This window comes from Gossypium hirsutum, chromosome A05 (genome assembly GCF_007990345.1).
Source record: "Gossypium hirsutum isolate 1008001.06 chromosome A05, Gossypium_hirsutum_v2.1, whole genome shotgun sequence".
Classification (NCBI taxonomy): Eukaryota; Viridiplantae; Streptophyta; class Magnoliopsida; order Malvales; family Malvaceae; genus Gossypium; species Gossypium hirsutum.
The window spans coordinates 28,898,848-28,959,795 of record NC_053428.1 but is presented as its reverse complement, the minus strand read 5'-3'; the positions used below and the strand labels follow the sequence as shown (position 1 = coordinate 28,959,795).

The following is a 60,948-nucleotide window of genomic DNA, read 5'->3' as shown; positions in this document are numbered from 1 at the left end:
AAACTTTCTTTCTTCTCTTCTCTTCTAACGTGAAATGCATGGAAAGATTATGGATGATGTATGTGTGTGTGTTTTTTTTCCACACACATATATATACTAAATAAAATAATAAAATAATTATAAATATCTTATTAAAATATTAATAAAATAATATTTATCTAATTAATTAATTTAAAATATCAACATAATCATTACATTCTAGAATTCTCTCTCTTACTAATTGTCCATTTAGCCCTTCATAATATTTTAAAATTCCATCATTGAGTCATCACTTAATTTGAGAAAATTACGATTTAGTCTCTCATAATTCTTCACCTATTTGATTTGGTCCTAATTCATCCATTTTCCTTAGTTTCTAGATTATTTCACCCCTAAAATATTTACACTATTGGTCCTTTAACTTTTTCATATTTATACTTTAACCCTTCAAATTTTGAGTATTTACTATTGGATAACAAAACTTTTCTCACTTTTACAATTTAGTCATTTCTTGAATTAATAATGTAATATATCATAATGTACTTCCCAGTGTTGACATAATAAAATTTCCCTTTTTGTCACTTTATTTCCTTACTTAACTATATCAAGGATAATATATTACTTTCTTACTGTAGTAATTTTCGGGGTATTATATAATTACTTTTAACTTATAGCCTGCTACTTTTACATTTTACGTGATTTAGTCCTTTTATCAAATTGAGCTATTAAACGATAAAATTAGCTTACGAAGTTTTCACACATATATATTCACATGCTATAAACACCAAAAATAATATTAAAATAATTTTACAACCTCGAATATATGGTTTCAAAACCACTGTTCTGATTTAGCTAAAACCGAGTTGTTACATTACCAATCCCGTTTATTAAATTTAAGCATACAATAACATGTTTTCCATCCATTTGGCAAAATTGCCTAAACACATGTATCCAATCAAACATGTTAGTCACAAAGTTTACATATACATCAAGTAAGAATAGATGAGCTCATCATGCAATACTCTTTCAAGGTATTATTTTTTCATCTCATAATTCTCATACCATGTCAAGAGTTTTATGTCCGTTGAATCATTGAAATTCTGATGGATGCTCAAGAAGTACAATCGAGGTGTATGGTTCCATAATCCATCAATTCTTATTCAAGGGTACCCATTAGGGTACTTAACTAAGGAACACACTCTCGAGCCACATACCGTATAACAGGATTACTGGTTTAGGCTAAATCCTTTATATAACGTATGCTCAAAAGAGCTCAATTAGGATTACCAGTCCAGGCTAAACCCTAATCATAACGTATGCTTGAGAGGTACTATATCAGAATTACCCGTCCGGGCTAAATCCTTTCTATAACAAGGTCAATAGGATTAATCGTCCGAGCTAAATCCTGTCCGTAACAAATGCAGGACCTTATTCGTTTCGAGAAAGCGTATACATTCATCGGAATTCAATATTCAATAAGAGCTTAACCCTTTTTCACCATATTAATCATGTATTAAATTTCTCATTATAGCATTCAAGTAATGTACATCAATATAAGTCACATTCCATACAACACAACATTCAATTAAACATATTTACATGCCCAATTAAGTTACTGAACTTACCTTGACAATTGTTCGTGTAAGTAATCTACTAATCCGAAATATTTTCTTTTCCTCGATCTAACCTCAAATTTGTGTTGTCCGGATCTATATAAATAGTTTTAATCATCAATTTCACATATTTCATATTTATTTGGACTCAATTTACATCCTAGGCAAAATTACCATTTTGCCCCTAACTTTTCCATAAATTCCAATTTCGTCCCTAGGCTCGAAAAATGAAACTTGTGCAATTTACTCCCTATTCCAAGCCTAACCAAAATCCCATTACAAAATTTATAGCACATGTATTCATAAAAATTTAGAATTTTTCTTCAACTTCACAAGTTTACATTTTAGTCCCTAACTCATGTTTTCATCAAAAATCACTTTGTAAAAGTTGTTTATCTATCAACAACCTTTCATTTTCTACCATAAATTTCTAATTTTCAGCTTATACACCCATGACCCATTTTCCATGTAACACCCCCTAACCCCAAACCGTCACCGAAATAAGGTTACGGAGCATTACCGGACCTATCGGACAATTTACATAAAATACCTATGTTCAAGCCATCTAAACACATTTAAATATGCTCAAAACTTGCTAAATTTAGACATTTTATATATTATCCAATACTCAATTCCAATCACTTATCATATATTATCAATATGATTCAAATTCATACTAAATTAGTCAAGTCCTATTATATACCATTACCAAGCTTAATTCTACTTATTTCATCAATACATTAACAATCCAAAACGACACATACATAAAACATCCTAGGTACATGCCATTGCCAACTATTAACACGCTTTACCTTATTGAATTCGGGATCGGCCTGGGATGCCGATTCAACGATTTAGCTTTAATTTAACCTGCGCATAGAAACATCCGTACGCTGAGTATGAACTCAGTGGTATTTCTATAATTCGTATAGTTAGTAAAATGAAAATATAACAAACACTTAAAAATCATATGTCATATACAATTGTATAATTATTCAATTCATAGATAAGCCATTTATAACTCATTTGATTTTTATCATCTATTAACCTAATTAGCTTTCGAAAATAAATTCACAATCATTTAAATAATAATATTTTCCATTCATATGTCTCATTTATACTTCTGTTCACTATTCAAAATCAGTAAATAATTTTCAGTATAGATCAATTTTTCAGTTTCATTCAGTAACATTCAATCATTCAATAACAATTAGTTGTTCAATAATATTCAGTCACTCTTTAATAGTCAGTTATTCATTAACTATAAATTATTCAGTAATAATCAATTATTCAGTAACAAATTTTTTACGCAGTAGCAATCAGTGATCCAATAACAGTCAGTTATTCAGTAGCAGTCCATTATTCAGTACCTTTATTTACCCCTATTAACATGACTGGGACTCAGACGGATACACGGATCTAACCCACACACCGGGATAGCATACAGTGTTTCATCGACCGGAGCCGGAATACACCGTAATGGTAACAGTAACAGTAATAGTAGCGGTACACAGAATACCTCATCGGAACAAATCTAGAACAGTAACAGTAAGGCGACACTTATAGTGTCTCATCGCACAAAGTCGGAATATTCCTGAACACTTCCAATCCTATGGCATGCCAACTATATCCGACTAAGCCCGATACTGTTAATAGGGTTTCTAATTCATTTTCCAGTTTCCAATCATTACACAGCTTAACAATCATATATATTCATAATTCGATATAATTCATTTCACTTTTTCAATAAGACGTATTCAATTTTCACAATAATCACATATATCCATATAAATTCAATAAATTTAACACATACCTAATCAATCCATTTCAATTATAAAACACAATATTTCTCACCTCAATTATTATCATAATATTCAATCAAAATTCAACAATTCATAAATAATTTCACTTTTCAATTCTAACCGATATCTAGTCTAATTTAAATATTCATCTCAAAGCACTTTCTATACATATTAAGTAATAAATTCAATAATTAAATATTAAGTTCGGATTATAAAAATACAAACCGTAATTTTCGGGCTAACCCTCGTCGACTTTGACTTTTTCCTTGCTTAGCCGAGATTTCCGATACAATGTTAGCTATGAAAATTAAAACAATTAAAAATTCATCAATATACAATTTCATTTTATTTATTCCAATTTCAACTCAATATTTACATAACTTCTAATTTAATCACAATTCAAACTAACTTGTTTTCTTAACAATTTATTCTCTATTTTTCACTCAAAACCAAATTTCAACTCTCTAATTTCTCCATAAATCCCTCATTTCGAATTTCTTTCAATTTAGCCCCTAAAGTATAAAGCTTATGAATTACCTTACAATTCAATCCTTATTTCACTTCTAACTTGAATTTCTATTAATTTAATCCCTAATTCATCATTTTATTCAACATGAACCATATTTAGAAATCTAATAGCTTTCAAAATATCAACTTAATTTCATCAAAACCTTATTCCAAAACTTCTAAAACATCAAAATTAAGTAAAAGGGCTAAATTGACTTACCTATTAAACTTCCACACCTTCAAGCCCAATTCCCCCTTTTTCTTTTCTTTCTCCTTTCTTTCTTTCCTTCCCCTGCTTTTCGTTTGCCTATTCTGTTTCTTTTCTTTTTCTTTTTCTTTCTTTATTTACTATATATATATATATATAATATAATATAATATAATAATAACAGTAAAATATCTATGTTAAAAATCTATTTAATAACAAATATTTATTTAACACTTGTATGTATATATATTATTACACTTATACTAAATCATTTTTATACACTTGTCTTTCTTTTATTTATTTTATTTATTTCATATAAAAATCTATTTACCTAAATAAAAAGCAATTAAATAAAATATTTTACAATTGGACAAATATATGTATTACACTTGTGTATTTTATTTACCATACATTTGTTTTTATTTAATTTATTTCATAATATAATATCAATTTAATAATAACAATAACATTAATATTTACTTAAATAATAAATAAATACATACATATATTACATTAATTTATTACATATATATATTTTTTTATCACACACTTGTCATAATTTAATTTATTTATCATATAAATATCTTATAATATAATTATAATAAATTAATTTAATATCATTTATTACTAATAAAAATATATATTTTATAATTAAAATCTAAGTAAAAATTTTTACTTTATATGCCGCCTCACTTATGCTAAATGACATAATTACCATTTTGGTCCTCTTTATTTTCTTTTAATCTATAATTAAACTTTCACACTTTATTCAATTTAATCTTTTTATCCAATTATCCTTAATTAAGCTAAAACTCTAATTAACCACTCAATTAACTTTTTAAATATTTTTGATAAATATTTACGGATCTGTTTTTCAGTAACGGAGACTCGAAAATACACTTTTCTGATAACCGTAAAATTTGGGTCATTACATTCCATACTTTGATAACTTTTTAAATTAATCCCCCAAATAGATAGTTTAAGCTATCCCAGTTTCAAAAATATTAAAATTACTAAAAATGGGATAAGGGAACTTACCCAATTAGGCCATGAAAGTTTCTTCTCTCTCTCCTAGGGTTTCCATGTATTTTAGGTTGAAGAAGATGAGAAAATAAGATGATATTTTCTTTTCATCTTTTAATTAATTACTTATTTTTTAAATTCCAATTTAGTCATTGCCCTTTTTCTAAATTTCTATGGATGAGTCACCAAAAATCTACATACTTTTCTTTAATGGTCTAATTCCATATAAGGACCTTTAATTTTGAATTCCATAGCTACTTAATCCTTATAGCTATTAGAATTCAACTTTATCATTTTATGTGATTTAATCCTTCTCGTAATTAAATACTTAATCGATAAAATTTTCGTATCAAAATTTTCACACGACATGTCTATCATAATACGGACCATCTAATAAAATAAAAATAAATTTTATTTTTGGGTTGGATTTGTGGTCCCCAAACCACTGTTCCGATTTCACTGGAAAATGGGCTGTTACAAGTCATATACCTAACATACTAGTTTTTAGCTCTATTTCCAACTAAACTTAGGTTTTTAATATATCAAAGTATACGAGTTATATACACATTATTAACTTACTCAAAATTGAGGTAAGTCACACCATGAACATCAATAGTGAATAAATCTATAAACGGATTTAGGATAAATTTAACTCGAATCTTTATCTATGCATTGTCGATCTTGTTTGATGTATTGTCAATCTAGACAATCACACCCATGTCTTTGTCTTTCTAGGAGTCATTCTCTTTGATATATAAGATTAGGTATCTCTCCAATTGGGCTTGATAGACAACATAATAATCCATCAAATAAATTTACTCAATTTTGATTCTTCAGACTATAACTATTTAGACCACCTACTAACATAAGTTGTCTTCTCCTATGAACTATTTAGACCTCCTACTAATATAAGTTGTCTTCTCCTATCATATTCGACCATATGGTGCAACTTAATATTAGTTAAACATTATTCAACCGGTGAGTCAATATTTACTTATACAATTTTTTTCACGCAAAAACCATTGAGGACAAGTATAACCAAGATAATAATTTAAACAATGAAATTTTATTAATCAATCTGTTAGAAAAGTTAAAAAGTATTAATGATGAAAGCAACCACATTAAGAGTACTAGATCCCAATATTCCAAGTCCAATGACAATGACAATGGTGGGAAAGTCTGAGAAGAACAATCCAGAAATGGCAATGGGAAGCCATCAATAGAGAAGTGGAAGTCCACCAAGTCATGGGAAAAGAAAAAAGAAATGGAGTTGATGAAGTGCTTCTTATGTGATGGTTTTGCACAAGATGCGAGATTGTCTAAAATGAGCCAAGTAGATCGCCATCAATAAGGAGGATGCGGAGCCAATGATGAAACTTTGAATCCTGGTTCTATGATACTCAATTATGCAAAGGCAATGAGGGGTTTAAAGTGGAAAAAGATGATGTTCATAATCAACATTGCAATCAAACGAAAGAGTACTCTAGTTGACAGAAGAGCATCTGACTTATTAATATTGAGAAGGCAATTAGTGAACTTAGTCTTAAAGTTAATAAGACAACTAGATTGATCAAAATTGTTAACTCTAAGAAGGTCCCAACTGTGGGTGTAGCACAAGGAGTTCATCCACAAATTAAAGATTGAAAGTGCAATGAAAAATGAGGCGATCAATTTGAATGATTATGATTTTGTACTTAGATTAAATTGGAAAGATAAAAGGAGAGAAAACGAACGTGATGCATGTTAGTTTAAAATTATGCGTTTTTCAAATGTTTTATATTCTTTCATTGTAGTTTTCAATTCTACCAAGTAATGGATGGAAAGAAAATTATTTTTTCTACCAAGTAAAGTCCTAGGTGTACTTAAACTTTCAACTTTACATTTTCAACAAAAAACTTATTTTATTTCTTACATAAACTTTTAATAAATATATATTTTTACATAAATTTTCTACTTATATCGTAAGTGGTTTATAACCTGGTATTAATAATTTAAATTTAAAATATCCATACATTAGTATTAGTGCATCTTATTTTTTTAGTATTCTTTATGTTTGTTTTACGATATATGTTCGAGGTTCATGATTGTCTCTTTTAACAATACTATCTCCCATGTTCGAATTTATATTCTCTCATTTGAAGTACAATGTATATTATCACTCCCCTCAATATTTGCAGGTTAATATTACAAGGTCAAATTACTCCAAATTATATATATTTTAAAGTAAAGTAGAATTAAATATAGTAATATATATTTTTTAAAAGATAATATTATTAAAAGTTATCTTAATATTATATATTTTGAAATTTAAAATAATATAATATAAATTAATATATTTTAATTATTAAATATAATAAATCCGTGTATCACTTAACAATAAAACTGATTATTAATAATTATATATATTATTAAATTATAATTTAATTTAAGTCAATTTGAATTAGAAATAATATTATGTAATTTATTAAACCGAACATGTAGCCGGAATGTCCCGAACATGTCTAAGGGTGTTTTTACTTTCCTTTAGCATCGTTTGGGTCTTAAAGCAGAGTGAGATTCCTTTTTTTTTTCTCTCCCTTTTAACAAATAGTTTTTCCAGCAAAGGAAAAGCGTATTCCTCGTGAACCAACGCACCCTCTTCACCGCTGTTTGTAAAATCGGAGATATGACGTCAGATGGGGCGACGTCGATGCGGGCGGCTCCAAGGAGGAAGCCGTCGTTGAAGGAGAGAGAGAATAACAGGAGGAGGGAGAGGAGGAGAAGAGCTATTGCTGCAAAGATATATACTGGGCTTAGAGCTCTAGGAAATTACAATCTACCCAAGCACTGTGATAACAATGAAGTTCTCAAAGCTCTTTGTGCCGAGGCTGGTTGGGTTGTTGAAGAAGATGGCACCACTTATCGAAAGGTATCTAATTTACCCTTTTCTTCCTCTTTTTTTTCACTTGTTACCTAATGCTAGATCTATTCAAATTTTGTTCTATTTTACTTGGATCAACAATCATTTTGTTTTTAGGCTGATTTTACTCTCTGGGTCTTTTTTTGATCTGTTCAATTTAAGTTTGATTTTGATTTTGGTTTTGTTTACTTGCTTGAAAGATTGGGTAAAAAATGAAAGTTATTGTTCTTGAACTAGCAGCTGTTAATTACACAATCATTCATTGATCTGTATTGGAATTGGAACTTCATTAAATTGCTGAAATGAAACATTGATGAATATTGAACAGTTTTCTTTGTTTACAAATTGCTGAAATGAAACGTTAAATATTGGGTAATAATTGGAAGTCATTGTTCTTGAACTAGCACCTGTTAATTAGACAATCATTCATTCATCTGTGTTGGAACTGGAACTTCATTAGATAGCTGAAATGAAACAGTGATGAATACTGAACAACTTTTCTTGATTATCTATCTGGTATTAATTGCCTTTTAATTGCATAAAAGCAAGTACTGTTGATAATTTTTGTTTTTTTAATTGCACTTGTTGTTTAGGGATGTAAGCCACCACGGGCTCCAACTGATATACTAGGCAGTTCAGCTAAAATTACCTCATTTTCATCCCAAAATCCAAGTCCATTGTCGTCTGCATTTCCAAGCCCGATTCCTTCCTGTCAAGTCAGTCCTTCCTCCTCTTCTTTCCCTAGTCCCACTAGGCTTGATGCTAGTAACCAGTCTAGTCTATTCCCGTTCCTTAGAAGCGCCATTCCTTCATCTCTGCCGCCTCTCAGAATCTCAAACAGTGCCCCAGTGACACCACCGCTTTCATCACCAACCTCAAGAAATCCTAAGCCAATTCCCAACTGGGAGGCCATTGCTAAAGAGTCAATGGCCTCTTTTAACTACCCATTGTATGCAGTCTCTGCCCCAGCTAGTCCCACTCACTGTCATTTTCATGCCCCGGCTGCTATACCTGAATGCGATGAGTCTGATGCATCAACAATCGAATCCTGTCAATGGATAAGCTTTCAAAAGTTTGCACCTTCTACTTCTCAAATGCCAACTTCTCCAACCTTTAATCTTGTGAAGCCCATTGCTCCACAAAGTTTGCCCAATGATTTGATCAAAGAGAAAGGGCATGGCTCGGACTTTCAGTTTGAGAGTGGACCGGTGAAGCCATGGGAAGGAGAGAGGATTCATGAAGTTAGATTGGATGATCTTGAGCTCACGCTTGGAAGTGGAAAGGCTCGGTGTTAGACCAAGTCTAACAGAGTACAAATTGAATGTCGGTGAAAATGTATGCTGAAACAGAAGAAAAGTAAGAGGAAAGCTGTTGTCCTTACAGGTTATCACAGTGAGATGTAGAAGAACATATTGCAGAATATCTTAAACCAAAGGTTGGAAGAGTTACATTTTCATCTGCAATTGTTTTTTTTCCCCAGTCAGTTGATTCTTTGATTCCCTGGTTGAATTGTTAGGGAAGTTGGGTTGTTTTTAGAATCAAAATCAATTCTTTGTAGATACTGTCGGCTATTTTGCTGGTTGACACAAATGTTTTTATTTTTCTTTTAGGCTTTTTATAGGCTTGGGAAAAAACCTCACAGAATGAAATTAATTTACTAGTTTCTATTGTTAAATGGATGTGTGATCTTTGTTTCTAAGCAAATGCTTTATATTCAGTTTCATGCACTTTAGGTATAAGCCGAATGAATGATTAATGAATTTACATGTAAGTCGGGATGAATGATTACATATAAAATGCACATGAAAGTGGGGTTAAAGCATTTATACGCATTATCAGAATCTGAATGTCGAAGAGTAATTTTGATATTATTTGATTTTCTTGTTCCCAAAAGACGACAAAAGAAAATAACACTAAAAAATCCACCACAAATGGTATATTGATATCGGCAATGGAGTCAGTTGAGTTAATATTTAAAGCATTCATGTTCACTAGAAATAAAATTATCTGAAATGTAATTAAATTACCTTTAGTCCACCTGCATGCATCCACCCTTGAAAAACAACATGACATGGCATCCACCCTCTTTCACCAAAATCTTTCTATTAAAACTAATAAAAACAAATCAGTGTAAATCCGTGGGTGGATCAGGTTTTGCTTTTCCTATCACCTCATGTACTCTCCACCTTAATTAATGGAATGAATCAAATAAAACGGTCAACGTCATAGCCTCATCGGCATTCCATCGAACGGCTGCCGGCTGCCGCATCCAAACACTTTGAATAAAAAATCCTACAACTGTTGTTCTTTTTCTCCACCAACTACAACATGGAGTCCGAACTCAGGGGCTTTAATACTAAACCATCTAAGACCCCACAACCCGACCCGACACACGACGATGCCTCCTCCAGAGACGACCGCCCACTACTCACATCCGTCTCCAACGTCCTCGAGCTCGAGAAGAAATGTGCTGCCTATGTTCGCAATGACGTGTACGGTGCCATGGGACGTGGGGAGCTCCCATTGATGGAGAAGCTGCAGCTTGGAATAGCATTCGTAACGCTCCTCCCTTTACGCATCATATTGGTGATGACTGTTTTGGTCGTGTATTACTTGATTTGTAGAATTTGTACGTTGTTCTCGGTCCCTAATCATGGGGAAGGGCAAGAGGATTATGCGCACTTGGGCGGGTGGAGACGAACCGTGATTCTCCCCTCCGGTCGGTTCCTGTCGAAGACGTTGCTTTTTCTTGTGGGATTTTATCGGATTAACGAAACTCATAATGGTTCAAAAAATTCCCAAGAGAACTCGAAGACTGCGGTATGCCCAAGTTGCCAACTTTTTCTTTTCTAACTTTACTCTTTCTGTATTGAGTGCATCTGCATTGTTCATGGTCCAATGTGGTACCTTTAGAGAGAACTTATGGAACTTCAATTATGCCACCTCCCAAACTTAAATGAACATTAACATAGAAAGGTAGTTGTTTGGTCGCCAGTTGTTTTCTTTTTTTCTGAAATTTCTGTTTTGGGGTGTTTAATTTCCCTACAGGGTACCCATCAATCCAATGAGCATTTACATAAGGAAGTTTACTTATTGAGCACTGATTGCATTGTTTCATGCTTCAATTTGGTAGCTCTAAAGAGAATCTATGGGACTTGAATTATGCAAATTCTCAAACTTTCATGGACACTAACACAAATAAAGTACTTGTTTGATCATTTTTTTTTTCCTGAAATTTATGTTTTTGGGTGTTTGATTTCTCTACAGGGAACCCTTCAACCCGATGAGCCAGAACAACGGCCTGGAGCAATTGTATCGAATCACATTTCATATCTGGATATTTTATATCACATGTCCTCTTCCTTTCCTAGCTTTGTTGCTAAGGTCTGTTATACTTAGCAACTCTTTTGGTTTTGATTGTGGTGTATAAACGAATTTTTTTCTGTTTAACTGACATGTTTCTGGTTTTTTGGTTTTGTCAATTGGAATCCTTGGGTGTGTTTTATTGCTGAAGAGGTCAGTGGCTAACATTCCTTTGGTTGGTCTCATCAGGTTAGTTTATTTTAACCTCCTAAACCTCTCCCATGGTTTGATGCAAATCCCTTTTCAATTTGGTTGTCATTATCGACTTTTTGTTTTATATCAAACTGATTAGTTGTTTTCCTTTTGCCTTTCAAGCTTGATATATATATAGTGAACCTTTGTACTCTGCTTCACATATTGTTGTCTAGTGTGACCCATTTACATCTGAATACATATCTTTACTTTCAAAAAGTTTGTTATGTGCATGCATATGCTTTGTTGGAAATATATTTATTTTGTTTTATATCATACCACGTGCATCTTATCTCTATTTTTTCATCTTGTATTCCTTGTATAAACAAAATGGGTGGCGTCGAAGTGATGAATCATATTTTGACTTGTTTGTTACAGCAAATGCCTTGGTTGTGTCTACGTTCAGCGGGAGTCAAAATCATCGGACTTTAAAGGTGTTTCAGGTAGAAAACTATGGATGTCAAACTTGTTCTTTAGCACTTAATATTGGTTTAAATTACAATGCATAACTGGTTACTTTTTTAGGTGTTGTGACTGATAGAGTTTGTAAAGCTCACCAGGATGAATATGCTCCAAAGATACTGCTTTTTCCAGGTTAATCATCTTTTTTGATCCACTATATGCATTTATCACATTATTTAGTTAATGTTGCATACCGTGCTCAAATACGTTATGGGTCTTATGCATCTCTGTAGCTGATATCCAAGAGTAGCCTAAGCTTCTGTATTTCTAATGCTTATGAATTCCCAACTAGTAACAGTTGTTTGCTTCATGTTCATCTCGATGACAGAGGGTACAACAACAAATGGGGATTACCTTATCTCTTTCAAGACTGGTGCCTTTTTGGCAAGAGCACCTGTGGTGCCTGTTATATTGAAGTACCCATACCAAAGATTTAGTTCAGCCTGGGAATCAGTAACAGGGGTGAATATTGCTTATGCAAATTCAAGATGCAATTGCAAATTTGATAATAAGTCTTATTTGTTCCCTAATTTTTGTAGCTGATATCGAAGTTACTCTGATATTCAAATGATAGTTTGAAGTTTCTTAGATTTGATAAAAATTACAGCAAGCAAAATACACACACGTGCATACATATATATATTTGTTTTATTGGAGAAGTTTAGCCAAGAAATGCTAGAGCAAAGACAATATGTACTTGATTAAATAAAAGAGAAAATAGAAAAATATTTTAATAAGTGTATCTGTTGTGTGTAATTTTTATGACAAGTGTAGTTGTTGTATGACATTTTCTCCTGCTGTTAATGTTCTCTATTGTTTTTCATAGGTGCGTCATGTGGTTTTTCTTCTGTGTCAATTTGTTAATCACGTGGAGGTCACATGGTTACCTGTCTACTACCCCTCGCAACTAGAGAAGGATGATCCAAAACTATATGCTAATAACGTCCGAAGATTAATGGCCAGTGAGGTACTAATATACGATCAAATTGTCTTCTCAAAAGATACAAAATGTGGTCATGTTGTTTGTAGGAACCTCTTAGATACCTGCTATAGTAAAAGCTAAGCTAGGGCCTTCCAAAAAATCTCTCTTAACAGTTAGCAGATACGAATTCTGAAGCACTAGCCTGAGGCACCATACGAATTTTCTTGTGCCAAGTAGTCGCTGATATGCATAAGAAAAACCGTCTAGTCTTATTGTATTACTTGATTGTCATTGATGTTAAAAATGAGTTTTTACTTTCTGTTTGATTTTTTTGCCGGCAGGGTAATTTGATACTATCGGATATTGGACTGGCTGAGAAGCGAATATATCTTGCTACACTCAATGGTAATAATAGCATGCCTAGTGTTTTGCGTCAGAAAGATGATTGATAATTTCTTGGCCTTGCTTCGAAATGATATGTCTCATCTGAGTTTCTTAGTTTGCGCCGGTATTTTCATGAATGCAGAGACAAATCAAAGGGATGGTTTCACTTTCCTCATTTAACCCAAAATGACGCCATTTGCAGTTATTTTGTAAAACTTATTTATTCCTTGAAATTACTGCCAGTAGATTCAGATTTAAATGTGCTTATGCAATTGCTTTAGTCAAAGATCAGATTATCTGCATAAAGCGACTCGAGGGCGTTTTTGTCTTAAGATACACATTAACAACAAGTTTATTTTTTGCCCTTAAAAACCTCTACGTATATACTAACTATGCATTTTTAATCTAAAGTGTCTCTTTCGTGTTCCCTGCAGGTTTGTTTTGCAAAAGCTAATATGGATTCTTCATATGTATACCGATTGCATGATTCATTATTTTTGGCAAAAAAATTAAAATTATACAAAGGATCTTAAAGCAGCACAAGATATTTGTTTTCTTCGTTTGAAAATGTTTTTGCATGGAGCTGAGCTCACATGTTCTTAAAGCAGGCTTTTGGTGTCCATTCATTTACAGTCTCTAGAGATCCAGAAAGTTAATTGTGTTCAGTGCAGGGCATAGTATTTTGCTATTTAAATGTCACTGTGCATGCATGGACTAATGCAAAAGGGGTTTTCTTCGGTTTGGGATGCTCGGCTGCTGCATTAATGCGAAGTGTTGAATCTCCAAGTTCGTCTAAAGTCTCGAACATGGATGAATGCGGTGAGTTTAAATCTCGGAATTCTTCAATGTCTTGAACATGGATACGAGTCTTTGGCCTGTAATTATGCATAGCAGGCCTTTGGTATTAGGAGATGTTAATGTTCCTTAGTTATCAACTGTGTTTAGTGGAGGGCATTGTATTTTGCTATCTGTTTGTTATTTACCTTTGAGGAGCCATGTTTTGTTAAGTGCATGGACAGGGCAGAGAGGTTCACTGCAGTTTTCGACTGCCGCATTCAAGGCCTGAGTTGAATCGAAGTCTCCAACATGGAGTCCAGTCTCTGGTGAAACACAGCAGACCTGTTCAGGCGAGCTTCTGTACAATTTGCGATAGATTTGGGTTGAGGTTTTTGTACATTGGATTTTCCATCATTGACATTGTACTGCACCTTTTCAATCTATAAGGATGGCCATATTAAACAATTCATTTATCAAAATTTTCTTTGTTGATTTCATCTTCCATCAGATTTCAACAAATGAAGACAATTACATTAAAGTAACGAATTGGATTGCTACATATACTAAAACAGGATGTTGTCTTAACTACAGGATGTTTTGCAATGAAGAATGCAGTTTTGATTAAAAAAAAATTAAAACAACATTTAATTTTTAAATTTAACAATTTTTTAAATTTAGTCTTTACACTTTTTTAGTTCACATTAGTTCCGGAATTTGATAATTTTTTTTTAATTTGATCTTTGAATTTGAATTTTGTTCAAAAGTGATGATGTGATATTTCGATAATGTGCATCATTATCACCTAAAAATTAAAAAGAATTATATAAAATCTAATAAATAACACTATCTCGGCGTTTCACTCCTTTCAAATTTTTTTCAAAATTAAATTTTTAGTTTTTTAGGAAAAAATCTGGGTTCTAGAATCGAGCTGCAAAATAAAAACTTGGGGGTTTCATCTTTATAGTTGAAAAACTCAATTTCCGGTAAAAATCTAATTTAAAAAAAAATAAAATTAATCTTTAAAAAGTAAATTAGTGACTAAAATGGAAATTGAGTGACTAAAATAAGTGACCAAAACAAAAACTTATTAAGTTAGGTGAGTAAAATGAAAATACTTGTTACCGACAATGCCCAATTCGTAAAATTTGTTTTTCGGTAAGAATGAAAATTTATGATAGTTGGGTGACCAACTGCGCAATTTATCAAAAAACCCTAGAAAAAGAAGAACGAGGAAATGAAAATGCAATTCCGTGGTGATGACGTGTCTGTTATTTATTGAGTCCCTATGCTAAACGCCAACAAAGAGTGCGCCGTCCCAAACTGGAACTCAGAATCAGAAAGCAATTTACTTTAGAAAAATAAAGGAAGCAGAGAGCAAAACGAAAATCACCATAAAGCAATAAACATTCGAGCTCGTTATATCCGAAAACAAAACGGAGGAGTAAACTTAGGGTTTAGGGTTTCGAAGATTTTGAAGCAGCGATCGGGAGCCAATGGAGAGTGCATTAGCAAACGCCTCGGCGATCGTAGACCAGAGGCAAAAAATCGAACAATACAAACACATTCTATCAACGGTTTTATCATCAAATGATATCCTTCAAGCCAAGAAATTTATCGACCATAGTAATTAAAATTCCCTACCTTGTGCATAATTCATGGGGTTTTTTTTAATAGTTTTACTTATTTTTATTGGTGATTAAATTTCTTTTAGTGTTATCGGATGATGTTCCATTGGTGGTATCAAGGCAGCTTTTACAAACGTTCACACAAGAATTGGGGAGATTGGAGGCAGAGTTACAAAAGGAAATTACTCATTACATCCTTGATCAGATTCAGCCTCGTGTAGTTTCATTCGAAGAACAGGTTCGTTTTGAATTTGATTGATAGCAGCTTATAGAAAGCTACAGGGAAAATTTGTACCGTTTGCAAGTTCCTTTGTACCTTTACATACCGCATTGCTAAAACTTTGCTCTGATGAAATAGTTGGGTTTAAAACTCTACTGAATTCCTTAATTATATTTCTTCCTTTACTATTTTAGTTAAATTTTGTTTGCAAAACATTACCTGTTTAAGGAATATGCATGGTTGTTTAAGGAAAGCTGTTTATTTTGTATGAGTTATGGATAGGTATTGATTATCCGAGAGAAACTTGCCGAGTTGTATGAGTCGGAGCAGCAGTGGTCAAAGGCAGCGCAGATGCTAAGTGGGATTGATTTAGACTCTGGAATGAGGTCTGAGAGTACAATTCTGTTTTCCGTTTCTGAAGATGGCTGCAGCGGGATATATTCTTTCTTTCAATTGACGGTAATTTTATGTTTGTGATATGGCTATCAGGATCATTGATGACACATTCAGATTGTCGAAATGTGTTCAAATTGCTCGTCTATATCTTGAGGTATTGATTACTATTATTTATCCATATTGCTTTTGTTGAATGCTAGCATGATTTAGGCAAGTTTGGTTGTGTTAGAATGTCATGGAGAAATGTGGTTACTTATTCTATCGCTGACATGTGAAATCAATTTCAAAATATAATTAAAATCATTGCTTGAATACTTTACAGGATGATGATGCTGTTAACGCAGAAGCTTTTATTAATAAAGCTTCATTTTTGGTTAGCAACAGTCAGCATGAAGTATTAATTTTACAGTACAAGGTATATGACATAGTTTTAGACCAATTATGTAATGTTAGAGCTGGAAGTCCAGTAATTTGTTAATTTACTTTTTTCGCACCCCCTCTTTTCAGGTCTGTTATGCTAGGATTTTGGATTTAAAGAGGAAGTTCTTGGAAGCAGCACTCCGATACTATGACATATCTCAAATTGAGAAGCGACAAATAGGAGATGAGTATGTAATTCGAAGTTAATTTTGTTCCTTTAAAAGATTTTCTTCTATATCCATTTAAGATCACTCACTATTGACATACACAAAAGCACCTTCACTTACAACCATTATGCTTTGCACCATGTAGAATTATCTATTTGCTTGTATCACATTTCCCCATTTCTGAATTTTTGGTTATGTTTGAGGATTTATGGTACAAATATTATCAATGTTCACCTCATGCAGAACAATTGATGAGGATGCACTGGAGCAAGCTCTATCTGCTGCTGTAACATGTACAATATTAGCTGCCGCAGGTCCTCAACGCTCTCGTGTTCTTGCCACCCTTTACAAGGTAAACACTTTCTCTTGATGTAATGTAATATGATAAGTTTGTTTGTAATTTGTTCTAATCATGTTAATGGTTTGGGACTTGTTTCAGGATGAACGGTGCTCCAAGCTGAAGATTTATCCGATATTACAAAAGGTTCTTTCTCTCTTTCTCATGATTCCAGGCACACTTCCTCACATGCATCTCCACATGCACTAGTCTTGTTGTCCGTTTCTATGACCTCAAAGTCCATTCTGATGGGGATTTATATGAAATTAACAGGTTTATTTGGAGAGAATATTAAGAAAACCTGAAATTGATGCATTTTCTGAAGAACTGAAACCACATCAGGTTATAAAAGTTTTCAACTGTCGTAAATGTTTGCATTTACAATAAAAGTAAATTTCTCCAAGATTAACCTTTTGTTTTCCAACAGAAAGCACTGCTTCCTGATAATTATACTGTGCTGGACCGTGCCATAATAGAGCATAATCTTCTGAGTGCTAGCAAACTGTACACAAATATACGGTTAGAAATGTAACACTAGATTTTCATCTTATCTTATTTTACTATTACATTTGAAAACTTTTTTAATGAAATTCTTGCTTTCTTTGTTATAGTTTTGATGAGTTGGGTACTTTGCTGGGCATTCCTCCTCATAAGGTGCGATTTACTCATGGCATCCTTTTTCTACATTCAAGCAACAATAACATACTATTGAAAAAAAAAAAAAGCAACCTTTAAAGCTACTTGTTTTTCTTGTTTTTTATTTTCTGGTCGTTTCTTTCTCCATGAACCTCAGAGATTGTGGTTAAGACGGGAAAATATTGGTTTCTATTTCTTTACAGGCTGAGAAGATAGCCTCAAGAATGATTTGTGAAGATAGAATGAGGGGATCAATCGACCAGGTTTCAATTTCTCAGCGCATGATTTTGTTTCATTCCTTCTTTAATGGAGTTCTCAGGAGCTATGTAAATAAAAAATAATCTTATGCATCAGGTGGAAGCTGTTATACATTTTGAAGATGACACTGAAGAACTCCAACAATGGGATCAACAGGTAGTTTATTCTTAATACAGACTTATTATTGGCCAATCAACACCCCCCCTTTCTTTGCAAGGTCTCGGTTTATCTTTGGCTTTATGTTTCTGCAGATAGTTGGTGTGTGTCAAGCTCTTAACGATATACTTGATAGCATGGCCAAGAAGGGCATGGAAGTTCCCATCTAATCCTGACCAGTCGATGCACTGTTCGAGAACAAAGAAACTTAGAAGAGAATTTGCCTTCAGCCATTTCGCCCAGATGCATAAAAGAACACTGTTCAACCATTCTTATATATTGCATATTTTAGTTCTCGAGATTTAGTTTTGTAACTGCAATATTGTCTATTAGGCAGGAAGATATGGGATTCTGGATCAAATTTAATATCCTGTAATTATTTCTTTTAATTTTTTCAGTTGTTTATTAGGAAAGGTGTTTCATTAATCAGTTATGATATGCCTAAATCAATCCGAGGTTTACCACAAATGTTTTTAATATCCTTAAAATTAGTTGCAGAAGACAGAACTCTTTCTTTGATTCGATGAAGATGAGGTTAGAATTGTTTAACTCATAAATCTTCGGATTATACAGTCGGATTCTCCCTAATCTTAGGATTTGATTCCAGAAAAAACAAAACATGGAACATTGGATACAAGGGCTCTTAATTTTTCTTTTTAAACAGCCTGAAGGTCCAGCAATGGCCACCTTTGTTTTCTGCTTTCATGAAGCATTGCAAAGCTCAAATTCTATGGCAACATCTTAAAGGGTTACTATATCAGAAGATACAAAAAATATGACATTTATGAACAATTTCTTTAAAAAAAAAACTCATGTCTAACATATTTTCGGACATGTCTGACTCTCCAAGTATATGGATAAAACAGAAAAAAATAAAAATTGAACATATCCATTCAGACTCTACATCCGACATTTACTCCTGTCTGTGAGTAAATAATTATATACGTCGAGTGTATTGTAAAGCTAAGTATTTAACAAGCTAGTTCTCTCTTGTCAGTTCTCAGCGTACCTTAAGCAACTAACTTGCTTCGCTTTGGACTTCAAGCTTCACTTTCACATGCCGAAACCAAATTGCTTCTATAACTAAAGAATCTTTCTGTGCATCTATCTCTCTAGTTTAAAGACCAGCTTATTCGATCTTTAAAGGGAAAACAATGTCTAACAAATACCGAGATCTTGCCAGGAGGGAGACCTGAAATTCATTATCGATAAACGACAGTACTACAAGTTTGGTACAGTGAACAGCACACAACAGATCATTCCCTGCGCAGGTAATCAGTCCATTGAGATGGTACTATCGGAGCGGCCTACAGTAAGCTGTTTCTCCAAATTTTATATGATTCTAAATGCAAATGGATAAAGATTACAACAAATCACATTTCCAATTCCCAAGTAGTCTCAGCAATAAATTTAGGGTCCCTAGATTCTTCAGCCAGGTTGACGGATGCTGACATCTGGAAAGAAAAGAAAATGATCATGGTTAGAAATTATCTCAGACAACCATTAAAAGTATTTCATCACAAGTTGTTAGAACTACGATGTTATCATTTCAACAAATTCATGGAAATCTTGGAAAAAATTGGACATACACAGGTCTGACAGTAAAATCCAAGTCCTAGTAATATAGCTTTACCCTTTTTCATCTTTATTGTTACATTACATGCAGTCAAATTTCATTTTGAAGTTGCCTCTCAAGCAAAGAAAGCAACCATGGTTGGAACCTCGTCTCTCATCACCACAAAGGATACTCTCATAGAACTCGAGAAAGGCTGGTCCACTCTACAATACATCCACTCCTTACAGTATACCACATTCGACCATCTACAATCCTCTTAGTCCGAGAAAACTAATTTGTTCAAGTGGTCAAGCATAGAGATGGTATCGCCATTTGTAGGCCTCCCAACAAACCACTAATGCAAATGCCTTAAAGAAATATGATATAACCCTTTTCTTAAACAAAAAAGAAATAATACGCAAATCCAAGAAAGACCTGAGCAAATGACATCAAGCAATTGAAACCTTGCTTTGCTTCAAGCTCTTGTCAACATTTTAAGCTTCCAGCAGTGAGTTGCAATGACCACATTCGACATCCTTGGGAACCACACCAGGCAGCCGTAGAAAAACAGGTTCTTGCAGAAAATGCCAACTTCTTAGGCTTCCATTTACTTGAGTTTTCGTTGTTGCACTCATCTTGAATCTTTGTTGCTCTGACTCGCCTTTTTTTCTTGAAGTACCCATGTCTTGACATATATCCGAACATGGATATGACATGAGCATACGATCCACTATAGACCCTCCAAAATAGACGGTGATCTTGGGAAAAAAATGAACATACTTATGTCTGGCACACAACTGAGTTCAAATATAATAGTCTTGAATGTCCATCCTCAAGTGACATGCTAGTTCTCTTCATCACCGCTCAATTCATTCCTAAAAATCTCTGTAGCTATATTGTAGTAAAACGGGAAAATGGAGTATATGACCAGTTATCCTAGGAAAACTTCATTTAGTTATGCCCTCTGAAACTATGATTTCGCAACCCAGTCAATCATTTTAGTATTTTTTTAAAATATAAATGGCAGATTTAAACACTGTATTAAGCAATGAAACACTCAAAAATTAAATTAAAACACGTCAAAGAAACAATGATCTAAGCTAGTTTTGGTTACCTTAAAAGTCCCATTAAACACATGATTTCTCAACCACTCCAAAGCCAAATTCTTGCTCCATGTATGATAAGTCGCCTTAAAAACATTATCGTATAATCTCCTCGAAATTGCGAAACCCCATACATTCTTCCCCAAATCATAGCAAGGCTCCAATGTCGTAACACCACCATGCAAGTAACTATACTTGAGCTTACAGTTCCTCGTACCAATCATGTAAGAAGCCGACACCTGGCTACCGGAATTGAACACCAGAGCCCCGTCGACCACCGTCCGTTTGTCCTCTCTCTTGCGACCGTAACTTAGCTTCAATGGATTCTTCGCAAACCTAAATGTGTTCATTAACTGAAACCCAAAATCCCACCGCAAAAAAGAATGCGAAAAGTTGAATAAATTAACCAAGTCCATGATTTATTGAAAAAGTATCTTTGAAGGAAAAATTCTTTTTCAATTTAAGCTTGCCTTTTGGGGGACGTAACGGTAGAAACCGGGTTTTTTAATGGCAAAAGTTAAACCGTTCAAGCTGGGACCGTTGACAATCCTGGCGTCAGTCATGGAGGCGCGTAGTTTGACATCGCCGGCGTTGACGGCTGCATAATCGGCGGCAGTGCTCTTGCAGTTTGCGTGTCTTCCTCTCAGAGACGCATTCATTTCTTCGGAAGATGCAAGGATCCGACAAAACAGGGAATGGTTGGCGGAAATGTCGAGATCTTTATTTATTTATTTTTACCGATAATTTTGCAACTTAACGGCCCCGGTCTTTCTTGGGCTTCCCGGTGGGCTTTACGATGATGATTGAATATTGGATCTTGATGGGTCAAAAGCCCGTTATGCAAACACTTTTTTCTTTAATTATCAGCCGGCTTATGTTTTATACAATTATTGCATTTGTATAATTTTTAATACTATAATTACATTAAAAATATGATATATTTTATGAGGGGAGTTCAATAATGGAAATGGAGCATATTTTATAGTTAATGGTTTATTTTATTGAAAAATATCCTTAATGAGGGATTAATTATAACTATTGACGATAGATACTTTGATCTCGACAAAAAAAAACTACTTTTTTATAAAAATGGTATACTTAAATAAATTTTGATACGGGTATATTAACATTAATCATTTTAATCTTTTTCCTTTTTAAATTCTTCTTGATTTTTATAATAGACTTGTTCATCATATATTAAATAGTTCATGATTCTATTAGTATACATTTAAGTTTAAGTTTATTTGTATTTTAAGCTAATTCGATGACTTGTTATTGTATTGAAGTTGATATAAATTAATAATAATTAAATTAGATTAATAAGTGGATGGGTGTAATGGTAAGATATATTTTATCTTTTATAAAAAATGTAAGTTTAAATATTAAAAATAATATTGTTGAGAGGAGTAGCCACAAACCCTAAACATGAATCGAGGTTTGTAAGTGAAAAAGAATTTGATGAAATAATCCCTAAAAATTTTAAAAGAAAAGCAAAGAAGAATGAAACAACATAACATATGTTATTCAATGCATGTTGCTTAGTTTCATATTATGAGCACAAAAAGTAGTTCTTCACTCCTCACCATCTTCAATTTAATTAATACTAAGCGAGCGAGCTAGGCTTATTTCTCACAGAACAATGCTTCCCAAATCTCAGTGAAAGCCTCCACTATGATTCCATGATATTCCTTCGAATTCAGTGAAAGAAAACGCTGCAAAAGCTGCTCCAGATCTTTCGCTTCAAACATCTGTTTCTCCATTATCATCTCCAGCATCGACCTCTTGAAGTCTTCATATGGATCTTCCGATTTCTTCACCACCACTACGCTCTCCGCCACCTTCTCTTCCGCCGTCCTCGGCGATTCTATTGAACCTCTCCATGGTGGATTTTTATTCTCTGTTGACAATCCTTTGTGTTTCTTTGACCTTAATCTCTTCATCTTCTTCATGTTCCTGATTTTGATTTCCATGGGAGAGTCTTCGTCATCAGCCATTGATTGATCCAACTCAAAAGATGAATCATCAGAGAAGCTTCTCGAATTTGAAATTAGGGTTTCAGTCTCCTCACCTAATTCGCTACTGAAACTGAAGCATCCACTGTCAGTTGACGAAACAGTCGCCATTTTCGCCTTCTTCTTTTCCTTCCTATTGGCCTTGTATTTCCCATTGCTCTTACCAGAAACCGACGCTTCATAAGTTCTCCATTGAAGCTTAGAATTATGAGCTTTGGCCATTACCTGCAATTGAGTTGACTCAAAGCTAACATCTGGAGTGGTTGAATATCGACTTCTGCATGATCTTGCTGCTCGGCACCCGCAGTCGACTGAAGCTACCTTGGGTGACAAATGGCGTTTGACGAAAGAGTAGTCCGGCGTCGACGGCGGCGGCGCAGGGAAGCTCAGGTCCGAATATCCAACGTCAGATGCTTTAGGATTCACCGTAGATAGGAACGAAACAGAAGTCTCCGGCAACTTGGAAGGTTTCTTTGACCGACAGAATTGAAAATATGGTATAATACAAGAAAATTTAAGCTTGAAACAACGTTTAGCCATTAGAAGTTTGCTTACAAAGTCGTCAAAATTTCAGGGTCGAAGAGGGTTATATAATCGAAGAAAGGGCCGGCTATAAATTATTAAACTGACCAAATCCAAGAGATGATTATCAAGTTTATGTAAATTTTATACACTCTGAAAGCTAAGAGGTAATATCAAGTTTATAGTTTATATACACTCTGAAAGCTACGTAAGATGCTTTAGTGAAAAGTTGTGTTCGAAAACGTCTTGAATATTAGGTGAGCTGTCAGTGTATGAAAATCATCTCACTTCCTAAAATTCTACCTTAAGCCGTATCCGACACATTAACAAATTATAATTATATCACACTAAAATTAAACAAATAAATAATTACTCCTACCACCTGCATCATATATACATTTTTATTCCACAACTGCAAGCAAAATAGTTAAGTTTATATTTGTTGTATTTACTTTTAATGGTAAGATCCGTCCCAACACCCAAACAACAAAGGTGGAGTTTTCTCAGGGTGATGAGTTATGGGAGGTGGACGCTTTAATTTCTAGATGCATGGCCTTATGACTGTTGAAAGAATTCAATGCGAGGCTACAATCAACATATAAAGAGCAGCAACATCTTTTTGGTGATCAAAGTTAGACTTGTTAACGTTAAAAAAAGAAAAAAGAAAAAAAGAGCTTATTATATAAAAAAAAAGCTTTTGATCCAATGTGGCACGAGACAAATATCGAAAAATTCAAGGAGCTTTTGGTGTGAATAAATTATAAGTTATGAGTTTAAGTGTAAATAGTAACAACACGTTTGGTTCGCTGTATTAGATTAGAGGCGTAATGGAATAGAGGTGTAATGGATTAGAGGTGTAATGGAATAGAGGTGTAATAGCAAATCAACTGTTTGGTTGAATGTAATGGAATAGAGGCGTAATAGTAATCTTGTGTTTGGTTGAATGGAATAGAAGTGTAATAGTATAATGGAAAAAACTAAAATAACTAGAATACCCTTAGCATAAATTTGTTTTGGTAAATGATTATTGTTATTGTTATTTAAATTTTAATAAGATTATTATTATCAATAATAAATAATTTAATCATATTTAAACATAATTATTATTAAATATATTATAATTAAAATATATAATTTAATAAAATTCTTAATAATCAATATTCTTATATGAATTTACTCAAATCATAATATATGATACTATAAAATTTACTAAAATCATAATACATAATACTATAAAATATAATTTAAAATAATTATTATTAAATATAATTTAATAAAAATATATAATTCCCCCCACGTTATTTGGAGATACAGGATACGAAACGAATTAATTGTTTGACTAATCAAGGGACTGATTTTGTTTAGCCATAAAATACATCAATATATATATTTATGTAATGAGAGTTTTTCATTTACATCCGAGTTTAAACTTTTAATGGGAGAAAAATTATCAAATTTAATTAAACCAAAAAAAAAATAAAACTTTAATGAGAAAAAAATTCCAAAAAGATCTAACTCTACAAAAAGAAATAAAATATCAAACTGTTTTACTTAATTAATCAGATTGCTTTGCGTTGAGATCTTATTTATCTTTCAATTTCCAGAGCTAAAATAGATCAAGAGTGCTGAATTAAATTCTTCGTTCATGAAAAGTAAAGCAGAGATTACTGAAGTTACCAAAAACAATTAAATTAAAATACAGTATTTAAAACAAATGGCGACAATAGATCAAACGATGCCATTAACTATTAAGTGCTTAAAGAACACCATATCCCTCAGAAAACAATACATTAGAAAAACTAGAATTCCATATTGTCTTAAAAAGTTCCCAACAACATGACATGACATGAAATGAAATGAATAAACACCATTTAGAAAAGAGATGTTCCCTTCCCCTTCTTGTCGCCACCAATTTCAAAATGCTTGCACCTCTGCAACAACACAAGACACAAACACCAACACATTAGCTCATCAAGCAAACACATTGGTCAACAAAGGTTTTTTCTCAATGCACAAACCTTGATTGGATGCTGGGATACATGCTTGCAACCCTGGCATTGCAGCCTCAGCACAATCTTCTTGGTGGTCTTGGCCTATTCAAACCATACAATGCCATTAATATTATATAACATGCTAGGAGTCTTGACAAATAGCAATGATCAGAATGACAAAATGAGTTAACACTTGGTACTAACTAGTACCAGAAGATGCAACATAAGATATTAGATCCTCTCTCGGTGTATCAAGAAATAGCAATAGCTAAACATCCTTTACTAACTAGTATCAGAAGATGCAGCATAAGAATTCTAGATATTTTGGTTATATAACTAAACACCAAGCAAGATATAAAAGACAAGTGAAGAGGAATTACCTTCTTGTGGAACACTGGTTTGGTCTGACCACCATAACCTGATTTTTTTAAGCAAATTTCTACTGCATTTTTAATGCCAATTTGATGTTCTTAACCAACTGCCATTAAACATTTACAAGAAAAAGAGAGAGTCGGCTGTTAATTAATAATAACCAATTAAATAATCATGCAGAGCTTAGTTACGCAATATTTATTGCGTCATTAGGGAATATATTGACCTAAGCAAACCTTGTATTCATCAAGCTAAGGCTGAAGATATCTATGCATTAATTTCAACCCCATAGTGTGGCATTGAAAGGGTTCTGAGCATGTTAACAGACTGATTTGATTATTGATGCAAGAACGAAAATGATAAGAATCGGGTTGAAAAACAGGTAGTATAATCCATGAACAAGCAACAGAATGTGAATCCCATGCTGCGAAATGTAATAATACCATGTTTTTGCATGGGATAAGCAAACCAGATAGCATACATAAACCTTAAGACATAACATTGCAACAAAGTATAATCATCTAGGCCTATTGAATAGAGGTTTGATTCTACAAGAATGAATATGGTGCAACTTTACGACAAAAACTTGATTGCGATTTCAAGCTGCATATAAAGCAAGCAAAGAAGCAGAATTGGGTTCTAACTGACCATAGTGCAGTGTCATAGTGAACATGTAGAAAGCTTCATAGCTTCCAACTTCATCCGGGTTCAAAAATTAACAGCCTTAGCATAAAAACATGCCTAATATGCCACAAAAGTGAGAACCCTATAGGCCTAGACTAAGGTCATGCAACTGAAAGCTGCAATAGAAGAAGCTGAAACCTATACTAGATGATAAGATAAAACCGATATACGATTTGTACGAGCAACGGTATAAACAAGTCATCAAGTGAAAGCATTACAAATTGTTCTCTATCAGCAAACATGAAAACTTGCTCTAATGAAAGCATTGTTGCAAACGGTTTAAACACGAAAATAGAATATTCGTTGCAACCCCATGGTACAAATATGTTTCAAACAAAACCGAATAGTAAACGGGGAACAGATTCTGTCTTGCAATGAACATGTAAGGCATATATCGAATCGACGTAAACGACATAATGTATGAATTATGATACAATATAACAAAGGATAAGCAAAACAAAGGATAACCAAAGTAACATGAATACAAACAAGCAAAATAGAAGCAATTCATTCAAACTTAAATGGAAATAATTTAGCATATATCATCTATGCTAGTTGATCAAATGGAAATAATTTAGCATGTCAGAGGAGAGGACCTAACATTCTTTAGGGCCTAAGATGAAACTTAAATGATATATGACTATGCATGCCAGGAATTTTAACATTATTTCTACTTTTATGTTACTAAAACCTTGTCCCTCAGAGAATTTTGCTATTTTGATCAGGTGACAGAAAGCAAATTAGATCAGTCCCAGCCTTTAGAAGACAATTCTAACTCAATTTCAAACAATGGAATGCACTAAATCGAAATTTTAAACTAAATAAATTTAAAACACTAATCAGGAAACATAGATAAACATCTGAAGCGTAAAAATTAAAGGAAAGGAGACAAGGTATTCTCACTGGTAGTAGAGGCGCAGGTGGCGGTGCTGGAAGTTCAAATCTGTGAAAGTGATGAAATTTTTGGGTCCTGATAAAAAAAAGAGCAAAAACGTATGAGAAGATGGAGCTGAGGGCAAAAATCAGTTTTAAGTTTACCTCTGCAATCAATGGAAGGGAAACGTCGGAGAGGATGAAGCTTGATGAGGGCAGAAAAAGATTACCTCCCTTCCCGCTACTGTTTCTCAGTCGTTGCAAGAAGCGGAAGAATGGTGAAGCCCTTTGGCTGTCAGCGTACCTTTGGCTGGAAGAAGATGAAGGCGAATCGATTTGGCTGGAAGAATATGTGAAAACGTGAAGGTGAATCGATTCGGCTTGATTTGAGGATATGAAATCGACGGGAAATTTTTGGGGAGAAGAAGGCAGGTTATTTTGATCTCAAAATTAAAGAAGAAAACGGTGAATAGCTATTACAAACTAAAACCCAGGAATACCTATTACAGCTGCTGAGGGAATAGGCAAGGAATAGCAAAACCTCCGATTAGGTAAACGGTGAACCAAACGGCGTATTAGGTGGGGCCACCGAATCGGGGTGTAATGGATTAGCCATTACACCCAACCAAACATGGTGTAAAAGTTTTAAAAAAACATCTCATCCATTTCTTCTTAACATAGTTAGAATGAAAAAGAAAATGGGAGAGAAGAAAGAGCTTTTGGACTTTGAAGCAAGATTTGGCTTTTAGGCATCTCTCTATCTTTAGGGTTTCGATTTGTTCGGATACATTTGAAGTTATGTTGATTTTGATTTGAGAGTTTTATTGTTAATGAATAAATAATTTTGAGTTGTTAGAATAACTGATCGATGTGGAAATTATCAAGTCATTAATTAAATTTATAGTATGAAGGATGAATTTTAATTTGACACTAAATGATTTTATGTATTAAGATAATCGAAATTTCAAAATGTGCTACTTGATACTGAAAATCCAAAAATTTAGGTATGATAATGTAGGTTAGTAAATTTGTGGCCTTTGAAAATTGCATCTCCGATTTCTATAATTTCTGTATTAGACTTTTAATTAGCCACTATACATTTCATGCGGAAAATAATGATTTTATTTAATAATTAAATCATCCTAATCTCTAATTATCTTACAATAAAATATTTAGTGATTGTAGTAACCATAAATAATAAACAAAGATAACATTAAAACATTGGGTAGCGTGGTTGGGTCTTTTACCCAAAAGCAAAATCTACCGCCTTTTTGGGCTTAAATAATGGATGGCTCGCAGGCCGGAGCCTATAGCATTTAAGCAGCGCGGCATCGTAGTTCTTGGATCTCAATACTCAGTTACCCATAAAATGAAGAAAAAACAAAAGTTCCGTTGCCGAGAATCGAATCCGGGTCTCCGGGGTGAAAGCCAGACATCCTAACCGCTGGACAACAACGGACTTGGAAGATCAAGTATGAAATGTTTTTATAAATATATGTATAATTTAAAACTTCCAACGTTTGACCAATTTCTAAAAAGTCAATGTCATAATCATAAGTTCTGTTTTTTCTTCTGTTGACATTAGGTAGATATGGAATGTTTGATATAATTTGATTGGATTCCAACTTCACAATACCTATAATTGGGAGGGATTTAAATATTTTGATTCATTACAATTGATGATTATAAAATTTATTATATCATGATAAAAGTATATTTATAATCATAATTTATGTCCACTAAATGTTTCTTTCTTTTATTTGTTAAATTTTTACTTTCAATTTCTTGAAGTATCCATGCAATCATTTCTTTATATAGTTAAATAAATACAACAAATTATGAAAACAAGTTGTTAGCTAAGGTTTTTTTTTTTTTTTTTTGTGTGATAACCAAAGTCAATCAACCTATGGATACAATGATGGTAGAACCATCAAGAAGATTCAAAAAGGGGAGGATGATCTTCCAAGAATGACTGATACATATAGAACCACTGGTGAGGGAGCTAACATCCTTTTGTGACAAGATATTGAATCATTGTTCAGGTAATAAACCACAAGTTGAGCCACTAAAGGATGATGATGATGTAGTGTTATGAATATTGACAAGATTTTTACTATTAATTTCTCAGTTAGAATTCATCAAGTAGTGGAGGAAAGTACGTCAAAAATTGTTATCACAAAATTGTTTGGTCGAAAAATTGAGTTTAATACTTTATCTAACAAAATCTACGCATTTTGGAAGCTTTATTCGTCCTTTTAATTAATGGATCTATAGAATGAATATTATATGGTGAAACTCAGATCATCAGAAAGTTGTACAAAGGTACATTTTGAGGGTCCATGGGTGGTATTTGTATTAGGCTTCTATGTTCTTAGTGTAGTTATCTTATCATATATGCCTGTAATTTTCAGAACAAATTGGTTAATAAAATTTCATAATTAAATTATTATATTTTGTACCATGTCTTCACTAGTTTTTGCACAAAAAAACAAATATTAACACACAGTCACTGATTACCTAAGGTTTAATTAATATTAAGTTGCATCATCGGGTCAAATTATTATGCGGGAAGACAACTTATATTAGTAAGTAATTGATTCAAGAGACTATTATGTTGTCTATTAAGTCCAATTAGGGAGATATATTGTCTTAATTATTACAGCGGATGACTCATAGAAAGATAGACATATGTGTGATTGTATATATCGCAATACATCGGACAAGACCCAAGTTGAATTAATTTTTAATTCATTTATGGATAAATTCACTTCTGACATTCATAGTGTAGTTTACCTCAATCCCGAGTTAGTGACTAACAATATGTATGTTACTCATATACTTTGATATATTGAAAGCCTCAACTCAACTGATGTGAGAGTTGGAAGTTAGTATGTTGAGTATACAACTTAAGTATGACAAATTCATTTACAATAGTGGAATTCATAGCTCGATTAAAGAGTAATTATATCCTCTCACTAGCATTGCATGAATTATAGAAAAGGAACATGGCCACTGGCCATTCGTCAGGGACAAATGATTGTTATTACTATTTGTTGGTAATAATCTTTTTCACCATAGAAAGATGAAATGGTGATCATGAGATAAAATAGGATCATATTTGGTCAACGGATCTAATCTAAAAAATTAAGGATATCTTATGAGAGTAACACACGAATGACAAGATCATTGGAAAAGCGAAAATATAAATTGCTTTCGTAATAGTATATAGTGGGGAGTTCAATCTTGATACTTTTAGTGGATTAACTGTATGACTAAATAATGATGTAATTAATAAATGAATATTCGAAACGTAATTTTAAATCGTTTAAGCCTTAATTATATATATCCAATAAGTTCCTCTGCTAGTTTGATACAACCTTATATGAATTGCATTTAGAACTGATATGATGAACAAATGAAAACAACGAAAGAGAAATATATAGCATGCATTACTATTCATAGTAAATGCATTTTCTCGAATGGAACGAGAAACAAATTAGATATTAATTTAATTTATTTAAATTATTATTTAATTGATTGCAATCAAATAACTGAGTTTAAAGTGATAATTAGTAGCCAAAATAATTTTACAGAATAAGGGGATTAAATTTATTTATTCATGGATTTTAATACGGTAAAGTCATTATGACATTGAAGAAATTAAAATTGGGTTGATAAAATAATTTAATTAAAAAAATAACATTTTGGGAATAGAAAACTAATTAGTGGGTTGGATAATTATATGACCTTATTTTAATTAAAACTGGATTGCGTATATAATTGTACCTAATACAAGAAATGATCTAATGAGCACATTAATAAAGTAGTGGACGACACACTTAGTGTTCCTAGTGTGGGTATGTTGCACACCACATAGCTATCCTCAAACCTTGAATTGCTTTGAGTATGAGCTCAAAAAAATCGAATCAAGTGCTCAAAATGAAAATTTTTCTTAAACTTTTGGTGGGAAAGTTAATTCTATCTATAAACTAGAAACTATTAATAGTTTCCCAGAGAATAGAATTTATTCTTTAAAATCAATTGTTGCTAGTTTTCAACAGAATATCAATGCTCTCAAAGTTGTGTGCTAATAGACTCATAGTTCTTATTTATAGAGAAACGGTACAAAAGTACTATTTGAATAAGGTCTAATTAAATAATAATATTTTAATACAAAACAAAAGTTCCACTTGAAGTAGAACAAGAGGGCAACAACATGCCCTAGAAAATACTAAGTTCTGTATTGAGTATAATTATATGTGTTATCCAAACTTTTGAGCCTATTTGGGCTTTTCATGCATCCATTAAGCCAAATGATTAATATTGATGCCATAGATGTGTTCTATGTTTCGTGTATGAAGTAAATATTTAAACTTGTACGTACATTTTAGATTATACATTATTTGTGATGTATTGTGTATCTCAATTTATTTTTAAGATTTGATAATGAATTGAGTTATGAGCTTATATGTGATCTGAATTTTGATTTAAAATTTATAAACAACGTTTGTATGAATAATAGTTTAATCGGTAATACCTCATAACCCTAATCTGGCGACGGATACGAGTTAAGGGTGTTACACGGCCTATGCACACCTCTAGGTACGATTCTTGTTTTGGCTAATAAATCTTTGGTTAATGGAGTTCGTTTCATGTCTAGGGGAAGGTGGTGAGGTAGGAAATCATGCTTCAACGGTTTGATTCGAGTTAGAGATTATTTTCGTTAGCGGTAAGTCAGTTTTGTGTGTTTGGGTATCGTTTTAGTCTCTTGGTGTGGTTGCTAATAGGTTGGAATACACTGTTTTTAGGTTCTAGAGGGTTCGTGTTTGCAATAGCGTCGAAATGATACCAGGTGTGTACCTGAAACGTAGAAAACGAGGTTTCAGTAAAAGTAAAAAAACTACACTGTCGACACCACATGGGTGTGTGGTCTCTCGTGTGGAAGGCCGTGTGTCGATGAAGGCATGGCCGTGCACAGCACACGACCGTATGGTGGCTTGAGTGTGGCCGTGTGGGTCACACGGGCATGGCCAAGTTGGGCGTGTAGGCCCATACAGGCATATGGACTTTAGAGCAGGCCGTGGCTGTGTGGGCCATACAGACAAAGGCCAATTTGTGTGTGTGGGCCACACGGGCAAACCACACTGGCATATAGGCCCATAATTCTAAAATTTTTTCTAGCGTCACACGGGTCGCTCCAATCGACTGTGGGCCTACTGTAGAGTTGGTAAGGTCTATCTATACCCTAAATTGTATGTTAGAACATTCTGATAGACTGAACTGTGTAGGATACTAAATGTATGCCTGAATATATTGATGTATGCGTATTTGTTATCTGTATAAGGCATGTTGAGCATGTTACATTTGCATTTGATTTCTGTGTTTGTTATTGGTGTGGGGATTTATATGTATGGAGGAAGTATCTGATAGGCGTTAATCGCCTAAAATCTGGTAGCTTGGCTGTATATATATATTCTGATATGTGTCTTAAAGGCACAATGTGGTATGTAGGGATGGGTGGGTGTTTTAAACCCCACATGGTGTGATAGGATAGTCGAAAATGGTGTGTAGAGGACGGGGGTAGGACTTATACATTTCTGTATCTGTAATCTGAATCTGGATCTAACTCTGAATCTGGAACTGTATTTGCTATTGACTGTTTATTTAAATTTGTATGTTTGTATGCTTAATTTTGTGGGTTGTACACTGAGTTTACGTAAACTCACATCTGTTTTCTGTTCTGTTTAGGTAATCTACAGACCTAGGCGAATCGATGCGGCAGAGTCTTACAATGACCACTAGTCCACGAATTGAATTAATTAAGGGTTTTGTTTATTTATTTTAAAGGTTGTTTTTTATTTTTGGGAGTTTTGTATTAATTGGACTCTCCGGACTGTTTTCTGAATTTTTGGGTTTTTGTACTTCGTTTAATATTTTATCTGGATGACAAAGCATTTTTCCTTAAAAACGACGGTTTACACAACAAAGGTTTTTCTAAAAATATGGACTAATTTCTTGAAATGCAACGTTTTCGTAAGCTTCCGCTATTAAATAGGATTTAAGACTAGTTAATTAATTGAATGAACGTTTTGATAATAGATTAAGGCAATTAGGAGTTTTTAAAACTGAAATGGTTTTAACAGGTAAGGTCCAATATCAAAACCCATTCAATGTGACATCTCCGGATTTGGCCATAACGTCTATGATGGGTTTAGGGTGTTACACATTTTGTTTGGTTTCGATTAGTCTGTGAACTATTTATATTACCTACTAATGTCAGTTGTCTTTTTGCATTATGATTTGACTACATAATGCAATTTAATATTAGTTAAAATTAGTTGATCAATGAATAAATATTTGCATACATTTTACTTTGCGTGCAAAAACCGTTGAGGCCAAATACGAATGTTATTAATCTCTAATTAAGTTTTATTTAAATCAATCTGTCTGAAAAATTACAAGTATAAATTGACAAGTATACTAAACTAAGACACTAGTTCCTAACAGGTTAGACACAATAAGACTGTTATTAGCGTTAACAGCATAGAAAAATTGGAAAATGTTTCAACATGATGTTAAATCAATATTTTTGAACGGCTATCTTTAGTAGGTTATCTATATTGAACAACCTAAAGGTTTTGTTTGTTGGAGGATTGGGTTTGGAAAACATAGCGGAAGATAGGTTTAAAAGAAAACTAGAGTTCTATTTTTTTTTTCAAAACAAGAATTTGGTTATGTTATTTAAAGTAATAAACACTTAATCAAAATTCGTACTTTTTTATTCGTCTAGGATGAATCCTTCGATTGAGTGGTTTTCTCCGTTGTCCTCAAGCTCACATTTGTAAAGTGTGGGCTCGCTTCGAATCAATAATTTTTTTCGCAAAATAACCAGTGGGGGTAATTTTGTAATTTTTTTAAACTTTTAGGGTTAAGTTGTAAATAAAAATATCTCTCAAAATTTCCTAGAATAATTTCTTCAGATATTTTCCTCTTTATAACTTTTCTTGAATTCAAGTGTGTGAGAATAATGACCAGACTCTTTTTATATAAGGAGAATTTAGAGAGAGGTCAACAAGAATTAGAATTAATTACATAAATATTAAATTAATAAAATATTATCTAGATAAATATTAAATTAAATTTAATATCTCATATTAATATCTAGACAAATATTAAATTAAATTTAATATTGAATTCATTAAAACAATATTATCTTTGGAAAAGTTAATTTGAAATCAAGTTACCCAGTAGAGTCCCATTAGGAGTCTAATTTTTCCATTGCTTTACCATTGAAGAACTGCCACCGCTGACCGTCCACCAGCCATCAGATTCCATCTTCAGTGTGACTCCCCCGGCACTTTAAATCGTCATCATTTTGCCCGAATGGGCCTAATTGGTTCAATTGTTACCGGTTCAGTCCAAGCTAATGACGGTCCAATTGGTCTAACCTAGCCACTGGTTGGACCATCGACCTAGTTTCATACATAGGGTCTGGTTCAACCAATTTTTGGGTTTTGGTCTCGGGTTTTAGTTCTCGAGTTCAATTTTTAATCTCGGGTCCAATTTTCAAGTTCAACCCATTAGGGCAATTATCTGACTCGAAAATTAATTTTTAAAAATATCACATTTATTTTAATTAATTTAATTTTACTTAATTAAAATTAATTTTTTAAAAAATCACTAAGATTTTCCAAATTAATCTTTTAAGAACAATCTTTAATCAAATTTTCTAATTGAACAATTCACACTATCACCCATTTTAATTCCATGTTGAATAAATAGACTCGACTAAATTATTTCCAGAAGTCATAGAATCTTCTTCTGATTCAAATGTAGTCTGACCGAGCTTCTGTTGAGCTAGTAGAGGGACCAATAGAACATATACAATTAGACTTGAGTAATTGCAATTATGTCTAGAAGCATTGTTCTGATAATTTACAATTTACTTAATCATGAAATGAGTCCACAAGAAACACCATGATTGAAAACTCCTTATTATATAATCTATATGAAAGCAATTCATTGAACTGTTTTGTCCAATGACCTCGTCATGTATGTGTTACATTCATATGATATCATTGATTCCGTTGAGTTAAATTCGTTCACTCAATGCAATCCTATTTTATCTCATTGTCACCATTGTGTCTTCTTAATGATTAACATGGTTATTGTCAACTAATGACTGTGATAAATTGCTCGTTAGAAAACAAGCAACCCATAGCCACGTTCCATTTTTATCAATCCACACAATGCCAATGAGAGGATATCGTTAACTCTTTAATCAAGCTATAAATTTCATTGTTTCTAGTAAAGTCATGTTATGCACAAGTCATGTACCCAATATACAGATTATCGGCTAGTTCATTTTTAGAGCATAAGACTCCACTTATATCAAAGCACATGAGTTACATATGCACAGTCAGTGACTAACTCAGGATTTAGGTAAGTCGCACCATAAACGCTACAAGTGAATCAATCCGCAAACGGATTCAAAATTAATTCAACTTGTGTCCAATCTAATGTATCATTCTTCCAATTAATACATCTATGTCTCTGCCCGTTGAGTCAACTGGTCTGATAGCCAAAACTAGCCATCTCCCTAATTTGAATTGTAAATGACATAATAATCCTTCTATGTATTTGAATCGAATGCTCATTTTGATTCTTTTACGAGATTACAAACTTGTTTAAATTATCTATTTAAGTAAGTTATCTTTCTCGAAATATAAACGTTTTTATAGTGCCACGTATCATCAATTTGAACTTAAACAATCAATGAGCTAATATTTGCTTGTCATAATCTCACTATGTATGCAAATCATGAAACATAGAAACACAAAAGATATAATAGTGAAATGTGAAATTAACTTTATCTATTTATTCATTGTTCATACATAGAAAATAGTTACATGTTTACTACAATATGGGTATATTTCCCAACATTGTCGCTAAAGGGAATGAAGACAAAGTTTATTTACTAAAGAAGATCTTGTATGGAATGAAACAAGCTCCAAGAGCTTGATATTCTAGAATTGATGATCATTTTGTTGAGTTTGGAATTCAAGAAGAGTCTTAGTGAGGCTACATTGTATACCAAAACTACTGATAAAAATGACTTATTGGTTGTCTCTCTGTATGTTGATGACTTATTAATTACATGGAGCAGCTCTAAATTGGTGCAACAATTCAAAGATCAAATGATAAAGGTATTAGAAATGAAAATTTTGATGGAGATGTCCTATTTCCTTGGAATCGGGATTTCTAAATTCAAGCAAGGAATTTTCATTTCTCAACAAAACTATGCCAAGAAAGTGCTAAAAAATATTCAACATAAAGAATTGCAAAATTGTTAGCACTCTTGGATTAAAATGAGAAGCTTAACAAAGATGTTGGCTCCACACCATGGTTGATGAAACCAATTATAGAAGGCTAATTGGTTGCTTGTTGTATTTGATAGCAACTAGATCAAACATAATGTTTAATGTCAATCTTATTCCCAGATTTATGCATTATCTTAGAGAAGCTCGCCTCAGAATTGGAAAAAGAGTGTTGAGATACATTAAAAGGATAATTGATTTTGGTGTTTTATTCTAAAAGTTAGTTGAAGTGAAATTGTTGGGCTATATAGACAATTATTGGGTTGGATCCTGTGATGATATGAAAAGCACTTCAAGCGACTTATTTATGCTTGGTTCAGGTGTATTTGCATGGTACTCTAAAAATAAAGAAATTATGACACAATCAACTGCAGAAGTAAAACTTATTGCAGTTGCAGTCACTGTAAATCAAGCAATTTAGTTGGGGAAATTGTTAAAAGATTAGGGCCTGACTCAAAATAAAATAGTAAAAATCAGGTGTGATAATCAATTAGTTGTGTCAATGGCAAAAATTCCAGTTTTCTATGGACAAACCAAGCACATTAAATCAAGTATCATTTTGTTCAAGAAGTTGAAACAGAAAATGAGTTAAGTTGATCCATTGCAACTTAGGGCTAGTTTGGCAATGCTTTTGAAAAGTACTATGAAAAAGTATTTTTGAAAAGTTTGGTTTAAAATTTGAGTGTTTAGCATTGCTGTCAAAAAGTACTTTTGAGAAATAAAATATCCATTTTAGACATGTTATTATCAAGTAACAAATATGGATTTAAATAATATTTAAATTAGTTAATATTATTATATTTTAGTAAGAATATAAAAAATTATTATAACTTCTTGTTAATATTTTAATATATAAAATATAAATTTTAAATATTTTTAAGCAATAAATATTAATTATTTATAAAATTTAATTAGAATATATAAACTATATTTTAAATATTTAAATATAACTATTAAATATTTGTAATTAGTATTTTAAAAAATATTTTTTATTTTTAATTAATGATTTTAACACATTTGTAATTAAGTACTAAGAAAAAAAAGGGAAAGTACTATGTTATTGGAGGGTGAAAAAGTAATTAAGTATTAAAAGTGCTTTTGGGAGAGGAAAAGCTAAAAATTTTAGCTTCTCTTTTTTAAAAACATTTCTGAAAAACTAAAAATTTCAGCCAAAAACAACTTGTTCTACACAGCTTTTCTTCCAGAAATACTTTTAGAGACAGAAATACTTTTAAAAAGCAATGCAAAACTGGCCCTTAGAAGACCAACTTGCAGAGATATTTTGACTAAAGTTTTACCCAAGGCAAAATTTAAAGCATTAAGGAGAAATTTTGGTGTATCCATTAAAAATAGAAAGGAGGAGTGTTGAAGATAATGTTATTTTTAATGTTTAAAATATTGTTAATATTGTTTTATTTTAATTAGATTTGTTGTTATATTTTAGTGACCAATCATTGGATAAGCTTTAGGATAAAAATGTTGACTAGGATTTAGATAAGTATTATATTTTGGATAAGAGCAATGATTGGTGGTTAAGAATTAGGATATAATTTAGATAAGAATTTGTAAACATGCTTGGTTAAGGCATTTCAAGTAAAAAAGAAAGAACAAAAAAAGTTTATTCTTGCATTTCTCTCTTTCTTTGAGTTGTCCTCTGAAAGTTCTTTTTGCTTCTTCTCTCCCTTCCAACATTATCTTACGAGGCAAAAACGAAAAGGAAAGAAGCACTAATTTGAAGAAAAAAAAAAGAAACTAAGAACTACCATCCATTAATTGTACTATATATATGTTTTCAAATATTGATTTCTTGAATGAATTGAGTGTATGCTTGGTCCAATATGTATATATAAGAAACAGAAATTAAGCTCTAATTATTGTTAATCCATTTTCATACTGATGCTTCAAAATTGACTGTTCTTGTTGCTGAAATGCCGGAAGGATCAATCATAGTGAATAATTTAGGCACAGACATGCCCCCAGAGATAACAATTTCTGCAGCAAAAACACTTGAAATTATTAATAAAGGACGATTCGATTTTCATTTCGAGTTCAAGTTTAAGTTTGAGCTTGGATTTTGGTTTCATACCGATCCCCTCTCGAACGGATATATTAGGCCTCAAAATATCATTTGAACTAATGAGAAGGACATCACCAAGATACAAATGATTTGTGGGAACATAAACACAACAAAGTTCTTCTTCACCAATACCCTTTTGAAGAACAACTGTAGAAGTAATGAAACCAAACATATATTGCCCCTTACCAGGATGCCGAATGATTGCGACTTCTTTGAAAGCATTAGAATTCTGATCTGCAAGTCGATATATTTGGTGTCGCTTTCGAGTTAGTTCGGAAACTACGGACGACAAATATACAAAGAAAGACTTTACCTGGTGAGATTGCAGCACTTATTTGCTTTGAGGCACTATAAATATAGCTCACGAGCGGCATCTTCTTAATGAACAATTCGCCGAGAGTAAGAACCGAAGCCCCCACCCAAGATGACATGAAAATGCCTACTAAAAAGATAAATGTGATGGATGTAGCAAATCCTAGACCTGCATCATGTTTCCAAAGCAAAAATTATATAGCCTGACATCTGAAAAAGGTTAGATTAATTTAACTTATAAGATCGGTCATGCCTTATGATGATTCAGATAAAATACAATGGCACTGCTTCTCGAGATTCCTTTAGATAATGAAGCATTTATTCTAGGTTAAGTCTCAAGAAGGACTCGGTCGAGTTTTATACATATACGATATACCAACATCAGTATGTTCAAATTTTCTATGTTTCTCTCTATATTTGAAAGGTCATATCTTTAAACCCATTCTCGAAAATGTATAGTATAGAATACAAGTACTTAAAAGAAAAATGAAGAAACGTAGCAACATGGAGGTGATGAACTCAATCAACAAATAAGTTAAAAATGATCCAAGGAAAGGAAGGAAATTTGCCTTACCAAAAATATTGATGCCTAGGTGATCATAGACTGGGGAGAAGAAACCATCAACGAGATGAATAAAACCCCAAGTAACATAGAATGTAATGGCCAGTGGAAAAAGTATGACACTGCAACAAAATATCACATTTCGTCACAAACAAAATTCAAAGAATCTCGATTATTTTTAACGTTTTATGATCTTGAATATCATTTTCAAGCTAATTAATGAACTCATGGATATGAACTAAATGCTCACTGATAACTTCGAATATGTACTGTAGCCTATGTTACTTTGGTGCGAGTGTCTGGTTTAGGTAATTGTATGTGTAGGATACGGAGTATGTTCAATTCTTTTTCCAAAATTTTCAGTGTATTTGAAGAATACTAAAAGATTCATATTCTTGCATGGGCTTGGACATGTTAAAAAATAAGAGTCAAATCAATGCTATATAGGAAGCCAAGAGAAGAGCAAAATGTACAAGGTTGAAGATGAAAAGGACTTACCACCCAGTCATAAACTTTTTCCATGCCCAGCTACGGATTACTTTTAAAAATGCCTGTGCCAGAATGCAAAACAAAGTTAAAACCATATTCACAAACAAGAAGCTGCAAGAGACTTTTATTGTCAGATTTTGATAAAGTATTTCATAAATAATCGAAAGATCACAAGATTTTCATAAAAGGATTGCAAATAATAGGTTCCAAGGATTGCAAATAATAGGTTCCAACTTCAAACCTAAATGCCATCTCCGAACCAAGCCACGGGTTCGAACAATGTTGTCTACATTTTGTGTAAAAGGGTCACAAAAGATGGGATTCAAATCCCAAACCTGATGTAATCTTGCATAAATGGGATCTAAGTGGAAATGAAACAAATCATGATGCAATTGCATGCACATGCATGTCGATGAAAGAAAGAAAGGCAAGCACCTCGCGGCCATGGCAGGTGGAGGAGATTGTAGGAGTAGGAGGAGAGGAGGAGGATTTGGAGTCTTCATCGTAGGAGATGGTTGCGACAGGGATAAGCAACTCTCGATCTTTATCCCTCTCCCTATCCCTCTCTCTCGTCCCCATTCCCTTCCTTTTTGACCCTTTCTTTCCTTCCTTGTTTGCCTTTATCTTTATTTCTCTCTCTTTCGTCGACTGAGTGTAGCCAACTATCGGATCAAGGGTTGTTATTTGTTAACAAGGTTATTAGAAAAATATGTTAACCTAGAATTAAATTCACCCATAACTCGAGGTATTTAAATTTATAATTTACGATTTTTTATGGCACGAAAAATTATTAATATAGAATACTCTTTATATTAAAATTTAATTATTTTGTAATATATTTTAAATGTTCAGCATAATGATAAGGTATTTATTTATTATTATATTATTTATTTTAAATATTAAATATGTAAAAATCGTAAATAAACTTATTTGAGATTTATATTTAATAAATTTTAAATTTAATTTCATCAACTCAGCTTAATTACATAATGTAATTACATGATAACATAAGTTGAAATGATCATTTAATAGGATAAATTTGAACTTGTTGCTCCACCAACTCGAACCCAGGACGTGGGTATGAGGTAAACACAATCGATAAATCATACATTGAGATTCAAACTTGTTGCCCCTCAAAAGCGGTGCACTTATAAATGTGCAAAATCAATTCGAGTCCAATAACTTTTTTTGAAATATTGGTCAAGTTATGTTAAGTTATAAACTTAGTACTTATATTTTAATTTTATCAATTTGTGTACCTTTTAAATCTTGAAATTTTAGTCTTAATAAAAAATAATAGTCGCTAAATTTGTTAGGTTAAATTATACTATCATTCCTATATTGTGTGTAAAGTTGTAAAATTAGTCTACATTCACCGGTTAAATCATTCTTAGCTGCAATATTTTTTGAATTTTAAAATTTCAGTTTTAATAGAAACAACAATCGATAAATCTACTAATAGGTTTTTTTGTGAGTAATATATAAAAGTAACAAGTTGACTTGACATTATACATATAATAATGTGTTTGCCACATCAAATTTTAAAAATAGCAAAATTTAACTTAATAAATTTAATAGCGATCATTTGATTTATTCTAAAATTTTAAAATTCTAAAAAGCACATAATTAAAAGTGAACGAATTAAAATACAAAAATTAAATAAACAATTTATACATAATAAAGAGATTAATAGCAAAATTGCACTTAAAATATTTGTCCAAATCCATTTAAACTCATACTTAAATTCTATAACAACCCAATATTAACGCAAAAGGTGAAGTCCAAATGAAAGGTTAAGAGGAAATCAGTAACATGTTGATATGTTGTTTTTTTCTTATATATATATAATTGGACCTTCTTTCAGATGTTCATGATTTGCAGGCATACACGCCATACAAGAAGAAGAAAATGCCAAATACAGGTGATAAGAGAAAATCGAACAGAACATAGAGATGGGTTCATGCAGCAAATAAGGTCCCAACCAGGGATACATTTAGCAACATTTATGTTTTACAATTTGTTGGGTCCATGTGTAAAACATCTGCTAGTCTCTCGTAGTTGTTCCAATATCTTTAGAAATAGCAAACTCCTTTAAAGTTTAAACTAAATATTAAATAATTATAATATTATTGATATATATTTTAAATATGAGAAAAACTCATATTAGGATGATCTTAAAAATAAAAAATTTTAGTCTACAATAAAATTTTATCACATCATCAAATTTTAAATATATGAAATTATTACTATACACTCATCCATTGAGAAATTATTTTATAGACCTTTTCCACCACATTATTCATTGTCCCTTTTCAATTATTTAATAACATTTCAACAATTCTTTTCATGTCATTGACATATAATTTTGGTAATTTTTTTTACCCTGAACCTCAAACATTGGACCTTAAATCTCAAATCTAAATCCCGAACCTCAAGGTTTAAGATTTAAGATTTAAGATTTAATATTCGAGTTTGAGATTCAGGGTAAAATAATTATCAAAATTATGTGTCAATGATATGAAACAAATTGCACAAAAATTACTATTTTTTTTAAAAAAATTAGTTGCACAAAAATAAAAAAAATATTAACTTATAGAAAAAAACAAAATTATTAAAATTTTGTAAAAGAAGAAAGAAAAAAATTAATTATTTTAAATAATTTAATTAAAATTAAATTAAGTTGAAGAATATAATAGATATAGATGAGTGTATAATAATACTTTGCTATCTTTAAAATTTAATGACATGACATTATTTTATTGGTGTCTAAAAACTATGCTTTTTAGATGATACTAATATAATTTATTCAATTTTAAATATAGTATATTAGAATTTAAAATATACTAACTAGTATATAGGAATATATTTTATGATATTTAATATAATTTTACAAATGAATCAACATATAAATAATAACCAATCTGATTTTTTAAATAAATAACCAATACAAACTAGTGAAGAACAACAAATATAAGAATTGTCAACAACAAATACCAGAATATATGAAAATGAACTTGAAAAAGCCATGACCAGTTCTTCAAATCTTATCTTGAACTTCCCCATGCTTTTGGTATACCGATTTGCCACCATTACCAACCTTAGGAACTTGCACAATGGCATAGTTTCATAGCATGAAAGCAAGCCCTAACAATATCAATCAAGAGTTCAGACCTACCGAGGCAATGGAGATAAAGTTAAAGCAGAAGATCAGGGAAAATGAATGAAGAATGACAAATAAGAAGCAGAGGGTTATGGCAGAAACATCAAGAACAAAATGAAGAGTTATACACTAAATAAGAATAAGAAAAGTTAAGGAGAGAATACAACCCGTTTGGATTTGACCGATTAAAGGGGTTTGAGATGTCCATTTGATGATCCCAACTGTGAAAAGCTTCCTTGGATGGTAAAGATCATCATACTGGAAAACGAGACCTATCTGGTGGGAAATGACGACGGATCGAGTTTCCTTTTATTCTATTTTTTTGGATTTTTCGAAGGTTTTGAATTGGGTTTGAGGAAATCTAAGCCGAGAAACGTGAGTGGAGAGACAAGGAGCGTCACTTTAGGGGCTTCCAATCTGTGGAGGTCAAATGGCGTCAGCGGCAATTTGGAGGGGCAGTGACTAGGATTAGGAGAAGAGATGAGAAAAAGATAAAAAAAAGTAGAGGAGGATAGAAAGTAAAGAAACGGGAAAGAAAATGAAAGAAGGAAAAAATAATAATAAAAAAATCAATTTTAACCTATTTTTAAAAAGTATTTTTTATACTTTATTTTTATTAATGAAAATAATTAAAAATAATTTTATATAATTTTAACTTTTTAAATGTAATAGCTTTTTTATTTTTGTTAAAAATTAATAATTTTTAAAATTTTTAAAAGTTTTAATTATTTATTAACGTCACATATACATAATTATATTAATAAAATTAATAGCTATTAATTTCTCATTTATTTTAGACAAATTTGAAAATGAATATAAACTTAAAGATTAAAAAAATTAAAAATTATGTTTTGAGCTAGTTTAAAAAAAGTATAAATTAAAAAAATAAAAGCGTAATTTTTTATATTTTAAATTTGAAGCCTTGTGTTTATTCAAAATTTTCTTGAGTTGACAAATAAGGTTCATGGAACTTTCGGTATTGGTTGAAAACTGCAAAAAACTTTGAAAGTTTGACCCAAATGTAACCGAGTTGACATGAAATCAGTTGCGAAAATTCAGCCATGACGTGGCTTGATCAGGTCAATGTTGACTTTATCAAATCCAACTTCTAAAGCAGATAATAAACAAACTTCTTTCCATTTTTGAAACCATGTACACGCTTTTTGAATATTTTGTTTTTTGTCTGATTGAATATTTGGAAGCACCGGGATTATGAACGCAATTTCTTAATCTTCACGATTAAATTTTGGACAAGAGTTTAAGGTAGGCTTAATCCATTTTTTTCTTACATCTAATTTTTTTGGTTTTTTAAGTTTTTAAACTTGTATTTTTTATTAAATTATGTTAAAACAGATAGAAAAATTTATGTTTTTTAATTTTATTGAAATAACATATACGTAGAGATGATACATCAACTTTAATTAATTTTTTAAATTTTAAAAATTTAAAAATAATATTAAAAATAATTAGAATTATTAAAAAAATATAAAAGTGTTTTAAAATATTTTTTAATTTTAAAATTTTAATTAAATGTTGACATGTCAATCACACGACAATCTACATGTATCGTTAGCAAAGTTAACAAATGTTAAAATTTTTATTCAAATTAAGATAATTTAACAAAAAATTATAAGTTTAAGGAATAAAAAATGAAAAATTAAATGAAGGATTAAAATAATTTTTTAATAAAATTAGAGGATAAAAAAGTCATTATACATTTAAGTTAACATGAATAGATATAACATACATTAGGGTACAAGTACAATAACATTGAGTGATAATTATAAAATTTATATTAAACATTATAAAGTACGACTCCATTAACATAACTTATCGTAAACTAGACGCTTTGGGCAAGGCCCGTATATAGTAGGATTTAGCTCGATATAAATTTAAATAGGCCTCATTGGCAGGTATAGTATATTTTTTACGTCACACTTATAGTTACTATTACAATTATAATTAAAAAAATTACTTTACTTAAATAAAAACAAATGGATTCACTACTAATAAAATTCGAACAAGTAGTGCAAACGACAGTAATTAAGAGAAAAGTTATGGGAAAACTGTTGAGAAGTCAAATTAAGCAGCAACATATAAATATTTTTATTGTTCTGTGTTTTCGGTAGTTCAGTAGATTGGAGTAAAGTTTTGGGATTAAGCTTAGTTTAATAATGATTCTTAAAAGTATTTTTGGGAGAAGTTAAAATTGTCAGTTTATTAAGAAATTATTTATTTAGGAATATTTTTTGTTTTAAAAGTATTTTTTGTCCTTAAAGTACTTATTAAAAATAATACTGAGCATAAGAAATGATTATATGAAACTTTGATTCTACATCATCCCTATTTTTTTTCAATAGAAACATGACAAATTAAATTTTTCTCTTAATTTTTAGTATTTTTAGTTTGATTAGAATTTTTTAATAAAAAAATTTAATTTATTATTCTCCTATTAAAAAATATATAGAAAGCGAAAAAAAATTATAATTTTAGACAATCTATTTTCTACTAAACATACCCTCATCAATTCAAGGTGGGTAAAACTTTACAAAAGTAAAAATTTATGAAAAGACACTGGATGGCAACAACGAGAACAAAATGGGAGTGTAAAAAGTCTCGTGTTTAAATTTAAAAAGTCAAATGATATGTTATCATGTTTAAAGCAAGATAAATTCAAAGGAACAATGGGTTTACAGCTGGACAACTGTGGCCTGGTAAAGCAAAATCAAGTGTGGGAGAATTGAAAGGCCATATGTGTGGGTCATTATCACCTACCCATTTGCATGCATGGAACATGCAAAAGCATCACGGCACTCCAGAAGTGCAATAAGAATTATAGATATAACATAATTAGATGGTCAAAATATCGGAATGACTTGTTCTACATTGACGGCCGTATGAAACGCGTTTGACTTGTGAATTAATATATAATAATTCACACTGATCATTTATTTATCCTTTAATTCAACTTGGTTGAACAACGTAACTCACAGCTACAATTTACTTGGACTTGGGGTTTGCTTTTACACGTTCAACACAATATGTATCGTACAATGTTATGATTCTAGAAACTGGTAGGGGACAAGATTTGATATTCTAAATGTGTACTACAGAAATTAGTGGAAATGTAACCCACCATCAAAGTGTCCAAACACAACTCCTCTTCTTACATGTTTTTTATATGGCACACACTTTGCCTTTATTTTTATTTTTTTTTCATTTTTGGTGGTTTTTGGGAAATTCTCACATACTCAAAACATTAAATTGAGGATATTAGATTTTATTTTTATAAAAATGTCAATTGAATTTAACTTTTGAAAGAATGCACATTAATGTAAAATATTTTGTTTATGAAAATTATAGGGTAAACTATAAAAATAGTCATTTTTGTTTACATTAGATTACATTTTAGTCATTTATATTTAAAATGTTACGAAGTAGCCGCTTTATCGTTAAGCTCCGACGTGGCAGTCCAAATTAAATTTATTTAATTAAAAACTTATTTTCATCCGATAGCTGGACATCTAAGTTGGTATTTAAAACCTATTTGGACTACCACGTAGGACTGTTGTTAAGAAGGTAATGAAATTTAACGATAAAGTGACCACTTTGTAACAAAACAATAACATAAGTGACTAAAACATAACATTTCAAATATAAATAATTAAAATATAATATAAAAGATAAACAAAAATGATTATTTTTATAATTTATCCATTTATACTATCCTTTCAATCATATTGTTTTCAAAATTATTGTTAAATTTATAATGGGTTTGTTTGTGGGCACTATTTCTTTTGACTTCGGTGCACCACAGAAAGTGGGGAATTATGCCACTTGCAGTCCCAACTTCCCATTAAATTTATATTTTCTCAAATTTGTATTTTAGTTGAAATTGATTATACACTTTATACTTCAAATAATTTACTTAAAACCCTTGAATCCAATTATTATTATAATTACTTAAACTCTCGACCATCTACTTTTGTTTAATTGAACACTCAAGTTTTTTTCAATGGAATAAAAAAATTAAAATATATTTAATTATAATAAAATGAACATTTTTATCAAAAAGAAAAAAGAAAAAAATAGAAAATATAAAAAAATTAAACTTAGAACCTATATCAATCAAAGATAAAGAATGGTATGAAACTGTGATTTTACGTTATTTCTATTTTTTTTTCAATAAGAGAATAACAAATCAGATTTTTCCTCATTATTTTTAGTATTTTTAGTTAAATTTGTCATTCTCCTATTGAAAAGAAATTGGAATGATGTAAAATCATAGTTTCATACAATCATTTCTTATCAATCAAAAATTCATAAAATAATTATAATTTATAAGTCATAAATAATTGCACAATGCAAGTATAATTCTGAGCTGGAAACATATATGGATTGTTCCATCATATTAGGTGGTGGACATTGAAATAATGTCATGGATGTATTCTTAGTTTCTTACAAAAAGTCATTTTGGCAAACACAATAAAGTCAAAAGCTTTAAGTTCATTGAAAAAAACTGTATTTCACACGCACACATCTTACCTAAGATTTAGTCTGAACAAATTAGGTTAAGAATATGATGAATAATAATTTTTGGATAGGTTTAAATTTATTTCAAATTTTCGATTTAGTGATAAATTTACTCTAAAATTTGTTTTTTTATGTTATTTTTATACCTATTTATTTCAAAAAAATTTAGAAAAATCATTTATATCAGCAACGAAGAATACATATATTATCATGCAAGTTATTATATTAATACCATTAAAATTTTAATAGTTTTCTCAATTTTTCATCCAAAAATAATAATTTGACTAAAATTTGAATGTTGAAGACAAAAATGACTCAAAAAAGATTAAGACTAAAATGGTAATATAAATAAATGTTAAGTGCTAAATGTTGAAGAAAATTGAACTAAAGGCATAAATTTTAATATATAGAAAATTTTAGTACAATTCTCATAGTGCTAAAACAAATTGGAAAATTAAGAAAATAAAAAGAAAGCTATATTCACTTGGAACTAAAAAATTAGAATGAATTTAGAAAAGTGTAAAAGAGATTTCATTAAAAATTTTCTTTGTGGAATTCGAACTTCGTTGAAGTCTTGTGGGAAAAATCAGAAGCCAGTTGTCTCAACTCCTTGGTTAGTGCTGGTGCCCCACAGTAGAAAACTCCTGCAATATTCATTGAATTCAAAACCATATCAATAAATAATACAACACTCAAAAAAGATAACTTTATTTTATCAACTACTGGTGACGGGATATTAGAAGGAAAAAAGAAACGGGTTGGTGAAAAGGTCAGGAAAAAAGTAGACTGACCAATTCTGGCGTCAGGATGATGTAGGGCGATCTTTTTGTAAACTTGACGCCAGTTAGGCTTGGCGAAGTGAGATTTCACTCGAGTTCCGGAGACGACGTCGACGCCGTTCTTGGCGTGGTGAAGTGACTGAAGCATGGTTATGAGAGCCGATCGAGCGTCGCCTTCCTCGTAAACGCTGGTGCAGTAGTTGTGGAGCTCGATCACCCTTTTCTCGTCCATTTCGGCTACTTCGTTCATTATCCCTTTGAACCACTCGAACGAGCCTTGCTCCCTTGTCACCCAGTAAAAGTAGGCTTTCCTTGTTTTGAACCCTTTGCTCTTGTTGTTGTTGTTGTTGTAATTCCCATTCTCTAAACCAGATCCTGGAAATGAATCATCTTCCATTCTCATGTTGTTGATGATGTCCTTGACAATGCTGATCATTGGAGTGGCGCCGATGCCGAGCCCCACCAGGAGAACAACGTCGTATTTCTTGTAGTCCTGTGCCGGAGCTCCGTATGGACCGTCGATCAAAATCTTCGGGAAGCTGTACATCAATTCATACACAACATTATCAAACTTTGATTGCTATGTTTACAAGCAAATCCATTAATCATTCATTTAAGTTGCATGTAATCGAGATGACGAAATTTTACCTAGTATTGTTTCCTTCTGCCCTGAGCAGTCCACTCTTTCCAGCAGCTGGAGGCTGACAAACCTGTTTAATGTCCAGCACAAGCAAAATCATGTAAGTCACTTGATTTCTCAGTTTCGAGTTTCAACATTGGAGACAAGTAACATTAACCAACCTCAGAGAAAACAGTTTTGAGCTGCCTTGTCCAATCACCCAAAGTTCGAATGTGAACACTAACGTAGTCGTCTCCAGGTGCTGAAGTTATGGAGAATGGATGCCTGCAATAGCCGATGATTGGATGGGTTAAATATTACGAAGTGATGCAGAATTGAAGCAATGCTCGGATCCCGTATCCGACCTTCACAACCGAGTCAGAATGACATAAGATCAGAATGTACGTACCATTCAAATTGGGAGACTGCAGAGCAGTTGACAAACATGTATTGCCCACTTTTGTACTTGAATCCTTGGGGCTTCGACATATGCAGTGACAATACATTTCCAGGATATACAGCAACCTTGAGAATTTTAACTGCCTTGATAGTTGATCTAAATGCTCGAGTCAACCTTTCGCAGGCGTAAAGAATAACAGGCACTGCTACGTACATCCATGTCTGCAATTTAAGGTATGGAAATTGAGTTAACCAAATCGTACTAATGATTTAATATGCAATGAAGGAAGAGATTGAAGGGATTAAAAGCTTACTGTTTTCTGGTACCATGTCTTGGTCAAATAGAGATAATAACCATGAACGATGAGGAGAGCATAGACGATAATGAAAAGGTGATGCGAATACCAGAACGCGTTAAATCCGGTGAGCTTCTTAAGGAACTTGGGGAGGTTCAATTTGTTGCGCCTGAACCAAGGAGTGGCTAGTGTGAAGGCAATAGCCATTAGTACCACCATTATAATGCCTGTTACACCTTCCACTCCCTTCACAAACCACCAGTAGTTTGAAGGTTGGTCCTCCCCAAAGTAAGGTTCCATTGGTTCATATTCTTCTTCTGTGGCATGAAGAAGCCTCGGGAAATCACAGGTTAAATGCGCACCTCCGTGTAGGATCACCCCAACCGTAATCCCAACCGCAATAACCTGCAATTATGTTACATTACATTACATGATGTTGAGAATTAAGTACAAGTTTGATTGTCAATAGAATGACACTACGACTTACCTTGTGGAAGTTCAAATTGTCATCAAAAGGAACAACAACGCCCATTTTAGTCTTGTTTCGAAGCCAAGTAATGGTGTTTCGACACACTGGTAGTAAAATCAAAGCCATGTTGAACTTAAGAGTCTCTGCACCTCCTTTAGCAATGCAAACACAGTATCCCATCACATCGAAAGCGGCCCTGTTCCGGTACTGCACGAACTTATATGCGAATAGGCCCCAACAATGCCGAGCCACAACATCATAACCCAGATCCTTTGCCAGTTATCCAATATGAAGTACTTAGTCTTCTGGTACAACCTTTTAATTGGGTTGTTCTCTTGAGTTGGCTTGAGTTTCTGGCTTAACATTTGACTCAGTATCCGACTATCCCCGACCCTGACAGATTGATTTGGAGCTTGTAATAATAGAGTTTCCAGGTTATAAATCTGTTCAAACCAAAAAGAAAAACAGTAAGCTTGGGAAACAAAGACGGCATGGAACAAAACAAAGATATGTCTTTGGGGAGTGTCGATTTACCATGATGTAGCCGGCATTATCTGGATCAAGTTCTTCCATGATCAAAGCAGCATATTCTTCGGCCTGTTTCTGAATGGTTGAAAGTTTGTTCGCAGAAGCGCTGAGACTGATGATCTACAATATAAAATAATTCATTCGTTAGAAAATATATACATTTATTAAAAGTTACGTAAATGTTAAGAAAATATTTTCATTTCAAGTAATTTGAATGTTGATTCCTACCTCTCTGACTTCTTCTTCTGTTATTCTTCCATCAGCGTCTTTGTCAACCCTGCATAATTACAGCTTTAACATAGTAAAAAAAAAATGGGATTTTGCTTTCAGTTCATCAGATTTTGAGGGAGAAAATTTTACATGTCAAAGAAAGTTTGGAGTCTAGAGTCAAAGCTTTCGTCGGAAATCTGATCCCAGAACTGTTTGAGCTGTGTTTTGTTGATTGAGTCTCCGGTTACATTATGTCTCCGAGCTAGCGCTTGAAACAGCTCAGTGGCGAATTCTTTAGACTGGTTCATTCCTGTATTTTAAAAATAAAGAAGAAAATTCCTAAAACTTTCTTCTGCATAAAATTAATGCTCTTTTTTGGTTGTTTCGATCGTGAAGTACGTACCGATGCATTCGGCGAATTGGGATTGGTGAAGAAGGCCATTCGTAGAGGCGGTCAAGTCATTGAATCGCTTCTCGACGGAAGACCAACCGTTGCCGGAGCCCCCAGTTTTGGTGGTGATAAACTTGAGCCCTTTCAAGGCATGAGCTGCTGCCGATTTAGTCCTGTCGAACCTCCGGCCGGCGTTAGATGGTCTTCCCGAAAGAACTTGTTTCAGCTCCTGAGAAACCTGTTTAATTCGATTCGACGTGTTCCTCAACAAATAGGAACGGAACGAAGCCGACTTGTTCTCCAAAGTTTTCTTAGCTAGCAACGCCAACTCTGGGTCTTCGTTTCCACCACCGGCGCCTTGAACGCTGTGAACCGCCACGGAATCGTCTCGGATGTCGAGGGTGATTTCAACGTAACTGTCATCATTGTCAGCGCCGGCCAAACTAGCAGCGCTGCGTGTTGAGTTTGTCTTGGCCATGGTGATTTCCGGTGGAAGGTTGAATCTTGTACTCTTTTTCGAAGATTTTTTGTTAGAAACACCGCCGCCGCCGCCACCTAAGACCAATGGTCCACTAAACGTCGCCCTGTCGCTTGCTATGCTTTCTGTGTCGGAATTGTTCTCCGAATAAGCTCCTCTCCCATCATCGTTCCTCATTTTTTTCCCCCTCCTCTTCCTCTACGTTACAAATCTGAACAACTTTGGCTTTATAAAAACAAGGATCGAAAATAGGTTCTTCTACTGTGAATTAACTACTAAAAAACTCGAAACAAATAGTTGCATGCAAGAAAGAGATGAAGAAAAAGAAGATCGGTCTAAAGATTTTCAGACAAGTATTTCATCTCTTTACAAATGTTTTCGTTTTGTCATTTCAAAGAAATGAGCTTCTTTATATATATATACTGCCAACAGTCAAACAGGGAGAAACTTACAGAAGCAAGCTTCCATGAAGCCGGTCAAACACCCTTTTTTTATAATTTTCCCCGTGTGTTCAGTTACTCTATATATTAAAAACAGGACAATGGTAATTATTTCAGGGAAGCTTTGTTTTACTGCTTGAGTCGTTTGGTGGAAATAAATGAATGGAAACCATGCTCATGTCTTTTAATGCGAAGTTAGGTGAAGATTATCAGACAATGACTGAAGATTATTTCCAAGAATAGACTAACTTTGTGGGACACCAAACCCTGGTTAGTGTGTTTTCCTATATTTAAATTATTTTATATTGAAAATTAATGAATAATAGCAACAAAAATGTCAATTTTTAATGATACAAGTTTAAGCAGTGTGTACGCATTTTAGGAACCATAAACCTTAGAGGAATTATTTGGATCTTCAAAGGTCATAAGAAAAATATGAATAACCATCAAATATTACACCAATATCAAACATCCTGCGTGTAAAACACTTAGGTTTAAATTTGTTTGTGGTCACTATACATTTCAGATTTTTTTACTTTTATTCCTTTTATATGTCAATTTTAAAAATGCTAATTTCAAAATATAAAAATGCAATTAAGCAGTTAAGAAAAAATTCAATTGGTTGGGCTTTTAGTCGCCCCAAAATCAATTAAGTCTTTTTGTTAATATAAACCGTCAATTAATCGGTTATGACTTTTAACTTTGTTAGATGTGACAAACAACATTGACATAGCATATTAACATGATGTGCATGGTATGCCACATCAACTGATTTTTTTAAAAATTATGTGTGTTGAGTGGCATGCTAACATCTTTTTATAATTTTTAAAAAAAAAATTATAGTTTTGTACTCATCTTGAATGAATTTAGATAAATGAGTATCTAGATTCATTCTAGATGTATATATATTGTTATTAATTTTAGATTTTTTTCCTAACATGGCATGCCACGTGAGTGTACAATTTTATTAATTTTTTTTGTTAATGTGGCATGTCATACCAGTGTTGTTTGTCACATCAATAAGGTAAACAATTAAATTGATCAATTAATGATTTTCGTTAACAGAAGGGCCTAATTGATTTTTCGAGGGGTCACTAAAGACTCAATAAGATAAACTTTTTTCTTAAGAGTTTAATTGAATTATTATTATTTTTATTAAGGACTTTTCTTACCTTGAGCCATGTAAAAATTAAGGTGGCACTATTAATGAATTTACATAAAATATGAATATGTAAAATTTTAACATTCAATATTCTGATTCAAAAATTAAAGTCCAATTGATAATATAAATAGAAAAAAAATCATGAAATTAAAAACAGAAAAACTAAATTTCAAAAAGCTCAGGAGCAAAATTATACCAAAAACCTTAATATTTATGCATAAATTAAATCGGTCTTAAAAAATTCATAACCTAGTCGTCTCATGAATTTTTTACCATATTAAGAATGAAATGGTGGATATCAAATTTAAAATAACACGGTTAACTAAAACTTCAAAATTTGACTTTTTTTTTTCCTTTTAAATTCTTTACCTAATTTATAACCATATTTCTACTCGTAATTCATTCATAAAACGTACTCAAATTCACATTTTTATGATTATTGTAATAACCCTGTTTAATAAAAAATATATGTTTATAATAAAATTTAAACCTTAACTTCTATCATTTTTAACAATTACATTTTACCATTTAATCAAATCTTTATTTAATAGTCTCGATTTATTGTTAAAAACAAAATATTATAATAATTTATGCTTTAATATTCAAAGGACTAACTGAGTTTATGTGTATAAAAAAATTGAATTTATATCAATCAATAATATTATTTAAAAACTTAATGAAAAGCCTTTAAATTTTTTATTTTAAAAAAATTAACTAACTACTAAAAGATAGACACCTTCTCATTTCAATAATTCAATTTTACTTCTAATAAAATAATGGCTCACTTATTTTTATAATTTGAAATAACAAAAAATTAATAAATTAATTTATTTTCACCCAGTCATGAATTCTAGTGTTTATATATATATATATATATTTAAAAAAATGAATTGGACCGATATGAAGTATCTAAATTAAAAGAAAGAACCTTATCCAAAGATAGGTCCCATCTGAGGCTAACTTGCCGAACCCGTGAATATATGTATGTACCATATGGGAAGTCGGAAAAGGAAGGAAGAAAAATACACACACAAAAAAAAAGGAGAGTTGAAATGAGGGTGACTTGGTGTGCGGGGCGCTTCCAGAAAAGCATGCGGTACCAACAATTCCAATTCCTGTGTTGAAATGGTTGCAATTATTTCCATTATGAGGTGGGTTGGCGACGCGTTCGTCTTCAAACTCTGCCATTTTACTTTTCTAATTGCCTCAATTTTCAAAATGGCTTCGCTGCCAGTGGATTTCGGTATTTATTTCGGGGACCAATTCAAATATAAAAAATAAAAGAAAATTATTGCAAACTAATCAAAATAGACATTATTCTACTGAAAAATAAAAGAAATTTGTGAATTTGTAAATAATTCTTTTTGTATATGATATAAATAAAGGGAGAAAATGATAGTAATAAGATTTCAACATTAATTTTTGAAGTTTCAATAAAGGATTTAATAAATTAATAAATATTGAGTGCAATGACAAGATACATGATACTCTAGTGGGAGAACGAAATTCGAATATTAAAGACGATATTATTAGAAATGATAACCTCAAATCCTAAATATGAACCGTAAAACGAATATAAAAAGTATAAAAAAATAAAGGGTTTACTATCAATAAAAAGGCTAATCATCCTTTAGAGCTTGATTTTGTCGATGGCTTCTACATTGGGCTTTAACCTTTTTTTTTATCAAACTAATTTTGAATTTGGTATTTGTTCTTACATTGAGATTCGATTTTTTTGTTCCATTTTCTTTTTCAAATAAATATCAAGGACTAACTTGGACAAAAAAGTTCAAGTTTCAACATGGGAACAATTATTATGATTAGGATCTAACTTGGACCAAAAAAGTTTAGGCTTTGATGTAGAAAAAAATTGTATGAAAAAAATGGGATCACTTCTTATGGGTTCGTTGAGAATGATTCTAATCTAGTTCATGGCCTATTAGAAGTAGAAGGCGCTCTGGTGGGATCGTCACGGACAAAAAAAGATTGCGGTCAGTTTGATAATGATCGAGTGACATTGCTTTTTCGGTTCGAGCCTAGGAATCCTTTATATATGATGCAAAATGGATCTTGTTATATCGTTGATCAGAGAAATTTCTATGAAAAATACTAATCGGAGTTTGAAGAAGGGGAAGGAGAAGGAGTACTCAACCCGCAACAGATAGAGGAGGATTTATTCAATCACATAGTTTGGGCTCCTAGGATATAGCGCCCTTGGGGCTTTCTATTTGATTGCATCGAAAGGCCAAATGAATTGGGATTTCCCTATTGGGCTGGGTCATTTCAGGGCAAGCGAATCATTTATGATGAAAAGGGTGAGCTTCAAGAGAATGATTCAGCGTTCTTGCAGAGTGGAACCATACAGTACCAGGCACGAGATAAATCTTTTAAAGAACAAGGTTTTTTTTCAAATAAACCAATTCATTTGAGATCCTGCGGATCCACTCTTTTTCCTATTCAAAGATCAGTCCTTTGTCTCTGTGTTTTCACACCGAGAATTCTTTGCAAATGAAGAGATGTCAAAGGTTAAAGAACTAATTTAGGTAAAAATATTTAGGTCCTTGTGTAAGAATAATTATCAAATTTAAAAATTAATATTAAATTTATTTTAAAATTGAACCAAAAAAATTCAAATCCTAATATAAAAATACTTACTAAATTCAAACCCAAATAATGGTTGAGAAATATAAAAATACAAAAAATACTTAATAACAGTAGCTAATTCCTTTTTGAAAGTGCAAGTTCCAATTTTCATGCCCAAGTCAAGAATATATTTAGCACTACGCATTTTCATTTAAACATTTTGTTTTAAGTGGTATTATTTTTTATTGGTAAGTGGTATTTAAACTATAGTTTATTCCAAAGTCTCACGAGCACCCTCTAAGAATAAACAGGCGAGATGTGGCATTATTTTTCGATGTCAGTGTTGGCATGCCATTATTAACTAAAGTTCAATTAAACTAGTATACTTTTATCATACTTTTTATTGGGTCAATTAATGTTTTAGACAACAATAAAAAATTGAAAGTCAAAAGAGTATGCTATAAGCTTAGTTGTTAACATCATTAAAAATTTTAATTAAATTTATTGATGTAATATATTAAAAAATATTCACTTAATAGTAATGTAATAAAAAATATATTACAATAAACAATAAACTATAATTTAATAGAAAATTTTAACAATGTTAGCAATTCTTAAAAGTTTACGATAATATTTTAATCAAAGCAAGGTCTTTAGACTAACTAATAACATTAAAAAAAAGTTGGAGTACCAAATCATATAATAATTGAAGTATAAACATTAAATTTCAATTTTGAGCATAGCATAGGGGCTAAAGTTGAAAATTGACCATTGCTATATTGTAACACCCTTAACCCTTATTCGTCGTCAGAACAGGGTTACGAGACATGACCGAACTTTTCAAATCAAATACATTCAAAAATGTCAGAATAGTCAATCTAGGTATCTAACCAATGTATCCTTATAGGTACCACAATTATATCATCGAAACACATCAATAAGACATCATATAAATCCAATTTGTAAACATGCTAAATTCAATCTAATTTACCTATAACATTTTCATTTAGACATTAACTTAAACATGCCATACTATACCCTCAAACATAAACACATACTCATATATATAATTATAACCAACCAATATTAACTTATAACCTTATGTACAATCAATCCACAAAATGATTAACATTTAGACATCCTAGGTACATGCCGACACAAAAGAAATAACATCACCACGTTTGAGATCGGGATCATTGATGGATTCTGAATCAACAATTAACTCTTAAGTAACTACCCTGCGCACGGAAAACAAACCGTACGCTGAGTATAAACTCAGTGGTATTTCTATAATCCAAATATTTTAAAACCAAATTTAATATAACATACGCATTTAATCATACAACAACAATAGCTATTCAATTAAGCAATTAATAAGCAAATTATTTATAGCATATTCAATTCTCATCATTTGCTACCTAAAATAGCTTTTCGCAATATGATACAGAAATCCATATATCTCACTTGCATTTTACGTTCAATGCTTTTCAGTTCCAATCATATTATCATTTAACACGACTTGGACTTGGACTGTAATGACCCAAAATTCACAGGCATCGAAAAAGTGCAATATCGGGCCTCCGTCTTAGTAAATTGAGTTAAAAAATAATTATTAGAAATATTTATGAGTCTAGTGATGTGTTTAGTTAGGTTTAAATTAGGTGAATTTAGCTTAATTTAGAGTAATTAGTGAAAAAGACTAAATTGAATAAGGTGTAAAGTTTAATTGTAAAGTAAAAGAAAATAAGAGGGACTAAATAGGTAAATAAACCAATGGCTTAAAATGAAGCGGGAAATGGGTAACAAAAATCTAAGATTTTCTTAGACATTTATTATTGTTTAATTAGTTAATATTATTATTAAGCTATAAATTATATTAATTATTATATTATGAAATAAATTAAGAAAAGACAAGTGTAAGGTAAAAATAAAATATAAGTGTATTAAATTAAATAAGTATATTTGTATTATTTATGTATAATTAGCGAAAAATATTTTATTATTTATTATTAATTAGTAAAAGATATTTATTAGATGATTATTATTATTAAAATTATTAATTATATTATATTATGAAATAGATTAGATCAAGACATATGTAGGGTGGATATGGGATACAATTATAATATATACATTTGCTATTAAATAGATATTTTATATTTATTAATTAATTAAATAGAAAACAAATTAAAATAAAACAAATAGATATGAAATAAAGAAAGGAAATAAAGAAGAGAAAGAACAGAGGCCGTTTGAACAGGGGAAGAAAGAATAGGAAAGAAAAATAAAAAAGAAAAACTAAAGATTTGAAGCTTGAAGTTTAATTGGTAAGTTAAATTAAGTCTCCCTCTCTTAATTTTAATGTTTTAGAAACTTTAGAACAAAGTTTTGATGAAATTAAGTTGAGGTTTTGGAAGTTTTAAGGTTTTTGAACATGGTTCATGTTGAACAAATAGTGCATTAGGGATTTAATTGAATAAAATTCAAATTAGAATTGATAAAGGGATTAAATTGTAAAGTAAGCTATAAATTTTATGTTAAAGGGATTAAATTGAGGAAAATTTGAAATTAGGGAATTATGTTAAAATTTTAATAGTTAAATTTGAGTTTGGGTGAAGTTTGAATAGAAATAAAGTATGAATTGAGTTAGAAAAATCAGTAAACTTAGTTAGGATTAAATTGGGAATAAGGTAGAAATTGATTAGAAATTCAATTATTTATTTTAATTAGTGCTGTAATTAATAGTATAATTATTTTAATTTTCATAGCTAGCAAAGAACTCAAGGCATCGGCATTGAAAGGAAAGAAAAAAGTTGTCGAGGAGTAATCAAACAAATCCGGGTTTGTATTACTATAATTCAAGTTATTTATTATTAAGTATTAATTTTAATTTATTTATTTTATAGTAAGTAAATATTGAGGTAAGTAATTTTATTGAATTGAATTTAGAAAATTGAATTGAATGAGAAATACGTGTTAGTATTATTATAATTCGAATTTAATTATTATTAATTGTTGAATTTTAAGTTAATATGCATTGTAAGTATTAGTATTGAATTGTATGAAATTAAATTGAATTGTGATTATATGTGAATAATTGAAATGCATATTGAATTAAGAAAGTATATTGAATTATGAATATGTGAATTGAAAATTGATTGAAAAGTGGAAAATGATTGAATTGAAAATGTGAGAAATTGTGACTGAATTGAGATTTATATATGATCTGGAAACCCTTTTAACTAGTCGGGTTGAGTCGGATATAGTTGGCATGCCATAGGATTGGAGGTGTTCAGGGATACTTCGACCTCGAGTCGATGAGACACTGGGTGTCGTTATTTTACTTCGGATAGATTCGATGAGGTACTGGGTACCGCTTTTCGATGAGGTACTGGGTACCGCTTTACTTCGGCTAGGCCAATGACACACTGGGCGTCAACTTTGCTTCGAACTATTCGGTGAGGCACTGGGTGCCAATCTGATATGTTTGGTTGGATCCGCGTATCCGCCAAAGTCTGAATCTGTTAATAGGGGTAATTAAATAAAAAGTTAAATCGAAAAAAATGAATTGGCTGAGCCATTGAAAAGACATGTGAAAATGGATTATGAATTGTAAATGTGAATTGAATATGGAAAGGAGAATAAGAAGCATGAACTAAAGGTTCATGTAAAGAATAATGGCTCAAAATGATAGTATATGATATTGTATATTGAAGAGCTAAATTGAGTTGTAAATGGTGAGAAATGAAAGTTATATATATAAAAAGTGGTTGGAAAATTTTTATGATTGTATAATTTAACTTACATGTTTATTATGTTATAATTTGAATTATGTAATACCACTGAGCATAAAATATTCAGCGTACGGTTTTTTCCGTGCGCAGGTTAATAGGTATTCAGAGTCTCGATTCAGTATCCAGGCAATCCCGACTTCAGCGCAAAACTCAGTGATGTATTCTTCTTTTGGCAAAAGTGGCATGTACATAAGTGTTAATTTGGTCACTTTAAAATGCTATTTGTAAAAAAAATGGTATTTGGTATTTTGGTGTATAAACTAATGAAATGGTATGAGAATTTACATGATATGCATGGTATAATTGGTGCTAAATTTATAATGGATAAATGAAATTCTAATTTAATTTTTAATGGTAACATAAATGTTAATAGAATAAATTATCAAATTATTGTTATAGGTATGATTTTTAATACAATTAAACAAGAAATTGCATTGATTGAAATATTGGTTTTGGATTGGTAACAGTTTGAAATTGCAAGGAAGGTTAAATATTTATAAAAGGGTTATGTTGAATTTTTATTTAAAATAAAATAATAATGAAAATAAAAAGAAGAAGAGTCAATTAGCAAAAGTTTTATATGACAATTTATGATTATATTATAATATGTTCTATAATTATTTGAATATTAATCGTAAATTGTCTGATTGTCCGGTAATGTCTCGTAAACCTGTTTCGGCGACGGTTTAGGGTTAAGGGGTGTTACAATTGTTGCTATTAGAGCTATCAGGTTTAATCGATTCTCGACCTAAACCAAGCTCAAAATTGAGTCTAGAAGTACATGCCACTTTTGAGTCAAAATTGAGTCGGGATTTTTGGATGCTGAACTATT

At 31.8% G+C, this 60,948-nt stretch overlaps 8 protein-coding genes across 17 annotated transcripts; 3 read left to right on the top strand and 5 right to left on the bottom strand.

Moving 5' to 3' along the window:
• The first annotated feature begins 7,559 nt into the window (after positions 1-7,559).
• Positions 7,560-9,706, top strand: LOC107957567 (protein BRASSINAZOLE-RESISTANT 1). The gene is made up of 2 exons (XM_016893102.2): positions 7,560-8,040; positions 8,625-9,706. The coding sequence occupies exons 1-2, from the start codon at positions 7,798-7,800 to the stop codon at positions 9,324-9,326; spliced, it is 945 nt and encodes a 314-aa protein (XP_016748591.1). The 5' UTR covers positions 7,560-7,797; the 3' UTR covers positions 9,327-9,706.
• Positions 9,707-9,878: 172 nt separating this feature from the next.
• On the top strand, positions 9,879-14,628 carry LOC107957568 (lysophospholipid acyltransferase LPEAT1). Of its 9 annotated transcripts, none has more exons than XR_005926440.1 (10): positions 9,885-10,851; positions 11,299-11,415; positions 11,546-11,583; positions 11,965-12,029; positions 12,112-12,180; positions 12,377-12,510; positions 12,875-13,015; positions 13,312-13,375; positions 13,789-14,173; positions 14,374-14,628. XR_005926440.1 is itself a non-coding variant. In XM_041112132.1 (9 exons), exons 1-9 carry the CDS (start codon positions 10,360-10,362, stop codon positions 13,806-13,808), a joined length of 1,140 nt encoding a protein of 379 aa, XP_040968066.1. In that variant the 5' UTR covers positions 9,885-10,359; the 3' UTR covers positions 13,809-14,628. The 9 variants fall into 9 exon arrangements, 5 of the variants coding, with proteins under 5 accessions (XP_040968068.1, XP_040968066.1, XP_040968065.1 ...); XR_005926439.1 differs by having other exon boundaries at positions 13,497-14,173; positions 14,363-14,628; XM_041112132.1 differs by having other exon boundaries at positions 13,789-14,628.
• An 802-nt stretch (positions 14,629-15,430) lies between these two features.
• Positions 15,431-18,772, top strand: LOC107957569 (COP9 signalosome complex subunit 4). The gene is made up of 14 exons (XM_016893108.2): positions 15,431-15,754; positions 15,843-15,994; positions 16,259-16,362; positions 16,466-16,526; positions 16,695-16,787; positions 16,880-16,980; positions 17,203-17,311; positions 17,399-17,443; positions 17,570-17,638; positions 17,724-17,815; positions 17,908-17,950; positions 18,136-18,195; positions 18,287-18,346; positions 18,442-18,772. Exons 1-14 carry the CDS (start codon positions 15,625-15,627, stop codon positions 18,514-18,516), a joined length of 1,194 nt encoding a protein of 397 aa, XP_016748597.1. The 5' UTR covers positions 15,431-15,624; the 3' UTR covers positions 18,517-18,772.
• Positions 18,773-19,522: 750 nt separating this feature from the next.
• On the bottom strand, positions 19,523-21,725 carry LOC107957570 (outer envelope pore protein 24B, chloroplastic). Of its 2 annotated transcripts, none has more exons than XM_016893109.2 (3): positions 21,475-21,725; positions 21,016-21,357; positions 19,523-19,800 (listed from the first exon to the last, which is right to left on the bottom strand). In XM_016893109.2, the coding sequence occupies exons 1-3, from the start codon at positions 21,661-21,663 to the stop codon at positions 19,720-19,722; spliced, it is 612 nt and encodes a 203-aa protein (XP_016748598.1). In that variant the 5' UTR covers positions 21,664-21,725; the 3' UTR covers positions 19,523-19,719. The 2 variants fall into 2 exon arrangements, with proteins under 2 accessions (XP_016748598.1, XP_040968063.1); XM_041112129.1 differs by lacking the exon at positions 19,523-19,800 and adding an exon at positions 20,342-20,659 and having other exon boundaries at positions 21,475-21,722.
• A 780-nt stretch (positions 21,726-22,505) lies between these two features.
• LOC107961228 (transcription repressor OFP7) lies at positions 22,506-23,674 on the bottom strand. Its single transcript, XM_016897423.2, has one exon. The coding sequence runs from the start codon at positions 23,554-23,556 to the stop codon at positions 22,627-22,629; it is 930 nt and encodes a 309-aa protein (XP_016752912.1). The 5' UTR covers positions 23,557-23,674; the 3' UTR covers positions 22,506-22,626.
• Positions 23,675-25,206: 1,532 nt separating this feature from the next.
• Positions 25,207-25,999, bottom strand: LOC107960637 (60S ribosomal protein L44-like; the record flags this gene model as incomplete). The annotated part of the gene is made up of 3 exons (XM_016896947.2): positions 25,207-25,469; positions 25,557-25,631; positions 25,910-25,999. Coding segments are annotated over 3 exons (225 nt in total), but the record flags the coding sequence as incomplete, so codon positions are not given.
• Positions 26,000-38,620: 12,621 nt separating this feature from the next.
• Positions 38,621-40,969, bottom strand: LOC107961229 (protein LIKE COV 1). The gene is made up of 6 exons (XM_016897424.2): positions 40,711-40,969; positions 40,285-40,337; positions 39,799-39,908; positions 39,226-39,393; positions 38,922-39,146; positions 38,621-38,827 (listed from the first exon to the last, which is right to left on the bottom strand). Exons 1-6 carry the CDS (start codon positions 40,852-40,854, stop codon positions 38,724-38,726), a joined length of 804 nt encoding a protein of 267 aa, XP_016752913.1. The 5' UTR covers positions 40,855-40,969; the 3' UTR covers positions 38,621-38,723.
• Positions 40,970-48,347: 7,378 nt separating this feature from the next.
• On the bottom strand, positions 48,348-52,534 carry LOC107957571 (respiratory burst oxidase homolog protein D). The gene is given in 12 exon segments (XM_016893110.2): positions 48,348-48,612; positions 48,760-49,286; positions 49,396-49,457; positions 49,549-49,651; positions 49,776-49,987; positions 50,080-50,466; positions 50,549-50,763; positions 50,766-50,973; positions 51,065-51,178; positions 51,287-51,335; positions 51,419-51,578; positions 51,672-52,534. Coding segments are annotated over 12 exon segments (2,790 nt in total). The 5' UTR covers positions 52,315-52,534; the 3' UTR covers positions 48,348-48,502.
• Between the last annotated feature and the right edge of the window lie 8,414 nt (positions 52,535-60,948).

Excerpts from the sequence above, each read along its gene's own strand:
- LOC107957567 (XM_016893102.2), top strand. The coding sequence starts at position 7,798 with ATGACGTCAGATGGGGCGACGTCGATGCGGGCGGCTCCAAGGAGGAAG. Across the intron at positions 8,041-8,624 it reads ATGGCACCACTTATCGAAAG|GGATGTAAGCCACCACGGGC; the intron begins GTATCTAATTTA and ends CTTGTTGTTTAG.
- LOC107957568 (XM_041112130.1), top strand. The coding sequence starts at position 10,360 with ATGGAGTCCGAACTCAGGGGCTTTAATACTAAACCATCTAAGACCCCA. Across the intron at positions 10,852-11,298 it reads AAGAGAACTCGAAGACTGCG|GGAACCCTTCAACCCGATGA; the intron begins GTATGCCCAAGT and ends ATTTCTCTACAG. Across the intron at positions 11,584-11,964 it reads CCTTTGGTTGGTCTCATCAG|CAAATGCCTTGGTTGTGTCT; the intron begins GTTAGTTTATTT and ends TGTTTGTTACAG.
- LOC107957569 (XM_016893108.2), top strand. The coding sequence starts at position 15,625 with ATGGAGAGTGCATTAGCAAACGCCTCGGCGATCGTAGACCAGAGGCAA. Across the intron at positions 16,527-16,694 it reads TTGCTCGTCTATATCTTGAG|GATGATGATGCTGTTAACGC; the intron begins GTATTGATTACT and ends AATACTTTACAG. Across the intron at positions 17,639-17,723 it reads AAGAACTGAAACCACATCAG|AAAGCACTGCTTCCTGATAA; the intron begins GTTATAAAAGTT and ends GTTTTCCAACAG.
- LOC107957570 (XM_041112129.1), bottom strand. The coding sequence starts at position 21,663 with ATGAATGCGTCTCTGAGAGGAAGACACGCAAACTGCAAGAGCACTGCC. Across the intron at positions 21,358-21,474 it reads ACCGTTACGTCCCCCAAAAG|TTAATGAACACATTTAGGTT; the intron begins GCAAGCTTAAAT and ends TTTGGGTTTCAG. Across the intron at positions 20,660-21,015 it reads TGTTTAATGGGACTTTTAAG|ATCACCGTCTATTTTGGAGG; the intron begins GTAACCAAAACT and ends TTTTTTCCCAAG.
- LOC107961228 (XM_016897423.2), bottom strand. The coding sequence starts at position 23,556 with ATGGCTAAACGTTGTTTCAAGCTTAAATTTTCTTGTATTATACCATAT.
- LOC107961229 (XM_016897424.2), bottom strand. The coding sequence starts at position 40,854 with ATGGGGACGAGAGAGAGGGATAGGGAGAGGGATAAAGATCGAGAGTTG. Across the intron at positions 39,909-40,284 it reads AAAAAGTTTATGACTGGGTG|TGTCATACTTTTTCCACTGG; the intron begins GTAAGTCCTTTT and ends ATTTTGTTGCAG. Across the intron at positions 38,828-38,921 it reads ATCCGTTCGAGAGGGGATCG|AAATTGTTATCTCTGGGGGC; the intron begins GTATGAAACCAA and ends TTTTTGCTGCAG.